The sequence below is a fragment of the Boleophthalmus pectinirostris genome, unplaced genomic scaffold (genome assembly GCF_026225935.1).
Source record: "Boleophthalmus pectinirostris isolate CB_2022bp ecotype Guang Dong unplaced genomic scaffold, ASM2622593v1 HiC_scaffold_2, whole genome shotgun sequence".
Lineage (NCBI taxonomy): Eukaryota > Metazoa > Chordata > Actinopteri > Gobiiformes > Gobiidae > Boleophthalmus > Boleophthalmus pectinirostris.
The window spans coordinates 17,996,902-18,066,767 of NW_026571152.1; the positions used below are offsets into that span (position 1 = coordinate 17,996,902).

Below are 69,866 nucleotides of genomic sequence, written 5' to 3' on the forward strand. Positions count from 1 at the left end.
GAAGTTTTATAGTGACCAGTATGTAAGATTTTCATTTTAAATTCCATAAACATGACCTATCTGTGTCTCCACATACTGAGAATGAGAAAAACTTGCGTTCTCTATAAGCAGGTTAAGGCTTTAGCAACCCGGTTTCATTTGTGAATGTAGATCCATTTAAAACTGTAAGAGCAGCACAGAATAAAGTTCATTTAAGCGTGCCCTGCAACACTCCTTTCATTGTCCTCTTCAATTAAGCATTGATCCTTTAGAAAAAAACAAGAAAACATTTTACTTCACTGGAGAACTGTCTTTTTTGCAGTGCATTAAATGACGGCACCTCAACAAACAACATACTTTAAAATCAAACTTCACCCAAAGATGCCCTCCACTGGGACACCCTGGCAATACGCTCTAATTACCACATCAAGGATTCCTCCATCTCCACACACAAACACAGACACACAAACACACACAAACACACACACATGCATGCACTCGGGGCATATCATGTCTGTTACACCTCACAATACCTGGGGCCTTAGCCCCCCCTCCTCCACCCTCCCTCACCCCACATGCTCCTCTCAATTAATCACTCCACAAAACAGATGTCTCCAACAAAGAAAGGAACAGTGTCTCGCCCCTGGGCTTATAACAGGGCTGGACAGGCCGCAGCATAAGGCTAGGTAAGATGACATATTTATTTACATATTGTGGCTTATTGCAACTTTCTTTTTTTTTATTCCAGTCGGTAAGTCCCTTATTTTGGGTTTATCCTAGTGAAGGAGCTACACAGTAATTTATGGGGAGAGGTAGGCCATAATATCATCCAAGGTAATATCAAAGTATGCAAAATTCTGAGTATTTATTCAAAAAAAGAGAAAAGAATTAATTTATGTGAAATGTGTAGTGCCATATTTTAAAAGAAAGACAGATAACTCTGCATAGTGGCTGCCTTTACAATCCTATTACATTTGTGGACACCTGACCAATTTTTTAGGCCCTCAGGGCCCAAAAAATCCTTTTATAACTTTTTACATGTCTTATGTGTCACAAAAATGCAATCTAGATATTGCTATTGCCCCCCAAAAAATGAGATATTAAATTTTGTCAGTGCCCTCCATGTACTGCCCACCCGTAGGTAGGTGAACTGTCTTGCCTATGGAACACAATATCATGCTCTCCAGTGAAGAAACAACCAGCAATCCTCTGGTTAATGGGCGAACATTTAAGACACTACACCACCCCCGCCCCACTATTACAGCAAAACTGTAAAACTAAACATGAAGTGAGAGAGACAGCCGCGATGAGCAAAAGAAGAAAAAGACAACAAAGCCCCCGGAGATGAAAGAGCGTCTGCAAGACAATAGCTCCCAAATAATGCTCGCTGGTGTGCAGAAATAGAGCAAAGATTGAAAACCTGCCAAGATAAGACGCGCCCCGTGCCTTTGAATTGTCACATCACGGCGATACTGTCACCCGAACGAATGGCAGGCCTGACAGGCTGCTTCTGCTCTGAAAAAGACACAGTATAACGTATTATTCGCACATGCATATTTAACGCCCTTGACCTGTTGTTAAGATGAAAAAAAAAAAAGAAGATGAACTGTTAAATTATTGACAACTACATTATGTGCAGAATGCTGGGAGGGTTTTCAAATCAGGAGAGAGGAAAGAGAGGAGTGGAAATAGCCGCCGGGGGTAGTGAGTTTTGCATATTGTTTGCGATGTAGAATGTCTACTTTGGAGAGCGGTGTCTTAAAGGCCAAAAGGGATGGGTCCTGGAGATGTTACATGGTAGCCAGTAGAGGTTCCTTTTTGGAGCACTCAGCCATCTGTCTGTAGAGCAGGAGACTTAGAGCGGGCATCAATAACAGGGAGATAACAACCGAGTCTGCAGTCCTCCAGCACGGAATCACATCAGGGAGGCAAATGAGGAGAGGAGGGAGAGGGGGAGGACGAATGAGGAGGGGAGAGGAGAACAGAAGAAGGAAGAGTGGAGGAGGAGAAGAGAAAGAAATGAGATCGGAGAGGGAAGGAGGAAAACAAAAGGAGGAAGAGTGGAGGAAAAGAAGAAGGAAAGGAGAGGATGAAGAGAAGAGAAGGAGGAGGAAGAGAGGAAGAGAGAAAAAGACAAGAGCCAAGATAACGTACTGTAGCTTAAACAAATGGAGAAGAAGAAAGAGGAGAGAGGATGGAGGAGGAGGAGGAGAGAGGGAAGAGGAGGAGTGGAAGAAGAGAGAAACAAGAAGCAAAATAGCACACTACAGCTTGAACAACTATGTTAAATATATGGAAAAATATTAGGGGTGCCCCCATATTCATATTTCATGGTATATTTCTTTTTGCTAAATTAGAAATGCAACTTTTTCTGTATTGCAATAATTACTGTAATTACTGTTACTGTTAAAGATAAAAAAAACATGCATACTGTAAGCTGAGTCACCTCTCCACAGATCTGACCTGTAACCTTGTCACCTAGTGTCACCTGCTGAGAGATACATTTAATACCATACATTTCAAACCTTTTAGGCAGTTCATTAAAGTGTACCTTTAAAAAAAACCTGAGATCAGCAGGGTTAAACAGGAGAAAACCGCACACAGAAGAGGCCTGCTTACTATCAGACTACTCATTCCACTTTATATAGTTATTAATTCTGTTTTCTATTTAAAAAAAAAAAACAAAACAAAACAAAAAAAAAAAAATATAATATATATATATATATGAATTTGAGCTAGGAACATAAACTCTGAAATTGTAAAACTAAAATACAACACTTACTAAATTGCTACATTCCTAGCCCTAGATCATACCAACATTGTGACCCAAATTATCTTCACAACAAAAACCTACATTTCTATCCATCCTAATTTGTCTCATTCTCCATCCTCCATTTTGTTCATTGTATCATCTTCTTCTCCCTCGTATTGATTGTCTGACATTTGTCTTTTCACCTCAGTATCACCAGGGACCACTTTACACAGAATTGCACACACTTAGGAGAGGCAGACTCTAATCTCTTTCTCTACCCTATCTGTAACATCCAAAGAGCTCAGGTCAAAGGTCAGATGATCTTCCTGCCTCCTTTGTCTCCTGTGCATTACCGAGGTCATACCATCTTCCATAGACAGCTGATGATGACCATAGAAGGTTCAGAATTTAATCTATACAAGTGATTTCAAAGGACTTTCTAAAGCACAGGTTTCTAAACTACAGGTTGTGTTCAAATGTAATGGTGTCCAAATCTCAGATGAGGGCAGGGGTCATTTTTGAATGAAATATTAAGAAAACCAAAAGCGGAGAACCTGATAAAGAACCCTCCACACGGTTCAAGAAGTCTAGTGTGAGTGAGTGAGGTATTTTGCTTGCATGCAGCACAGCTATTGTAGAATCAATAGGTTTATGGCCATACTGTGGAACATTTCAGGTGAATAGCATAAGACAAGAAGATGATGTGCTCTCCACCGGAAAAGTTACATAGTATATATTTAAATACTAGTGCTAGTTACATTGAAAATCCAGTGCATATTTTAATGTCTGCTCTTTGCTTTATTCATTTACTTTCACAAAAACATAAAAACAGGTAAAGAATACAGTTTACCCAAGGCCCAGAGCAGTGAAGGGCCCTTCATTAAATCTGTAATATGCAATTTTCATATAGAGAACATGTAATACAGGTCCACCAAGATGATTTGTACTCAGGGCACAGAATTTTGTACAACATCCCTGCAGAAAATAAAGCTGAATTTGTATGGTTAAAATTAAAAGTTTGCTATCAAAGTGACTTCTTGAGTATTGACATTAATAGAAATGATCAGGTTCAACATTTGTACATTTACTGTATCTTTTATTTTTTAAATATCTTTTTTAAATATTTCATGGCAAAGAACAATTCAATCAGTATGGAAAACTATCTCTCCATTGCCCCAACAATAACAGCAAATCACCGCTTGACATGTGATATCGCTCACCTGCTGAACCTTTAGCAGTAGAGGTCAAAGGTCACAGTGGATTGCCCTAATGGAGAATGAGTAGCTCGGACAACACTTGTTCTAAAAACACAATGAGACCAGAGCTGGACTGGGAACAAAATTCGGCACTGGGATTTTTCCTCTGGACAGGCCTACCCTGCTCAATTCGAAATTGATGGGGGTGGGCCCAAATGTGGTCTGAAGTGGACTGGCCCACCGGCCATTTGCCCGGTAGTACAGATTACCAGTCTGAGCTTGAAGCAGACTTTAACACACCTTTTTTCCCAACACATAGATTAACTCAAGAGGATAAAGTTAATTTGACCCAGTTTGATTTAGAAATTAACCTATACAGGGCATATTTTTCTAACAATAAACTATAACATACGTAGATCATTAGTTGACATTTTCATTGTAAACTGGTCTAAAATGTTTTAGTAATAGAAATGGGACTACATGTTTGTTTGTTTTTTAATTGAGAACTGATAAGCCTGTTTAGAGTTGGATTTCTCCTTCTGAATCAATTTATTTTGTTGTTAACAAATGGTTAGTCTTTATGTGAATGATCCGAAGTCTAGATGTTGTGAATAAACTAAATATAGAGACATGGGCATGCATAGGAGGCAGGTGAAAACAGAACTTTTGGGGGCACCCTCAGATGCAGGATAATACAAGATTACTCAAACATCAATCAATGAAAATACAACTTTATTAGGAATTGTTGTTGTTGTTGTCGTCGTCGTCGTCGTCGTCGTCGTCGTCGTCGTCGTCGTCATCGTCATCGTCATCGTCATCGTCGATGAAGATGAAGATGAAGATGAAGATGAAGATGAAGATGATGATGAAATAATAATAATGTATTAGGAAACACCATTGCAACATGGCATTAGCTTAATACAACCCCTTTAAAGAATAAAAAATACATTTTAGTTTTCTGTTAAATAATTTCAGAATTAATTTGAATGTTGTGTTTATTTATGTCATGTGCTTAGGGCATAGTAGTAGTAGTAGTGCAGAGCTGCCTGTCAGATGAGGCCTAATTGAAGTGAATTGACCATCTGTCTGTGTAAGGCCGCAGACAGGGTCATTAGCACAGACATGTCCAGCCATAGGCCAGGCCAAAAGGGGAGTCACTCTCCATCACTATCACTGCCTCGCCTCTGCATGCACCATATGTTTGGATTCACTTTATTATTAGGCTACAAACATTTATTAGACCTGCTAAAACATTGGTGTGCGCAATGTTCTATAAGAATATGTTGGGTGAATACGGGGCAGGTAAAATGTCTATTGCTAAGGAGCAGATTTGATCTTATATTTATTGTAAAAAAAAGTTTCTATTCACAGGTAGAAACAAATACACTTAATTTTGCATTAAATATAGACAGTAGCCTATTATCAAGTTAGCACTCATTTTTTTCATCACAATGAAAACACGGTTAGTTCTTTGCATTATTGTTCAATTTTTGGCCTTTCATCAGTGAATTCTGTTCCTGTCTTTTTTTCCCCCGCATTATTTTCAATTACAGTTATGTTCTATTTCGTAATTGCCATAGCAGCAGTATGTATGCTTAATTACTTTTTATTTAAATATATAAATAAATAAACAAACAAACAAATAAATAAATAAATAAGCAATGCCGCAGTGATGAGTTTATCTATGCAGTAACCTGCTGACCTCTGGTGGCAAATACTCGAACATGCAATCAAATTTAATCCTATGCCTGCAAAAGACTTCAGAATCTATTCAATTTGGGCGATACAGTGCACATGACTTAGCATTCATTCCTAATTTATCAATTGTAATTATTATAGAGGCTGAAGGGTCTACACTAATGGTGGCACAGCAAGCTTAAACAGGTCTTCTGAAAGTGAATGCACCTCTTGTTATCTTCACACTGGCTCGCTAATAACCTCTAACCTCCTGTGCTTTGGTGCCAGGGTTAGGTCACCTCTCCAGGCTTCCTGCCAGTTCAAAGGCATTTGAAAAGTAACAGTCCAGAGCAGGAAAACTTACTGCAGTAAATCAGGAACCCATGGTGTGGCTGCAGGTCCATGGGGAGGGATGACGCTGTTTTTGTGCTCTTGGAATTAGTAGACTGTGGATGGAAAGTTTAAAAAGATAAAAACTCTTGTATTCAAAGAACAAAGACTAATGTTTACTTTATATGTGAGGCAGACCGGGGCTTTCAGTGTAACTTTTCACCAGTTATAGTTATGGCAGGCTTACCGAATAGGCCTATGGTTAACTTTACTTTTGGAATCTATTTATCTTTCTTTCTCCGTAAGACAAATACATTTTCTATGGCAATATGTTATGTGTACATGTTCAGTAAATACACAGTGAAATATATTATTTGTGTTTGTGAAACGCAGTGTATTTCATTGTAGCAGTACTGGGCATGTCCCGTAGGAGGCGCTTGTGCTGCTCCGTTAGCCTTAGCCGGAGCTAACAAAGTGCCGCTTATTCATTTGGTCTGATCAGATCGCACTGGTGCGACGCTATCGGGAAATGCTGTAGGAAGAGCACAAACTATCCCAAATGTGCGTTTACAAGACGAATAGCTCTGCTAAACATAATCTTCATCTTTAGTAGAGACTCGAGGGAACACGCTGGGAGAAGGATCGATCTTTTTGCCGCTATCGGACCCGCTTTGGAGCTCACAAGTTTGAAAAGCTTTCTCCGCCGATGCTTGCTAACTGCTAACCTAGCCTGCTAGGTAAATACCAGCCTCCCAGCCTAAAACCTTCGGGTTTTCAGTTTACCATCAGTACTGACTGTTCCGGGGATGTTGTAATTCACTATGCGTGTGGAAGAACGTCGTTGCTCTGAGATGGATGCGCTTCTCTTCATAAACAGCTAATTGGCTTGTGTTAGCTTATTTGTAATCAAGCTAACGCTGCCTGCACAGCGAGCAACTTCTCCCGGAGTGTCGGAGCTAATCACAGCCACACTGGCGCTACGGACAACATCTGTTGCGGAGCTCCCTTCAACAGCAGCCATGTTTGAAATGGAGACTCACATATCGTGCCTTTTCCCTGAGATCCTCGCCATTATTTTTAGTTACCTGGACGTGAAAGACAAAGGCAGAGTGGCTCAAGTGTGCGCGGCCTGGAGGGACGCCTCGTACCACAAGTCTGTGTGGAGGGGGGTGGAAGCCAAACTCCATCTACGGCGAGCGAACCCGTCCCTGTTCCCCAGCCTGCAGACCAGAGGCATCAAGAAAGTGCAGATTCTGAGTCTCCGGAGAAGTCTGAGCTACGTGATCCAGGGCATGCCACATATCGAGAGCCTAAACTTGTGTGGCTGTTTTAACCTGACAGACAACGGACTGGGACACGCTTTTGTACAGGACATCCCGTCCCTGCGCGTGCTCAACCTGAGCCTGTGTAAGCAGATCACGGACTCCAGTCTGGGCCGCATCGCGCAGTACCTCAAGAACCTGGAGGTGCTGGAGCTAGGAGGCTGCAGCAACATCACCAACACGGGGCTGCTGCTTATCGCCTGGGGCCTGCACCGACTTAAGAGCCTAAACCTGCGCAGCTGCAGGCATGTCTCCGACGTGGGCATAGGACACCTGGCGGGAATGACACGCAGCGCCGCGGAGGGCTGCTTGTCTCTGGAAAAGCTCACCCTGCAGGACTGCCAGAAGCTCACTGACCTGTCCCTCAAACACGTCTCCAAAGGTCTGAACAAGCTGAAAGTCCTTAACCTGAGCTTCTGTGGAGGCATTTCGGACGCTGGCATGATCCATCTGTCACACATGACCAACCTGTGCTGCCTGAACCTCCGGTCATGTGACAACATCAGTGACACAGGCATCATGCACCTTGCCATGGGCACCCTCTGCCTCTGTGGACTGGACGTCTCTTTCTGTGATAAGATTGGAGACCAAAGTCTGGCTTACATAGCACAGGGCTTGTACCAGCTCAAGTCCCTCTCCCTCTGCTCCTGTCACATCAGTGACGACGGCATCAACCGCATGGTGCGCCAGATGCATGAACTGAAGACTCTGAACATTGGACAGTGTGTCCGCATAACTGACAAAGGGTTAGAGCTCATAGCTGACCATTTGACCCAGCTCACAGGGATAGACCTGTATGGTTGTACAAAAATCACTAAAAGAGGTTTGGAGAGAATCACGCAGCTCCCATGCCTTAAAGTGTTAAACCTGGGACTGTGGCAGATGACTGAGAGTGAGAGGATGAGGTGAGGACCACTTGTCATGTCTGTCGTTTACCTCGACATGCGTCTCCACTCTTCTTTGAATTTTGTTGGCTCTTACTTCAGCCCACATGGGTTCCATGAGCTACCTCACCCTTTGACACAAGAGTGCCTACTATTGTTGAAAAAGGCATTGACTATTTTTGTGACCCAAAACAATGGACATTTTCATATTAAGGACTTTTTATTGAAGATAAATAGTTAGATGTTTTATTCACAATAAACCCAGAGTATCATTTGAAGTTTTAATAGCATATTCTTTGTGTTTGATGTATTTTTTACTAATGTAACAAATATTTTTTGTACTGAATGATTGACAAAATTGTACTTCAAATTGAAGTGGTTTGATCACTCCTGTCGCTTTGTTTACTTGTGTACAGTTTGATAATGTTTGATATTCCTGAGGAAAATTATGTACAAGGTGTTTCAGTATGCCATTGTGTAAAAAGAAATCTGCAACATCGCTACAGCAAATAGAAATGAACAGCTCTGAGGCCAATATGCAATGTCCTACTTTACCAATGGTGTTTTCTCCCAGAGCTTCCACTAATAGTATTGGTAAAATAAATCAGCAATTTAAGATGGTTTTATACTCACACAGTAGTGATATTTATGAATAAACATTGAAAATGTTTAAAATTGAGTGGTTTTCAACTTCTAAATTTCATCTTTTGTTAAACATGAACATAACTTCAACTCAGTATTTAGAATTTTAAAATCCATAAAGAGTGATAATGTAATAATGGCTACAAGCTACAAGACAAGGCTTATAATTTATTTATTTACATACATACAAAACCAATGTAACTCACAAACATGTCTGTTAGGCTTTCTTTTTACACAGTTTGACTCGAACACAGACAGAAGGCAGTACATTTCTTTCATTTAAACTTTACACGAGCCCCATAAAATAAGCTGTGTTCCACAATAAAAAGTCAAAAGAATGATTAATTTGACATTAAGGCAAGGCAGGTACACAGGCCAAAGTAATGGAAAATCAGAAGAAAATGCTTCCATTGTAGAGGCCAGCATTTCAGACTGATATTGAAAAGACTGAGACTATGAGCAAAAATAAGCATTCACCTGACATCTCTCCAGTCTTAGTCCTGTAGGATTCGTAAAGGTTTGAAATTCAGATCACACATAAAGCACTTGGTCTGTAATACTGTGGTTTACACCTGAGACATGAATGAACACTTATTTTTACACATCAAGAAACTCGCCTTTTGACATTTAATGAAAAGTTGACAAACACAATACAGACAACACTGGAAGTAATAATACAGAACATCACTCAATGGTAAAAGATATAAAAATGACTATTAAAAATAAATGCCAGAAAGTACGCTTCCATCACGGTCACGGTTTAAAAACATTTGAGTTCACACATTACTTTGACACAAGTTTTTTTTTTTATATATTTTTTGACACTTCAGTTTTTTGCTGAGGGAACTGACTTCAGCGGTCATTTTGATCAGAGCAGTTGTGCCCTTTTAAATTCTGTGCAAACATTCAATGCATATCCATACAGTAAACATTTTTATATGTAATTCATATTTTTATATATATATTTCTCTATTGAACATGACTTCCCATAACGTATGGCAGTACTGTCACACACACTCACTTTGTCCTGCAGACAAAATTGGACACAAAAACTGCACTGCGTTTCAGATTTTTTTTTATGAAGAATGCACACCATCCACTTGATTACCTTTATTCAATTACTGTACGAGTTACTTATATTTACAAAATGACTTCAAAGTCAAATTTTGAAATGTGAGTAATTCCGTGGAAATGTATTGTGCACTTTGTAATTAAAAATCTCAGCCCTGAAGATTTCAAAAAAGACATTAAAAGAGGTATCACTTTGCGATTGTAAGTGATTGGAAAAATACAAGATGATGCTGCTTGCATTTTTCTGTGAATCTATAAACTAATGATGGGCTTGATGGGTTTTTTCTACAAACTTTGGATGAATAATCTCTTAATGGGGTCAAAAATTTTTACACCATGCCTTAGCACCATTATTACAGAGAAATCGCATCTCCCTGCGATAGGTCCAGTACTGATGTCTGTGCATGCTCCACTAAAGGCCACCAAAACGTCCTCGAACCAAGCATTGCATACCTCATAAACAAGTTACATGTGCAAAACCATTGGAAAGAAATAGTACACCACTAATAAAAAGCTTTTAATCCCCTCTCCCACCTCAAATAAACTCAAAAATATAAAGTAAGAGACCTTATTTATGTCAAAGGTCATGCCCTGATCCCCCTTCTAATGCCCAGGCCACAGTAAAGCAGATCTACTTCTATGAGAAATCCTCCGTATGCCTTTTGCTTATAACCGTAATGTATGTGTTAAAAGAGCAACAACATTACAGATATTTTACACTCTGAGCAATTCACACCTCTCTCCTCTGGATGTAGCAGCTCCCTAATTTTTCTTAAGACTGTTGTCAAATGTATGAGTTGTTGAGGTAACTGTGCTTACTTAAATTGTTGCAGAGACCGGTTAGTGTAAGCTTGGCAGTTTAGCCTAAAACTCTGTGCGATGATCTACTCTGGAAAAAAATTGTGCTCAAATTACCATTGCATTTTAAACTTAAAATTAAAAACAAAATTGACTAATGTTTGCTTTTAGCCTTGCTGTTACCTTATCAAAAACATACCTTGAGTTGTGTTTTGTTTTATTTCCACATCTTTGAGTAATGCTGCATTTGTCTCCAAAACTCAAAGAGCTCTGTTCCACCTTGTGATATCATATCATAACTAGAATACCTTTAATAAAATATATGTTTGTTGAACTTTTGTTCAGATGAGATTGTCACATGGAGGGAGTTTAGAAACGCACTTCCTGTAAAACCACTTGATGACATCATAAGGTGGAACAGTGTTTTCAGTTTGAGAGAAGGACACAGCCTAAATGTGCAGGATTTGTGTGTTAAACGTATGAAAGAAGCTAAACACAGTATGTTTTTGATGGGGATACAACAATTTAACACAGATCAAAAATGTGCGCAATATGGGCCCTTTAATATGTAGTTTGAAATGCCATTACCTATTCAAGAGTCCCTGATTTTGCAAGTCTGACGTCCGATTTACACGTGACAACAAAGCCTTAAAAGCAATTTTTTCTAGGGTGGGTGAGGAGAAAGATGAGGACGCTCAGGTATGTGTAACTATACCCTGAAGCTTTTCTTCAAGCAGTTGGAGGAGGTCTATAAGAGTATTTACTAAGGTCAGGGTTAGCTCCTCTGTGTCCGTGGGTTAGCATGACTCCTCCAGAGCATTAACAACCTGCTCTAGGATGTCAGGGCAGTAATCTGCGATCTGCTGGAGAACACAGTTTGCATATTCCTGCAGCTCGGCGCTCTCCTTTTCACACAACTCCAGCTCCCGTTCCAACTGCAAGAGAGAAAATACGAGAACGTAGCATCAAGTCCATCAACAGAGATTTAAGGCCTAGGGCAAGGAGGATCACTTAAGTCTCCCGTTAATATAAATAAAATGGGAAGATTTGATGGGTATCCACTTTAGCATGTGCTGTTCTTGTATGTTATAATTTGATGTTTTGGATGATTGATTTGAGGCTCATTCTACTTTCTGACTGGACAATGAGTCTCTTTTGTGTTTGTCCAATTTGTTTAAATCCAGTTGGTTTAAACCTAAAATGACTCTCTGATCTGAATCCTCACTACCTAAACCCCAGCAGCCAATCATTAATCAGCACATCTGCAGCTGTAGCATATGCTGTCCATGCAATGAGAATGAGCAAAACTTGTGTGTCCTCTATCTGCAGGTTTAAGCACTGGCAAGCGAGTAAAGGAGGTTACATGAAGTTATTTTAATATACTGTAAATGGAAGGGCGCTTTCACACCGCTAGTTTGATAAGTTCGTCCACACCAGGTAATAAAATTGTTATTATGTAACATATATACTCCAGTGTGGTTGGCTTTCACACCTGCAAACCAACCAAAATCGGTCCGATTGACGTATATCCAAGGCTCCTGCGTACAGCGGGTTCGACTGTGTGTGGTACGGGGACGCTGAGGCTCTCCCACACACGGCACGCCAGACCTCTCAGAAACGAGGCCGAGAAGCACTGTCTCACCCAGTGGCCTTACCACGGAGCCCCTCTGTGGGATTCAGATTGCATGGGCCGGTCCCCATCGCCCTCAAGGGAAAACAAACTGAACCAAGAGCTTCTGGTTCGAATTGGAATGTTTGATGCACACCAACTGCTGTTGATGTGAAAGTACCCTTAATTTAAAAATAATCCTATGAATTAATTCCATGTGGTCCCTGCTCCCTCTACATTACACTCAAGCAAAAAACATATTAAGCTCTGACATGCTTTTATTTTGTTTTGGTTTTTTTTTGCTTTGATACTGCTTTCATGAATAGTGCCTATCACCTGTTGGTGTGTCATCTTCTGGAGTTCATCCTCCCAGTTGTCAGGATCGTTGTGGTGGTAGTGTGAAGGGGGCATGAGCTGGCTCAGGATGCTGGGATCCCTCTCATGGCACAGGTCGGTCAGATGGGCAATGTAGAGCTTGAGCTTGCTGCGATTCTGGGACAGGGCTACAACAGGGGGGATCATCTGCAGATAGATAGACAAATACAGACATTACAATGGTATATCAAGAAGGATATAAATGGGACTTAAATGCAGCTTGACAAATGAATGATGGATTTTTAACAAAACATTATGGCTGAAAAAATAATTGCAACTTATCTTAGAACTATTGAAATTTAGGATTAATTTCAATAATATAGTCACCACACTGAAAGAATCACATGCATTTCAGCCGAAGTGGGAAGAGCCAAAAATTGTACTGAAGTATGTCATTTTCAAGTAGAAGTAAAAGAAATACAAGAAGGGGAAATACAAGACAAATACAATTTTTGATTCTCAACATAAAGCTTTTGTCACTAACCAGTCAGTAACCAAAACTTTTACTCAAGTAAGAGTACTTTTACTTCAATACAAATATTACTCAAGTAGGAGTAAAAGTACTTGGAGAAATACAAGTACAGAGTACTTTAAAAATAGTAAAGAGTTTACACAAGAAAATGTACTAGCTACCTCTGCATTCCAGAATATGCTTTTCTATGCTTTAAACTTATACATTTGGCAGGTTTTATATTCAAGTATATTAAATTACCTAAATTAGTCTTGCATTTTACTATCAGATCTCTTTCTGTTTAAAAAAAATACATACAAATACAAATATGGACAGGGTAATGTCTTAAGAACAAAAGGATGCCACTTCTTTTAATGGAAATAACATTTTCAGCCTACAGAGGGTTTAATTTTATAGACACCCTGAAAATCAAAGTGAAATAATGATGTGGCAGGCCAGTCCATTTAGCCAAAATGTAATTGCTGCAACTCAAAATGCTTCTCTATATCTTGTGTGGTCCGTACTTGCTTGTATGCACGTCTGACAACGTTGTGGCATGCTCCTAATGAGACGACAGACAGTGTCATGTGGGATGTCCTTCCATATATGTGTAAGGGCTGAGCTCCTGTAGAGTCTGAGGAGCAACCTGACAGCATCTGATGGACCCAAACATAATGTCCCAGAGGTGCCCATGAGGGCCATTCAATTGTATCAATCCCTTCATCCTCCAGGTACTGCCTGCATACTGTTGCCATGAGGACGGGCATTGTTGTGCATTAGGAGGAACCCAGGAAATACTGCACTAGCGTAGGGTCTGACAATAGGTTCAAGGATTTCATCCTGATACCTAATGGCAGTCATACTGCTATGTTCTAGCCTGTAGAAGTATGTGCATTCTTCCACGGATATGCCTTCCCAGACCATAACTGACTCACCACCAAACTGCTCACGCTAAACAATGTTGCAGGCAGCATAGCGTTTTCCTTGTTTTGTACTGAATTTTTCACATTTATCACAGGTGCTCAGGGTAAACCTACTCTCATCTATGAAAGGTACAGGGCACCAGTGGTAGACATGCTACTTCTTGTGTGGTCTAGCCAGTGCCAACGGAGCTGAGCAGTAAGCACAGGGCCCACTACAGAATGTGGTGCCCTCAAGCTGCCCTCATGAAGACAGTTTCTGATTGGGCAGAGACATTCACACCAGTGGCCTGCTGGAGTTCATGCTGTAGGACACGGGCAGTGCTCAACCTCCTTGGACAAAGGAGCAGATATGGGTCCTGCTGATGGGTTGAGGGCCTTCTACAGCCCTGTCTAGCTCTCCTAGAGTTGCTGCTGAAATCTCCTTGATGCTCTGGAGATTGTGCTGGGAGACACATTAAATCTCCTTAAACATCCGTTCAGAAGTTCCATCCTGAAGAAGTTGGACAATCTGTGTAACTTCTGTAAGGTTAAGAAATGGCCTCATACCCCCAGTAGAGATAATCACAAACCAGCCAAAAAAGACCAAGAGGGAGAAACTTGAAATGTCCACATGCAAAATCAGTCCTATTTTAGGGGTTCTTATTGTTGGCACTCTAGTACACGTGTTATTCATATCCACATCCTTTTGTTCCTAAGATATTGCTCTGTCCATATTTGTATAGATATCCAAAATTAATTTTTCACATTGAGATCTGATGTGTTCCTTTAATTTTTCGAGCAGTTGTAGTTGCAGCAATCTAATTAGCAATTTAATTTTATTGTTAAGCCCTATAAATCACAACATAATTGGCAGCATGTGGACACTGAAAATAACAGAGTGACAAAATCACCCATTTTCATGCATTATTTGTGTGAAAGCATTACCCCGGTTAGAGTAAGCCTTTAGCTGAAAACACTGTGGCTAAGACCATTAACCAGCACCCCACCTGTGTGTAGGTCAACTGTTAGCTGTCAAAAGCAGCAACATGCAAAGAGCTAAGGCAACCATATTAAGACAGATGAGGCTATTTGAAAGGCATCCTCTTAGTTAGTGCATGCAACACAACAGTGACTAGGCCTGTCACAATTATTACTATATCCTTCCTAATTTCAAAGATGTGCCTTTTTTGCAGTAATTGCACTTATTGTTTACTGGGGATTAGGCTCGAAACACTGTATCTGAATTGAAAAACCAAAAAAAAAATATATATATATATATACATTGGGCAAAGTTCTGTCTTTCCTGAAAGGTTTAGAATGATCCTGAGCCATACTAGAACTAGCATGGGATGACATAATAATATTAAAAGAAACGATTATTTTCTGTTGAATTTAAGAGTTATTATTGCGGTATCAAAACTATGCATTAAAGTCAGGACAATACAGGCTGTCGTCATCAGCTAGTCATCTTAGATAACAAACATTAGTATTAGTTGACTAGCAGGACTTTAGCCAACCAAGAATTTCATTAGTCAACTACAGCACTCAGGGATCTACCGAACATAGTATGACAATGCAAACTGTAAAGGGTTGAATTATGAAATATCATGATGCAGTATCATTATTATAAATTAGTCTTCAATATTATCGTTATCAGTATTTATCTTAAACAATGTAACGCACTTTAAAATATGTTTAAAAATGTGACTTGCCCATACTCTCACAGATGCAAATGCACAGAATGGTTACAAGCACAAATGAAATGCAAGAGAAGGATAGATTATCACAAATGAACATGCAACATAGCAAAAAATACTGGTTGTTTCAAACCAAGCTCACCCTTCTGAACAAAAAAGTGAAGAGAGAGGGGAGGAGGGCAAAAGGTTGGCTATGCCCAAATACCCTCCTCATCATCCTATTAGCCATGTGTGTAGCCAATCGCAGCGTTAGGGAGAATATTTTGTTAGTGCAAGTACAGGTTAAGGTTATTTTTTATTAAGACAAAATAGAAATTATTTTTAGATTTGCAATTCCTAATCATATTTAAAAATGCAGATATTATTATAAAAATTTAAAGTTCAAACCTGGTCTGGAGAGGGTTTGTGATTGGTTTGGTCATGGGCAGTTTTTAGATGATCGTCTTCATAGTTGTCTGCCATCAACTTCATTCTGTTCTGGGTCTATGTGATATAGAAAATACAATAAGGACACTCCCAATGATAATCAAAGTAAATGAAATGCAATGCAGTCAAGTCACGCCAGTACCCTCTGTTTTATAATGTGCTGTTGTTTATCTTTGCACTGTGAACAGTATGGACCTTCTTACAGCATGTTCACCTTATTATTTGTGTGGGGTTGGCTGATTTGTGCCAGTTTTTATTTTATGTGAACAGGCACAATAATTAGAGATATTAACCATAAACCATTGTCTCATAAACCCACCCTAGGAGGAGATGTGTCTTGCTTATGGACAAAAATGTCTGTCCACCAATCTTCAGAGAAATGTCTATAGGACCTCAGTTATTCAACAACTTTCTGAATGGTCAGTCCATAAATATACTGGCACCATTTATCTTTGCTAAACTCTCAAATGCTCATGCTACCTGCTGCTTTAACTGTTGCACCAGCCTGTCCTTCTCCCGCTTCAGTAGAGCCACCTCATCCTGGGTCTTCTTCTTCTTGGATGAGGACAACTCCAGCAGTGCAATGTTTGCGTCCTTTTCACTGATAGCAGCCAACAGCGCCTCCTGCCTTTAAGACACACAACAACAATATGGCCTTTTACAACAAAGTAAATAGCTCGATTATCATTTATTATTCATAGTATAAAACTATCCTGCTGACTGCTGGGGTAAGAATAGTTTGACATTTTACAGCCTAAAGGTAGGGATCAATAATGAATCTTACTTCATCTCCAGCACCTCCTCCAGGTGCTTTCTGCGCTCTGCACGGAGGGTTGTGAGATGCGCTTCTTTTTCACACAAGGACTGCTGGGTGGAGGCAAGCTTGGCTCTCATGGACTCCAGCTCTTGTTTGACCTTTTCCATAGCACCCAGCAACTCCTCCATCTGCACAAACACAAAACTGATTTCAAACTTTGAAGGTAAGACTTATGACAAAATAAAGTATAAAGATGCAGGGGTTTGCCTTGCCAATGTCTGCCAAGGAATAAGGAGTATTTGGAGGCAGTGAAGACAATTCATTTTGTGTCCTACAGAAATAAAATTACCTGGCATTTGAATGCAATTTTGAAAAAGCAACTTTGAAATAATAATCTTACTAAGTATTTGTCATGATTCAATTAAAACTAATTTATTTGGGAGCAAGCAAAGACCAGGTAAGAGTGAGAACATAGAAATCATCACAATGGGTGAAGATAACAGCATCACCAGATGGCCATGCACTCTGCTGTGGTGCTGCTGTTATGCTTTTCACCACTGTGAGTGTGACTAATGGAGGTCACATATACTCGTACCTTAGACCACTTAAGGTGGGCGAGGTTGGACTCATGCATTGGTTTGAGTGAATGCTTCTGCGGTGTGTAGCACAAAGAAAACAAGAGAAAGAAAAGTAAAGATAAAAGAACTGAGAAAGGAAAGAAGGTTAAAAGGTAAAGGGGGATGTAAAGAAAAGGATAGAAATACAATCACTGTGCTAGTGTAGCAGAAGAAGTCAATTAATAAAAACTGGTTCTTTAGTACAGCAACATGTTTTAATTCCTGAGATCATTCTTGTTAGTATGCAGGAAGCCTTCTTCTTTTTATGCTGTAATTCAGTGTACCTGTTTCTCCTGGTGAGCCCTGGCAGCCTCCTCTTGTGCTAGAACCATCTCCCGCTCAGCTGTGATTTGAACACTCTCTCTCAGGGCCTCCTCCAGCTCCTCAATGCGCTCAGATTTCTGACGCAAAGTGTCCTACACAATAGCAAAGGGAGAAGAGAGATTTGGTGAATCACAGAGTTGTGCATAATAATAATAACTGTAGGGTGGATCAAAGAGCAGTCCAGCTGAGCTGAGCTTATAGCAGACCTTGACTTGCTGAGAGCTCTCGGACATGTTGTCCTCTCTCTTCCTGGCCTCCTCCATGAGACGAGCGTTTTTACTCTTCTCCACCTGCTCCTTGTGCTTCAGTGAGGCCACTTTCTTTGTCTGGTCCTTCATCTGTCTGCAAAAACACACAAGATGTAGTTCAGAACAATGATTTTCACAAAGCCTTATAAAAACAGTTTAGAATGGGACATTCTTAAATGTAAAAGAACACTCATCTTAGATGGAGATTGGTGTTAAAGCACAAGTCTGTAAACTTTTTTAAAAAACTGTTAAGAGTACTAAAAGAAATAAATGCCTGTTTGCTTTGCTTAATTATTTTGCAATGATATTTCAAATTATAATTGTGATTTTAAGCATATTAAATAAAACTGCTGTGGTTACTCTGGCAGAACATAATATATAACCAGAGTAACACAAACACAAATAAATTGGCAACAAAGGGCATTTATCAGCACATTAATTTTGAAAGGAAAAGTCATAGAAGAACTGAAAGTGAAAGGGTTGTGTTCATTCCAGGTGAGGTCCACATGGATCAGATGAGAAAGGGGTGAGAGTGAGGGGTAAAGAGAGAACTCACTAACCTTGAAGTCATACTGTGAGAATGTCCAAAGAAAGCAATGAAGAGAGAGAAACCCAGGCAGTGAGAAGAAGGTTAAGAACTGTCTCACCAGGTCATAGAGTCAAGGCAATTCAGTGTAAACACATAAAAACATGTCAAATGTATTATCTGTTTCAAATTCAAGAATAATTTAGCATTTCTGAGTGTCAATTTATTAATTGTTCAACCACCTTGTAAAAAAAAATAAAAATCAGGATATCAACAATACACATTTTGCCTGTCCTAGTTTTTGCTTACCTCTCCAACTCGCTGATCTTCTTGTCCTTGTCGTTCTTCTCATTCTCCATCTCCCGGAGGATCTCCAGCAGGCGGTCTACCTCGGCTTGGGCCTTCCCAGAATCCTCTTTGTGGCGAGCGACTTCCTGTTCGAGATTTTTAATGCGCTCAGCCAGCTCTGTGTTAGCCTGAGCCTCCAGGGCAGCTGTCTGGGCCTGTCACATAAATTCCAATTAAGAAGCTGAAAATTGATCTATAAAACACATTAAGGGCGAAATAAGTTAATGAAAAATTATTTAAGAAAATACCCTCTTTAGTTGGCTTTCCAGTTTCAGGCACTCTTCTCTTTTCTGTTCCAAGGAGATTTCTAATGTTTTTAATTTAGAGTCCTTCTTCAGGCCAGAGGAGGCCAGTGATGAAGCATGCTCCTTGAGGTCCAACAGATTAGTCTGCAGATAGTGGACAAACAAAAAAAATCTAAATAAGACTCTGATTCACATTCATATGACTGAATTGAAGATGTTTCTCATTAAGTACCATCTTGGGAAACATTTGGTTGAACAACAAGTGTACAGCAAAGATCAGGTCCAAAACAGATTTACTAGAACTAAGCCAGGTCTCTTAAAAAATAAAGATCTTGGCCCATAAGGCACTACTTGCACAACAGAAAAAAGTAATCCTAGATGGTTAGTACATTCACAATTATCCAAATAAATTGACCCACTAGTGGTGGGTGATCAATTTGAGAACCACTATTCTATAGGATATTAAAAACAGCAAGGAGTAAGTGTGCAGTGACAACACAGGAATTCATCGCTTCAACATACACTGCTACCAGGAAACCACCAAAATACAGGCCTTGGATACAGCTATATAAAGATATAGCAACCCTTTGGTATTTAAACTCACACTTGTTGTTGCTTTGAAAAATCTGTGCCCATATAAAGGTCCAAATTAGTGAAAAGTGGGTAGTAATAATGTTGTGTAGGCAGAATCTATATAAACACAAAATTATCATGCACTTTCTTACCTCTCTATCCGACAGATCGCCTTGTAACAGACTAAACCTCTCCTTGAGCTCCTTCAGTTCTTTTCTGGCACACTCCAGCTCCTCTCCTTTCTCCCGGTCATCGCGATCTCGCTGTTCTTTCAGCCGCTCGATAATGCGCTCCTACAAAAATACACGTGCACATTTTTAGATATCCAATTACAATAACAATTTGGGCCATTAGCTCACAGCGTAGCTCACCTTTTCAGCCAGAGACTCCTCCAGTGTGGTCAGTGCCGTGTCAGTGTTAGAAGTGTCTGCTTGTAAAGACTTGACTCTCTCTTTGAGGCTGCTCATCTGTTTCTCTTTGTCTCTAAGCTGCTCCTGTAGGTTCTCAATCTGAAAAATTATATTATATGGTTATTACATGATATATATAGGGCAATTTTGTTAGTATGAGTTATGGAGTGATTCTCATTATAGATATTACAAGAATTTTACAGTCTCAGTATCAAGCTAATGTCATGATACAATAAATTCAAACTGGGTTTTTGTACTCGATAGCAATTTTCGATACAACAATGATAAAGGCAAAACAAATGCGGCACAACAAAATGTAATTTACAGACAAAAAAATAATTAACAATCTGGATTAGGAGCTGGATTTCCCTATTGATTACATTGTACTATTGTACTATTTAAATGTGATTGTGATGTCATCTGAAACCTAGCAATACTTTAATTTAATATTGCTTTGTTGTCTTTTACTAGTTCTGATAAAGAGCAAGCTCATTCTAAACTACTTAGAAAAGGTCACATTTTGTCCTCAGGCTTACACTACTTATTTTATATCTTCTCTAATAATAATTTCAAAACACTTAAAACCCTTCCCCAGTACAGTACAGTAGAGTAGTCACCTTTTTCTGCAGAACAACAATTTTGCGCTCCTTAACCTCCAGCATATCCTTGAGGTCATGAATCTCCCCATTGAGAGTGCCCTTCTCTTCAGACATTTCTTGGATCTGTTTGCTTTTCTTATTCAGTGTTGCTTCCTTTTCTTCTAAACGCAAGCGCAGTGCATCAACCTAGACAGGAGTACATAAATTTACATTTTAAGAGATTTTTTAAATTTCTGATATAGAATAGCTCAAATGTGTTACTTCTGTCTGTAAGATGGCAGCTCGTTGTTCCTTTGCTGTTAGGGACTCCTTTAGGACTTCGATGTGTTGCTTGCTATCAGAGAACTGGTTCGTTAAAGTCTCCAGCTTGGTTTGCAGACCTAGTAGCTCAGTGTCTTTCCTGGAGAGGTCTTGCTTCACCTGCTCCATCTAACAAATTAACATGACAAATTTAAGTATTAAAATATGCTAGCCAATTATGAAAGCAACCAAGGGAATGTTAATTATAAAACCAATGTGGTGGGTAACCTTGTTTTTCATGAACTTCGTGTGGCTACGGTAGACCTCCATTTGTTTCATCTCTTCTTGGCGTTCTTCACAACTCAAGAGTCCATTGGATTTTAGCATTAGGAGCTCCTCTTCCATGTCTCGCAAGCTTCTCTCCATTGAACTGATTTTGGCATCCTGGATTCAAAAAGGTTTAATTATTAACGATAACCTAAATGAAGTGTTTTCAATAAACTTTTTTCACCTTCATGTCAATAACAGTTTGTAGAGCTTTGGTTTTTGTGGACTCGGGGGTTCCCTCATACCTGCGGTGCAACTCCTGATTCAAAAGTCAAACAACAAATGTAAAAAAAAAAAAGAAGAAATACATAGAATCCTACCATCTCTAATACTAATGTGAACCAACTTCTCTCAAGGATGAAATCTCTCTGTCTCGTTGATCCAGTAAGCTCTCTAGATGATGTCTGTGCATCTCTGCGTCAGCTAGTCTCCTGGTGCGCTCCTGGTCCTCCTCTGATGCCTTGGCAGATGGTCCTGAAACAGAAGGAAGGAGGATGTGGATCAAGAAACAAGCACCGGTGTTATGAGCCCTAAAGATGGGCATATAACTTAACATAATGAACATATGTATATTGTTATCAGAATACTTACAGAGCCCACACCACAAACAAGAAATTGAGTAGTTAAGTTTGGCTACAACATTACAAGTTATTGTGTGTAATCAATGCCATCTTTGACAAAATAATACACTAGTATATCTACAACTAATTCACTAAAAAGGAAATTATGAATGTCCTGATATCCCAAATTCTATACCTTTGCTCTGTAGCATCTCTAGCAGTTTCTTGATGGATTCGTCTCTTGCTCCCAGCGTTTGCTTCTGTGTGTCGATCCTCAACTCCATTTCCTCCAGGGTCTTCCGGAGCAGAAACAACTCTTTGGCTTGCCTCTCATGCTCAGCGTGCAGTCTTCGGTAGTTCTCCTCCGTGGGTTCAGATGTTAGGGCCAGGTCTCGGCCTTGGCTGGCTGGGTCCTGTTGGAGCAGCTGGTTCAAATCCCTCTGGATCCTCAGCTCGTCCTGAAGAGCCTGGACAGTCATCTGGAGGTGCTACAGACATTACAAAGATAAAGCTTTAAGACGCACATCAATCAATAACACTGTGAAAAGGAAGATTTATCCACCAAATGTACCACATGCAATACAGTATATAAATAGCATAATTAGTTAATGTCAATGAGTCTTAAAAATTTAATATTTGCCCCTGAACAGCTCATATCTGATTGTATTACAAAAGAGATTACACAAGATAAACATTGAGCCACAAAAATTTGTTGTGTTCCTAGTAATTATTTTGACAGGACTACTGACATTTTATTGGATAATATTTTTGGAGTAGGCAAAATGAGAAGGCTCAAGCACAGAGGAATGCTCATGCCCATACAACATTATGTATACATCAGATCTACTGTAAAGCGTGCCTGTGAGTGTGTGACAATGATGTACTGATGATTTATTACTTATTACAAATGTAAGAATCAACAGTCCATTGAGTCCTGTGATTGATATTCAGAGAAAAGACACACAGACCAACACAGTCAATGGCTAGTGTTACATTTCGTGCCCAGAGATACAAGTTGTGAAACACAATCGGCCCAGTGTAGTATTGCATTGTTCGTGGCATCTGACGCCATGAACACTTGGCAGTGTCCTGAGCGGCTGTAACCTAGTGGATTGTTACTCTGGTCTGCGTCTGCAAGGGTTTTCATAAGGCAGAACAAAGACACAAGTCAGAGACAGTTTTCCTCCAGCCCCCTCCTGTTTGCTCCTTTGTCACTTTTCCCTGCATACTCCTCACAAAAGATTCATCAAGCTTGCTCATGCTTGTCCTCTTCTCTCACCAATACTCTCACCTCGAATGGCACTCTCCATCACCTTTCCTCTTTCCTCCCCGTGATAAAGGCTGACTCATGGCTGGGACTGTGCCTCTCTGTGCCCTGGCTCTGTACAGGCACATGCACACTTGTATCCAAAAACACACGCATTCTCACTTCTCAGTTCCTCATACTCTCACTTCTCATGTTTGAGCAGGCCAGATGACAATCATGCATTTCAGTGAGCAGAGAAGGGCAGAGTTTACTTAACTTACTTGATGTTCTATAGAAAGTAGTATTCATCTTATAAATAGCAGCATATATGCAAAAGAAAAATATTTTTTATAATACACAGTGCTATGCCCAGGACTGTCAAAAAAGATGACTTGTTTATAGTTGACTGGAATAGATTTCCTTCATATGGCATCACAATATTCTAGAATCCCTATTATTATTATATATTATTATTATTATAGTCTGAAATTGAGCTGGAGGGCAGGTGAAAATTCTAGAACAGAATCTGCTGTTTAACTGCCAGATTGCAAAATGTTTTGACCTTGTTTATGATTAACAACTCTGTTTTTTTCTAAGCCTATCCACGTGAAACTAGCAAACCAGAAACACAGCCTTCTGAAACCCATGGATATGCCCCTGCGCTCTATTTGAAATGATGACATTGCCAAATTCTATAACATGCCACAACTTATTCCTTAACAAAAATAATTCAATTTACTATTTAACAGGACATTGTAAACATGCTTTCTAATGAATCAGGAAGAATCAATGATAAGAGTTTTTTGCTGCAGACCACTCATTTACATTAAAATCACTAGTATACAGAGTAATAAAACCACAAACTCAATTGTAGTTGTATCTCCATCGACTAAGGGCATGTCTTTAGGCTAAGGCAGCAATTAGCCAAATGTGTGTGTTTGTTTTAGCAGGGCTCCCTTTTACATGTGTGTTGCATGGGAGGAGGCGGAGGATGCTGGTAGATAACAGGCGACATCTTTAAATTACAGTTTCCCCTGATTAGCTTAACTGGGCATAACTCCATGGTGTGATTCTGTGACTCGACACAAGTGAAAACACAAATTATACAGTTCTGCCCCCTCATTTAAAACAGTTAAGAGAGAAACAACTGCTAGACAGCACATACATAGTCACACATGAACAGCTAACTCTGTACTACAACCAAAATACTATTTAACTGGGTAATGGTGACATACAAATTATGCATAGTATAATTTTCTTTTATGATGTTACGGGGAGACTCTTGTTGGAGATGTACTTCAGCCTAGTATAGCATCTCATTTTTTTTCCTTCCTGTAGCCCACACTGAAATGAAGTGTAAGATCACCCCAGCCTTATTTCACTATATTATAGTAAGTTTGGAGTCACATCAAATGTGTCAAGTCTTACCTGTGCTTCCTCTTGAATAACACGATATTGTTCCTTCCATACTGAAATCTTGGAAGCCTCATCTTTTCTTAGGGCCCGCTCCTTTTTTAATTCTGGACTCCAGAAGGTTTTAATTGAATTCATGGATGAGCTAAGCTTGCTCTCTTTGACCTCAACCTCTCGTCGTAACAGGTCATTCTCACGAAGAACCTGAGAGGAGAAGTGAGAAGAAGGTTGTTGTCATATTCTCGTAAAGATTGCCATTCAGCAAAGTGAGGAGAAAAAGAAATGGCGATATACCTCTTTAAGCTGAGCTTGTAGGTCCAGTATGGTGTTGTCTCTGGCTTGCCTTAGAGAATGGGGCACAGTAGAGGCCATGTGGTGGTCCCCAAACGCCAGAGCATCACCTCCCATCATCCCAGCTGGCAGCACAGCATTAGCAGGCACTGTGGTGGAAATGTTAGGAGTACTTGCAGCCACACCACCACTACCGCTACTCCTGGCACCATACGTCACCCTTGGCCGTCCTATAGTGGTTATTGTGCTTCCACTCTTTGGAAGATGGTCTCCTGCCATGGCCACTTCATTGTCACTCAGATACATAGGACCAGAGGTAGCATATGCAGCATTGAGGGACTGAATATTCTCCATGGAGAGTGTCTTTCCACCGGCTCCACCAGGTCCTCCTCCACTTCCTCCAGTACTGTTTGTGCGCCTGTGTCCCATACGAGGGGATCGTGGGAGGCGTGGGGACCGGCCTGAGGCCTGACCTGTACTACCTCCGTCTCTTCCTCCACTGTGGTTAGCATCTGCCCTGCCAACAGAGCGAGCACTGCCGTACATGTTTGAGAAGTTTGTGTATGGGGCAAGACTAGTAGATGTTTTGTCTTATTTGATTAAACTTGACAGATATGCAAAGGGACTTTTGGCACTACTTTCATGACAAAAAATACCAGTATTCCTAATCCAGTAAGCGTAATTATTTCCTTCCGATCTGCAATAAAACAAAGACATTCAATTATAATTTAGACTATTCAGCATAGTACATTTTTTGTGCAAATGCTTCATGCTACCCCTTTATGTAAAATTATGCAAATGAAAAACAAAAGTATGTCATCGGGGATGAGGACAATGTCTTTTCAGTCACAAGTTTTAAGTGTTTCATTGTGGAGATGGTCTGGTGTTCCTGTCATTTAAATTGTCTGCGTGGCTATGCTAGCAGCTAACCTGACCCGGTATTCTTGCAAAATGCAGCAAGAATAAGAATCGATTTAATTATATTTTATCTCATTAGTAACAAGTTCACATTTGTGACAGAGTATGACCTGAAGTGTGACAAATTTACTAAATCCTATATGATTTTCCCGGGTGCTGTCGGTAGCATGGGAGGGGTAAAGAGGGGATAGTTCATGGCAAAGCTGGGAAAAAATATCCCGATTTGTAAAATTCACTACATCCAGTGATCACGGCAAATGCACTAAAATTGTGAACCCCTTCACAGTGACACAGTTTATACATAGAAAAGTGAAACCATTGACAAAAAGAAGACTCATGTCTCTTTCGCCGTAGTTGTTTTAGAGACACCCATATCAAACCGTATCATTTTTCTTCTGTAGGTAACGGAGACTCGTTTTCAGCTGAGCTTTTCTGCAACTAGCATTAGGCCTTGAGGCTTATAAAGCGCCCGAAGAACACAGCAGATGTCCAGTAATGCATCAAATCACTAGTATAGCATTAGCTCACCACAATTTATAGAGGAGAGTCCATCCGATTTACGTAGTCAAGTCGAGCCTCTATTTTTTCTCGCTAACACAATAGCGAATGAAGAAAATCCGTTCACATAAACTAGCTGAACGATAACTTCTTCGTGCTCCGAAATGAGCCAAAATTGGTTCCCCTGGTCAGGTAAAAATATGTTGCAGTTATTCTCATTTTCGCTTAGATAATTGAGGGTGGGCACCAGTTTTTCTCATCGTTTTGCAGTAGCGATAGTGGCCCAGAGGAGAGCCAGGCGCCTCAGTGACGTCAAGACTCATTTTGCACGTTCACGCTGATCGCCAGTGGTCGCCACGCTTACCATGCGCGCTCACGAGAGGGCTCTTTTCTGAATGTATATCACCCATGGATCTATACCACCTGAAAATGGTATGTGGCAGTATAATTTATGGTTAAAAGGAAATGGTTAGGATTGGGCCTGGTTGTGAGATTAGGTTAAAAGGCCTGGATGAGAGTTATGAACTTTAAAATCTAGCCTAGTATCAAAACTGTTCTGTTTAGCTGTTCATTTCACTGGAAGGGTTTTTATTCTTTACTCTATTATCTGTACTATATCAAACTTTTTTGAATTACTCTGTTACAAATTGTGCTATAATATAAACTTACCTTGTTTGCCTAAAGCACTACTGAATTTTTTAAAGAAATGTGTGAAAATATAGCTGTGGGAACATAGGCAGGCTTACACTGCCCCAAGATTTGTGGCATTATTGGAGAAAGTAGTAGGACCAAAGTGTAACTCACATACTGAAAGATATGCATGACAAACTGCTGCCGCCAGTCGGCACTGTTGACCGTAAAACGTATTTTCCCAAACCCTGTTTCAATAAGGCATACTGAAGCTGCGCACAATTCGACTCAGACTTCGTTAGGTTCCAAGATGTTTAAAAATAGGTCTAATAAATAAAATCTGAGCAAATCTGAACTCATTAGTTCAGAACATTAGTACAGATCACCTCACCTCAATATCAATCATCTAATAATTATTGAACAAATGAATTAACTTTATAATTTAGGATAAAATCCCTATTTCGAACTTTTTCACGAGCTGTTTACCATTGGGTCTATTATAATTTTCTAATTAGTTTGCAATTATATTTGTCAAAAAGTCAGCAATATAACAATATAAATAGAATGTTAGATTGTACATAAATATATAATTACGATAAAAAAAATAAAAAATAATAATTGAAATCCCTGGATACATTTGTACATTGGTGTGCTGAATGTTGGTAGCATTTATATACAGTGTGTGGTTGGTAGGCAGTGCTGCTGAGTGGCTGTTATGAGGTCACTGTTCATTGGCGCAGGCGCCTTCAGGAATAGTTGTTTCTTCGTCAATATGTAGCAACTGCACCGCGGTCCACAAATCATAACTGTCTGTAATATTAAGTCATCAGGAGGAAACCAATTTCGGAACCTTTGTGGATTTTATTTTGAACTGTAACCTGGTTTATATATTCAACGACGAAGTAACGCTAAGGACTATTCGTCAGTGACAGCTGTGTTGTGAACGCTGGTTGAGGTAGGTCAGGAGCTGTTATCGCCCACCGGCAACATCTACGTTATTTCAGCTAGCACAATGCTAACAAATGCGAATAACAGCTAACGTTAACTGCCGACGAACACAAATAATGTAAAATGTTGCTGTGAAATACGAAAGATATTTTGTATTTTTATTTTGCTCGTGTTCTAAATGTACAAACTATAGGTTAGTACTGAACGATATAATGCGAATTTTAGTCGTGGGCTGAAGGTGGGTCTCGATTTAGGCCAGAGACCCGCCTATCGCTAACTGCTAACGCTACCAGCTAATATTAGGAAAGCTAACCTAGTTGTTACCACGGTCGATGGCCCTCCTGCTGTCGTTATGTCTAATCAATATGGGCTTTAGCAGGGTGCATTCACCATTGAGAAAGGAAATGGACTTCCATAGTGTAAATGCACCTCAAGTGAACAGCTCTTTAAAATCGGTAGAGTTAATGTTACACAGGAATTTCAGTGATGAAAGTGAACGCGAGGCTGTTTGATTGCCTACATTGCTATCATCTGAAGGGTTAAGCCTGCGGAGCCTTCTGGAGAGCTAACCTAGCTGTGTTAGCTGTATTTTAGCAGTGCATGTTAACATGCTAACAAAGAGCCGTCGCTCCTCCTCGCATTGTATTTGGCCGATGTTGCCATTATTCAGGTGGCTGTAGAGTCGTATTAAAACGGCGAAGAAATGGTAAGACGAGAACGTTATTCGCAATAATAATGGCAGCTATTGCGTGCTAATATTGACTAAGTGTACTGGCACGCATTTGTGCTACTTTTATATCAGGTCAGTGGTCATGCACTTTATGACTTCTGCCTTGACAGTAACTACTGAATAAACTCGTGGATTAACGACACGGGCTTTTGACAGCTGCAATCATGATTATCACAAACAGCCGCGTTTTATGGGCATGTGGTTATGATTATTAGCAGGACACTTAAAAGTTCTGTTTAATAGTATCACCCGTGACTCTTATTGCATTCATAGTCGATGCTTTATTGAGTTTTTTTTTTTTTTTTTTTTTTGTAGTACAGTAATTTCAAACAGGAATTGGCAATGCGTAACTGATGGAATTGGCGATATGGAAATATTATATAACACACTTGTGATCGACTCTGTTAAAGTTTTACAAACTGCATGTAAAGGACATTTTAGCAACTCTCTCACAAACGTTGATAATTGACATATTAATTTTAATAGCCTACATCCTCATCCTACTTTCTTGTTTTTCAGTTGATCTGGACCAGAGGATATTTGGGTTCTTCTGGGGAAGTTTTTAAGCTTTGTCTTTCACCAGTGATTCCTTATGCTGAAAACACCTGCAGCCTTTGCTTTACAAGATGGAAGAAAATGATTTAAAAAGACTTGCTCATCAACCTCTGCTGCACTGTGGTTTGTACAACAGTGTTCAGTCCTCAAATTACAAAAGAACACCACCTATTCTGCATATTGTCAACTTGCAGTGCAAATCTAAAAACTATAAGCAATAAAAACTGTTAAAGGCAGAAGAAGTTTGGAAGCTCCATTTTATCACCAAGATCTCAACTGCAAAACAGCATACTGTAAACATGGAAATATATTTCTTTTAAGTTGTCCTTCATTATTCTTAATTTTGGCGTGTGTGGTGTGATGTCGGAAAAGCCTGGAGACAAAATGGTGAAGTTTTTGGCTCCCCCTCAAAAGAGTGGAAACGGCCCCAGCTCTGGCTCTGACTCGATGGTGGGTGAATCCAGACCGACAGAAGTGAGACGCCGGCACCACACCATGGAGCGGGATCGGTGCAACCCTGAACACCGATTTCTCCGTCGCAGCGTCATCAGCGACTCAAATGCCACTGCACTGGCCCTGCCTCTGCCCAGCAAGATCCCCATCGCAGCACCTCAGAGAGTCCAGGCACGGGAAGACACCCCCCAGAGGAAGAAGATCCCAAGTGGCCACTTGTCTAAATGTGAACCTACGTTATCACAAAACCAAAACTCTACAGATGATAGCAAAAGTGAAGACGTCAATAGGGTTGTAGAAATATCTAAGGTAGAAGTGGCACCTTTACAAGAAGGACCTGTAAATATCAAAAACATCTGTGATGGAGAGGAAGTGATTACAGTGCAGTCCCCACCATGCATAGGAACAGAACTGTCCAGTCAACCAGAAGCTGAAGGCACTGCAGAGGTCAAAGCTCAAAATGAAGAGGAGGCCGATGAAGAAAATAAGGACTCTGCTAAGGCCCGAGCAGAGGCAGAGCAGAGAGAAGCGGAGAAGAAAGTTCAAGAAGATATTGAGGAAGCAGAGACCAAAGCAGTGGGAACGTCACCTGATGGCAGGTTCCTCAAGTTTGACATAGAGATTGGACGTGGCTCCTTCAAGACTGTCTACAAGGGCCTGGACACAGAGACCACGGTGGAAGTGGCCTGGTGTGAATTGCAGGTATGACACTAACAATTATTTCTTAGTAGTTTCAACATCATTGACACTACATTTATTTCTCATTCAAATATAAATGATTGAAATAGCAGCCTGATGCGTTGTTTTGGGTCCCATAGTTGACACACATCCGATTTAGGCCACGTGGAACAGTGCCAAAGTCACTTCCGTTCACACTGTTAAAAAGGCCACAGCTCATTTCCTTCTTGAACCACATGACCCGTGCTTCCTTTTTAATTATTGTATAAAATATTGAATATTGTCCTATTTAGACTGTAGATGTAGTTTCCAGCCAATTATGTTTATGACATGTAAATAGGTTATCACATAAATTCCTCTGTATACATATACCCTATGTTATTTTTAAACTTTAACAGGTTGAACTCTTGCAATCTTGCTATTGAAATATACCACACTGACTTTTATGAGTAGATTTTCAGGTTTTGCTGCTACATCAAACTTGCCAAGTAAATCATTCTTTTTACAATGACTGCAGTTCTGCTGTCAGTCCTTACTGTTTAAGTGAATGTTTGTATGTGTTCAAATGTTTGCTTATACCTTTATCCTATCATCAAATGCCATAGGGTCTCACGGCAACATATAAGCCTCAGCTATACGCACTCACTGAACAATGTGAAGATTATAGACACGTGCCCCTCCCCCTCCTCAGTCACTGCGCGCATGCTCAGAGCATTCCTGCTCTAAATGCTTGTGAATGTAAAATGGGTCACATTCCTCATGAAGAATCTCCTGTGTGGAGCAGCGGGCTGCCTGCCAAGGCCTGCTCCAAAACCCTTCCACCCTGAGCCTGGTATTTCCCCCACACACTTTTAAAAAAAATCATCCAATTGTTCAGTATTGTTCATTATTTAGATTTTTTAGCAAATGATTTCTCTAAACTAGAGAGGGATCTATAGGGTCTGACATTTATTGTTTTTTTATGTTTGCTACTGGCCTTAAAACGGGTTGTTGGCCCAGTTTTTTTTAGGCCAATATCCCGAATGCATGGAATTGGCACCGGCCACAATAAAAAAAACTTATTTGGACAAAATCAAAATATCAAAATAATGATGTTAAAGACTGAACATAAGATTTGAGAGGCTGACAGCTGCTGAGCTCTTTCAACTGCTGTTTTCCTTTTTGAGAACATCACTATGGGCCCAGTCTGTGGTTCTCTGTGCTGCATCTGATGTGGTATTAAAGAAACTGTATGTAATAAAGATTTGAGTTTTAAATTTCATAAACCTGACCTATCTGTGTCCCCAGATAAGAGATGTTCAAATCAAATCTGAATATGAATTCTGAAATCTGAATAAAATCTGAAATTTCTGATATCAATTATGAAACACTATTGGTTTCATACTAAAAGGAATCAGTGATCTGAATCGTCACTACCCTCACGACAACACCTGTAGCCAATCATGAGTCAGTGCTAGTGCAGCCTCTGCAGCTCAGTGAGAGAATTCAGAAGGTTCTGAACTTTCACATGACACATGGCCATATAGAATGAGAAGAAAAATGTAATGTCTTCTATATGCAGGCTTAAACACTCGCAACCCAGGTTCAGTTGCGGGTTGAGTTTTTTGGGGCTTGTTCCTGAGCAGCTCTTTCTCATTATAAGAGATGTGTTTTAGCTTTTTTTTTCAGGTCTGTTTCATGATATTAGACCCAGTCAGGATTGAATTACAGGCTGTTAACAACTGATTTACATTTTAAAGCAGTTTTTGCTCATTATTACTTTTTTTAATAGTAACACACCATGTTTAACTTACTGCATATATATTTTTGTTTATTTATTCATTTGACAGGGACAGTGTACATTAATGCACATTTCTGTAACTAGATTTAGCCACAAGACTCGGACAAGCAGTAGGAGGCCTTCCTCAAGGCCAAATAAGAGTCAAGTTGTGGAGATGTAAGCCCATTTTTCATTACAGTAAACAACCAATATGAGAAAAAAGTGAGTGGCCATCTGAACAAGTCTAAATAGTTTGTGAATCTAGCTAGTAAAAAGGTTCTTTCTTCTCCTTAGTTATACTGCAATATAATTGTAATTGTTTGATTGTACAAATGCCGTTAACTTAAACACTAGAAAGTTGTGGTCTTTGATTTCGATGCTATAGTTGTCTGGAAATTTGATCCACATTCTTGTGAGGGCCAAATGTTGGGACAATCCCCTCAGTTGCTGTGTGATGAGGGCCTATGTGTTGAAGTCATGGACAGTCAGATGCTGTATCACTAACATTTATAACCCCACTGTGTAAAGTTTGGACAAAATGAAGCACACGCCTGGAAAGCCATCTGTCCAGAGCCATTGTCTAAGTATTTTAAGGAGTCCACCCATTTCACCCACCAGTGAACCTCCACATTTCTTGCAGTGCTCATGTTTCAGGCATGTTTGAACAATAACTGGGTCAGCGCACAGGAAGTTCAGAAAGAAATATATTCAGGAACCTCCCCTTTTTGCTTACTCATTTATCTTCTGGCTAGTCATCTCCTACACAGTGCCTGCTTTTTCTCCTTTTTAAATGGAGCCAGTTGTTGAAAGTGTCTGTGACTTATACTTAACTAACCATATGAACTAAGCGTTTGGTTCAATTGTCTGAGCATTATATTTAGCTAACAGCACTCAGTAGACTAGAAGAAATGCAACCACTCAGCTTTATACTGTTAAGAGCCTCCGGCTGTTTCTATGGACAGGTCATGACCCCTTAGACTTTGACGCTTCAAAGTTGCTGACCTACATCTTCAACTTAACATTGGGAGTTTAATTTCTAACTTATTTTTGGTTTGTGTCCAATCCCCATGCTTAATATAATTACACAGCAGAACACAAGGGAAATCTGAAATCACATTATAAAGCTTAGAAAGCCAACTCTTTGCATTTTAATAGTATAGTTTTGAGCATTTGAGCTTCCTTGTCAGCAGTTACAGAAGACTTTAGGCAGAAATTGTGTCAGTCTTGATCTATAATCTCAGAGTGGCTGTACCACTCGCTTTTGCCTATTTTTAGATGTATTCTTTTATGTACGTTTTTTTCTGTAGTTTGTTGATGTGAGGTGTACAGTGGCCTAAGCTGATTGCAAATCTAATCTAGAGGATTTATTTTCAAAAATCAAGAGAGATTTAGATACATGGTTTATGAGCTCTGTTTTATGAACCGTATTCAAAGCAGTCATTCCCAAAAAGATGGTGTGAGTCATGGCCCTGCTGTCACACAGACTGGGTGATTCATCTGCAGCTGCTCTGGCCTCTCATTGGCTGACTGAGCTTTCAGGAGAAAAAAAAAACACATTGAGTTTATAATCAGATGACCGGAGCAGATGCTACTTTACTGCCCATGATTTCCCTCGTTTAGCCTAAGATTCAACACTACATTTCTGTTAAAAATAATAACAGGGTTCTCTGCAACACATTTTATCTGTGTTCCTGGTCATTAGTGTGTGATGTATGACACATACAAAGCCATTGTTTATTTTTTCTGACAAGACTGAAGTGGTATGAGCTTAAGGAAGTACTCTACGATCAGAACTATAAATCTGTAGTGTACTTGAATTGGTTTTCAGAATAGATGTCCTGAAAGCAAATGGTGTTAGCAACCACCCATCAAATAAAGTTCTGTAACATATGCCATTATGAACTTTCTGATGAACATTCATTTATGAACTGACTGTGAGCTTTCTTCATTGTCATACTAGACTTTGGGTCGGATGTATTGCACATGCTGCACAGATTCTGATGCTGTGGCTTCTTTGGATGTCATGGATGTTTTACATGACTGTTTTCACATGTGCAGAGTGCTAGGGGAAAAAACACTCTATACAGCTTCCCTAGAAGTAGGTCAGTTCCTACTACTATTTGCAAATGTCTCTGTAAAGTACATCACCAATGTATATCTTAAAGGATCATATGATGTCATATTGTTGGTCTCAATTATTAAATTAAATGATTAATTATTTAAAAGGAAGCATAATGTGTTTAAAAAGGGGGGACAATCTCTTCTAGACCCTTTTCTGACCTGCAGTGGTTGTTTTTAGTGAATGTCTTCATACGTACTCAGACCATAACTAACCTACACACTGTAAATGAATGTCGAGAGAATTTAAACTTAGTGTGGTTTAGCATCATTCACAATGATCCTATAGACCCAGTATATCAATTTCTATTAAGTGTATAAACATATGGTTTTCTTATACGTGTCTTTCTAGGATCGCAAGCTCTCCAAAACTGAGCGGCAGCGCTTTAAAGAAGAAGCTGGGATGTTAAAGGGATTGCAACATCCCAACATTGTTCGTTTTTATGACTCCTGGGAAGGGCCCTCCAAAGGAAAGAAGTGCATTGTACTGGTCACTGAACTCATGACATCGGGCACATTAAAAACGTAAGTCCCAAACCAAGCACATGTAGAAAAAATGAAATCCACTTTTTTAAAAAATGGTTGCTTGTGTGCTTGTAGATACCTGAAGCGCTTTAAAGTGATGAAGATTAAAGTGCTGCGCAGCTGGTGCAGACAAATCCTCAAGGGCCTTCACTTTCTACACACTCGGGCTCCACCCATCATCCACAGGGATCTCAAGTGTGACAACATTTTCATCACTGGCCCAACTGGATCTGTCAAGATTGGCGACCTGGGGCTGGCCACACTCAAGAGGGCATCCTTTGCCAAAAGTGTTATAGGTATGACCTGAACCCAGTAGACCTTTGAAATTTGAGCTTTGAAATTCTCTTGGGAAATGTTTTATTATGGATTTAGAAGATGTATTTATATGGTTAAAAACAGACCACTGTGTTTCAGCTCTCCCACAAACCACAGCTACAACGAAGACCAAATTTACCTGTGATATTTCCTCCTTTTACACACCAAACACTATCAAGTCATTCACTGGCACTAGGTAGTACCAAGTGTTTGTCTTAGTAGCTCTTGTCACTACTTTTGCAGGCAAGCCTAGCCAAGGTATGGCCCTCTGCATTTGTTAGAGTGGTCTTTGTCCTGTGGTTTGGAAATATGTGGTCTGTTTGCAAGTTCTATCCATAATGTTTAACATGTGTCTCTATGGGTTTGCTTCAACAGGAGTTTGTTTGGCTTTTATTCTTGTTTGAAATATTGCAGGACTGGAGTTTTGTGCTTAAGAGCTTTGTTTCCTGAGAGGAATTGCACATTCTCTGTTCCTCCTTTTTATTTTCACTTGTTTTTGGGTATTTTCTAAAACATAGGCTGTAGCTTCAGCTGTGCCCCATTCTGCTGTTTGGAATTAATAGGGTACTGCTGTTCAGTGTGTAAGTATGAGCTTTTGAGAGCCTGGTAAGTTTCAACGTGTGCTGTACAACACATCAATATAAACACATTGAGAAAACCCAGTTTTTCTGTGTAAGACCTACTTTTGAACTCCCAACACTGAGCACTCATTGATGGCTCTAGATGTGATGTGCAGAGACACACTGCTGAACACATAACTAGCTATGGGATCAGCTTCATTTGTTCTCATCATACTCTTCCTTTAGGTCAAGAGGACAAGGTAAGTTGGTCACCACCAGGTGAGTGATTTTAAAGGTTTAAGAAAGTTATTTCCATAGCTAGTCTGGGTTAAGTCACAGTGTTGTCCTAACGAACAACTCAATCTGTGGATTGTAAAAATGGAAATCCAAACAGAAGTGTGTCCTTCACATTGCCTATCACAGACTGTTTGATTAATGACATGATTTGGTCTTACACAGACAAACAAGTGCCTTCTTATTTGCAGATTAACTGAGTCCAGATTCTTCCTCCTCTTTTGTTTTCTCCTTTTTGCTTTCTTTTCCCCTATCTGTTTCTTCTCTTTCTCTTTTCCAACTTTCACCTCACAGGTTCTGCTCCAGAAGATGGCATCAGACTGCTCAATCATCTCATCCGCCTCTTCCTCAACCCCCAGAGGGGTTAGAGGTGCAGAGAGGCAATGGGCTGAGAGAAGTCCTGTCAGTCAGTAAGGAGTTCTGAATAGTTGTTTTGATTTAAGGTACCCCAGAGTTCATGGCTCCTGAGATGTATGAGGAGAAGTACGACGAGTCAGTGGATGTGTATGCCTTTGGAATGTGCATGCTGGAGATGGCCACCTCCGAGTACCCGTACTCAGAGTGCCAGAACGCTGCACAGATCTACCGCAGAGTAACCAGTGTAAGTTCTCCCTCTGTGTACATGTGCCACTCTTCTGCTGCCTCCATCTCCTCTGTTTAGACCACAGCTATATGGTCATGGGGTTACATCAGCATATGGTTTTAACTGCAACATTATCTATTTCAAACATTTCTTTTCTCAAGCACCGATGGCCCACAGAAATATGAACTTGTATATCTTTTTTAGGTAGCATGTTTAGGCCCGTCATGATTAACAACATTAATTGAGTCATTATTTAATGAAAGTTAGAGGGAGCAAACATTTTTAGAGGTCAAATTTATCATACATACTTTTTTGTACCATTCGGTTGTTCTGTACAACGATACATCATAGACAGATACTATAGATATAGAAGCGAGTACTAAAGGGTTTGATTTTGTTATTTATTACAGGTCATGTTTTTGATATTCATGATACATTTGTAGTATTTTTTTTTTAAATAATCTTACAGGTTATTGAATCTTCAGCACAGATTGGGTATGAATTTTCTTCAACAGTATATCGTACTTCGTTATGGTGACAGGCATAAACATGTTTTGACTGTACATGTTGTGAACATGTAGTGATTTAACAAAGTTAAATCAAAATTAACAAAGCAGCAGTGCAACATGTGTGTCTCACAATACATTGTGAATACAAAAATATGAATCATAAGACTGATGAGGCTTATTTATGTACTGTACATAATGTAGGCAAACTTGTCCATGATGTCTTATCTTAAAGGCCTTGATATCTGTACTAACCACCTGTTGATGATTTACAGTAAAGCTGCTGTATATAGGAGCCTGAAATCCTCATCCTTTTCTATTTAAAGAGCCCATGTTAAGCAATTTTTTTCTGTTATGTTGTTTCCTCCTCACAAACATACCTGGAGTTGTTTTGTTTTATTCACACATGTTTAACTCACAAACCCTGCATATTTAAGACGGAGTTCTTCTCTCAAACTGTAAATACCTTGTGATGTCACATGGTAATGCAGGAAGTGCTCCACTCTGCTTTTTAAAATCCATACACCTTCACTAGAAACATGAATAATTTCAGCCCTGGAATTGCCGGTCTCTACTGAACTGAAGGTAAAAGGAGCTGTTAACTTAAAAACTTCCACTATATGACATCACAAGGTATAATAGAGCATTTTGAGTTTTGGAAATGTAGACAGACTAATAATAAAGAGTTACTCAGGCTTGTGTGAATGAAAGAAAACAACTCCAGCTATGTTTTTGATGAGGTAACAACTTTCTAACATTGCTCAAAGCTCACAAGATTGTCAATTTTGTCTAATAGAGGACTTCAGTTAAGGGTTTTATTTTCATAATGCAATCAAGCCTAATTTGTACAGCACTTTACTACAACAGCAACTGAACCAAAGTGATTTCTATTAATGCAGTAGAGGATCTAAAAATGAGTTGGTCCTCTTGAAAACAATGAAAAATATAGTAATTACAGTGCCATTATGTAATAAAAACAACTGTGACCCCATCTTAAGCTCTGTTTTTTAACATGGACAGGCTCTAAAGATGCTTGACTGACCAAAGAATGCTGCTAGAGAAATTATTTAATGGCAGGGAGAGGCTATCTCACTCTACATTTATATTTAAAACCATTTCAAAACAGATTGTCCAATAAGAATGAGAGTGTTTATTTTGATGTCTGTGTCTCCTAGGGAGTGAAACCTGGCAGCTTTGACAAGGTGGCTATTCCTGAAGTAAAGGAGATCATTGAGGGCTGTATTCGCCAGAACAAAGACGAAAGGTTGAGGATTCACATAGACATGTAGAGAAAAGATTGGTGACATGTTTGCTAAGCGGCTGTCTCTGTGTCGTTTAGGTACTCGATCAAGGATCTGCTGAACCACGCCTTTTTCCAGGAGGATACAGGTGTGCGCGTGGAGCTGGCAGAGGAGGACGATGGAGAGATGGAGGCTATCAAACTATGGCTGCGCATTGAAGATGTGAAGAAACTCAAAGGGAAGTACAAAGACAATGAGGCAATTGAGTTCTCTTTTGATCTCAATAAAGATGTGCCAGAAGATGTGGCTCAGGAAATGGTAAATTTAGCATTAATCTTACATTAATTCTATAGTAAACTATTCACCATAACAGATTATTATGTGACTATTTACTCTTACTATAAATGTTTGTTCTTTTGTAGGTTGAGTCTGGTTATATATGTGATGGTGACCTTAAAACAATTGCCAAAGCAATTAAGGACAGAGCATCCCTAATCTGTCGTAAAAGAGCACAGAGACAAAAGGTGGATATCTTATCCTACAGGCTAGTAATATATTCAATCAGCACCGAGTTTTCAACATTAATATAATTTGTCTTGTGTCAAAGGTTCGAGAAGATCAAGAGAAACGTTTTGAAGATGAGCAGCAGAACCCTACTGTGCCTCAGCAACCAGCGCCACAACCCAGTGTAGAGGCTCCTGTGTCCCAGCCAGTGCTCCATTCTGCCCCCTATGGGTCACCACAGCCAAATCAGCACAGCTCTCAAGTGGCTCCTCAGTCTGCATCTCAGCAGAACCTGACATCTTCCAGCTACAGCATTCCTCAGTCTGGCCCTCTCAGCGGTGTTCCACATTCATTCTCCTATGTTCCTCAGTCCTCTGGCCAAATCCCTCTCACTGTCCAAGGCCAGAGTGTAGCTGCCAGTCAGCCAGAGTGTGAGGACGCTGAGGCAGACCAACAGCCCCATACTGGAGGAGGTGCAGGTTTGAAGCTGCTCATGTTTTGCTTTGTCTTAAGAAAACATTTAGACTCTAATTATCCTTCTCTCCTATAGGCATTCAAATGGGAGACAGACCACCACATTCATCCATGCCCCTTGATGTCCACCCTGCCCAGCCAGGTGTATCTTACAGCACTCCCACAGCCCAGCCCCTGTTTCAGCCCACGGTATTAAGTCCTCAGACACAAAGTGACCCGCCACCACAGCAGCCACTGCCAGCAGTCAGTAGTCTACCACATTTACACACATACACAGGTTCTTTAGGTATTTTAAATTCTTTGTTTTGCCATTTAGGTCCAACCTGTAAGTCAAGGCATCCATGGAGAAGCAGTTCCTGTTCCTCCCAGCAGCCAGACAGGTCCGGCTGTGCCTCAGCAGGTACAGTTGTGTATATATGTGTGTGTATGCAAAGACATAACGTAAACCTTCTGCAGGTTGAACAAGACTAATTGTTCAGTATTAGTTACATTTGAGTAACATCTTGCTTTGGTGCATCTATAGCAGATGCTTTTTCCCCAAAAAGACACCCATCCCTGCATAATTTATTTTTCTCAGCTTTCCTTCTCTTATCCTGTGTTGTTTTGTTTCTTTATAGTACGGCGTTTACTACCAATCAACTCTTCCCCCTCAGGTAGATAAAATGTCCCATTTTTATGTTCCTTACCTACAAACAACTATGTTTCTGTTCTATAGTTAATTTACAGGCACAGGTAAGTATGACTTCAATAAAACTGTACTCTGAAATGTAACCAGTTTGAGATAGTTGCACAAATCATGTTGTAATACATTTGGAAGAAAATAAAAATGTATACAGTAGGAAGGTAAGTACAGGTGCCATCACAACAGGTGATGTCAAGGTGTGGCTTGACCAATGTTTATTCTGCTTTTGTCTTTTGTACCTTGTGGTGTTTTAGATTCCTGTACAGCCAGGGGTTGTTCAGAATACGTCCCAGTTGTCTCCTCCACAGCCCCCTGCAGCAGACACTGGTGTGGTCAGCCAGAGCCCTGTTCTGCCACAAACACAGACTGGCATCCAGCAGGTACTGGTGACAAATGCATAAGTTTACTGTGAGACCTGTGTCTTGAGTTTAATTTCAAACCATTTTAAGCCTTTTCTTTCAATGGCTGAACTTTCTTTTTCACTTTACTTTTGCATGCTGCTCATTTCGCCATGAATCTATTTTAGTCTTGGGCCTGTGACCCAAGTCCTTCCATCGCATCTCCTCCTTTTGACGCAGAGCATCTTTACTTTCTCTTTCAGGCAACTAGCCCTCCTGCTCTGCAGGTACTAATCAGAGCTCATTGGGGTTTATCTTCGCACTGCTTTGTTTTTCATTCACTTTGCTTTAACTAATCATATTACTTTTAAATACAATCTCACTCACTCTCCGTACAGAAATAAAAAAATAATCATTAACGGATTAGGAATTCTTAATGCCATAAAAGGTTACAATACAACTTCTACAGACCAAAAAACAGTGTATGCCAATGCAAATCTTCATGTAAAAGTGTAAAATCAGAAGATTTTTTACAGGGGCAAGGTCCATTATGTCAGTTTGTCCTACTGGGGGTATAGTAGTAAGTTTGTAAAACATGCACTTAACTCATTTAACATTTGCTCACAGAAATCTTGCCCCTAATCATGTACTGCCCTCGAAATAGTTGTCCTATCACTTTTTTTTTTCCCTGATTGTTTTAGGCCCCTGTAAATGTCCCTCAGACTACACCAACAGAACAGCCGCCAGCATCAGGAGCCCCAGTGCAGCAGTCAATGGAGAAGTCAGTAGAGCTTAACTAAATTAATTTATTTTATTGTGTCTTTCATACATATGTCCAGCACTTTCATGGGCTTGACAAACACCATTAACAAGATTCATTGGCCTGTCAACTAATAGTCCATATTGTATTACAGCTGCTTGTCTGATACAGCATCAGGTCTGAGTGATGGAAATGAAGGAAACTCTACATCTGGTGGTCGCCATGAGGGACGCTCCCTGAAACGCCACCAACGGAGATCTGTTCGCAGCCGCTCTCGCCATGAGAAGTGTGCCAGAGCCAAGCTGAATGTTCTTAGTGTAAGGGCAGGCATTGTTCATATTGGTTTGTACTTTACCACAACACTCAACTAAATGTACTTTTAGATATCTAATGTCGGGGATCGAGTTGCAGAGTGTCAGCTCGAGACGCACAACAGGAAGATGGTGACATTCAGGTTTGATCTTGATGGAGATAATCCAGAGGAGATTGCTCAAATCATGGTGCTGATAATGCTTGCATTCTTATTTGTGGTGACTGTGGAACTGTTCTCACTTCACTCTGTATTGGATTAGGTCCAGAGTGAGTTCATTCTGGAGAGTGAGCGCGAGTCTTTCATCGAACAAATTCGTGAAGTTATAGAAATGGCAGATGAAAAAGGAGAAGGCATGAAGGAGGTGTTCCCACAAGTATGACCCATTTATAATTGGTTTAATACTGAAATGGAACCAATAAAAACAAACATTGATTATAAATGGGTTATTAATTGCATTTATTTTGTTCGTAGATGAGTGATCGTCAGCAACAGCAAGAGTTATCTGTGCCCATGTTACCAGGTTTAGAATCTTGAGCTGAATTATAAATCCCTAATGGTATGTTGATCACTGACATGCTTGTGTGCTTTTCCAGGCATTTCTCCCAACACTACAGCTCAGGTGGTGCATTCAGCAGGAAGAAGGTTCATTGTGAGTCCTGTGCCTGAGTCACGTCTTAGGGAACAGTTCTTTGGCCATCCGTCTTTTAACACCTCTTTTGGAGATGATCCAGTCTCTGGTATGGGTATACTTCATTATTGGACAGAATACTGTTTAAATTAGAAAAATAATTGGTTTGGTTTCAAAACCTCAGGGCCTTATCGTTGTATTTTGTTTTGTTTTTTCTTTTGACAGCTACCTCTGGATCCCTGGGCCTTTCTTTATCTGCACCAGCTTCAGTTCTGCAAGAAGGGCTTCGGAAAATAAAACAAGTAAATGAAGAGAGAAGTGATAAACCTAATCCTCCTGCCATGGAGCAAAACACAGGATCAGTCCCACCGGTAGAGACTGGTCATGAGTCTATCAGTAGCCATTTCTCTCCAGAGAGTGTGCCATCCACCACAAGCGCTACTTTTCCTGCTGCGTCCATGACTTCATCTACAAGCACCACCTCCACTACCGAGACGGTTTCTCCACCCACTGCATCCAGTCAAACACAGGCGCCTACTGCTGTAGTGCCTGCTCTGCCTCTCCAGTTAACCACTGAATCTGCCCAACCACAGCCCCCACAAACCGCTACTGCTCCCACTTCTATCTCCGTCAGTTCCCCCAGCCCTCAAATGCCCACGCCTCCAGTACCCACGCCTCCAATGCCGACATCACAAATGGCCACCCCTCAAGTATCCACCCCTCAATTGGCAACATCACAAATGGCCACCCCTCAAGTACCCACCCCTCAATTGGCAACATCACAAATGGCCACTCCTCAAGTACCCACCCCTCAAGTACCCACCCCTCAAATGGCCACGCCTCAAGTACCCCCCTCTCAGTCTGCAGGACTGGCCAATCCCCCTGTGTCCTCTAATGCTGCTGTTCCTTCTAACAACAGCAGCACCATTCCCGTCTCAGAGCAGCAACCTTTTAATGGTGCAGCTGTATCCATGCAGCCCACAACTACACCCACCCATCCCATACAGTCAGGCTCCCAAAATCCACCAGTGGCCAGTTCTAACCAGCAGCCTCCTTCAGCCTCAGTATCCACTCAGAACCAAATCCAGTCTCAGCCATCAGAGGCCGAAGGGGCAGAGGTCCAGACCAAGAGCGGGGGCAGGGATGACATAGAAGCTCTGGACAAAAAACTGCGCTCACTTTTTAAAGACCCACCTGTCACTTCCTCCACCTCTATGGACCCCTCTCAGAGCACAGGCACCTCCTCCCCTCCAACAGGTACCTCGTCTCCTCCCCCAGGGCAGGCTCTGGTGCCCCCATCCAACCTCCCCCTCACAGCTGGGACTGCTACTCAAGGACATGCCCAAACCCCACCAACTAAACCCAGGGCTCAGGTGAGTTCAGAATATAACTAAAGAACACAGCTTCAACATTCTCAATGTCCTTATTTTGTTTTTACATAGACCTTACCTGCTGGTTTTGATGCATCTGCAACACCTTCTGCTGACCTTATACCACCAATTCCTGGACCAAATCAACAACCGGTGATGAATCATTTAGATTCCCAATTGAGAAGAGCTCTTAGCCCAGAGACTGTGCAGGGAAATAATGCAGCATCAAACCCAGGGACTGGCTTCACACTTGGACGTTTCCAGGTGAGTGACAAATTACCATTTTTGATCTGAGCTGGTGTAAGTTTTAAGTTATTTTTGACTTGCTGCTCTGGTACAGGTCTCCGTGGCCACAGATACATCCAACACCGTTCCAGACGTCTCGAATGTGGTCTCTTCCGGCTCCATGACATCATCGTGTACCTCATCCTCTTCATCATCCTCTTCTCCATCAAGTCCGGAAAATACTCTTCATCGATCATCTTGTCTGTCCAAAGAAATAAGTGCCACTGATAAGAGAAATGGAGGCCTCAATGTCTTGTGACGATCTGAACAATGAGCACACCAAAACTATTGGACGTTTTCAAGTGTCCACCAGCTCCAGTACACCCCCCACAGGCAGTGCTGACTCTAGGGTGGGCCGCTTCTCTGTCACAGGTTTGTGTCTCATTGATAACCCCATGACCATGTTTTTCCAGCCTGCATTAGTACTGATGAGACATCTCTCAATCTCTCAACAGTGACCTCTTCTCCAGCAGACCACAATCCCAAGCATAGGACCACTCTGCAGAACGGGCCATCCTTATCCACTTCTGACCCCCACAACACACACACCCCTTACACCAGTGACAACGATGAGGATTCAGAGGCTGAGGATGAAGCACTGCAGAAGGAGATCAGCCGCCTCCGAGAAAAGTATGGGGCCAATTCAATGGACCATAGAATATTCATCTAGAGCTACTTTACAGCTGCTTACCTCCTGTTGTTGTGCTTGCAGACATATGTTGGAGATTCAGGCTTTGCAGACACGTCAGCAGGAAGAAATCGAGGCCTTGTTCACACGCATGGGAAAAGCTGCACCCCCTTCTGTACTATCACCGGCCGTGGTCATGGCTGGAGGCCGCCGCAGACTAAAGAGCAAGACCCACAAGTCTGCGCGCAGCCCCTCACATCCTGGTATGGACCTCTCTTACACTCACTGTTATCTTCACTTTGACTTTTGACGTAATCAACTAACACATCCACATTTGTAGGAACTCCTTTATCTGGCCAAAACCTTAAAAGTTCTGAGGCAGTTCCAAAGCAGGACTCTCCGTCTGGAACAGTTTTAGATCCAACAATAGAGACTTCACAAACAGCATGTAAATCACCTCAGCTGACTTCCTCTACTTCTATGCCAATCATTAGCTCCACTGGTAAGTCTAGACGCACAGGAATTGCTCAGCACAACATCACTTTAGATATGATGATGCTCACTTATATCCTCTATTTGCCAGAAACAAATATGACAAGTTCAACCAACGGTTCAGGTCCTGTTCACAACCACCACTCGTCTGGGGGCTCTGCTGCTCACTCCCAAAAGGGCAAGGGCACTTTCACTGATGACCTGCATCAGCTGGTGGATAACTTCGCTCGGGATGCAATCAGCTTATCACAGTGCAAGAAGGGTCCAAAGACAGGATCACAGGCAGGACATGATGTAAGTACCCTGTATTATATAAATTTGTTCTAACCTATTATTTGCTCACAAATAATAATCACAACCATTTCCATTCTTCAGCCAAATATCCCGCCAGCCAACCTGGGCCGAAAATACTCTGCTCCAGGCTACCTCTGCCCAACTCTCCCCACTCCACCCAACCCTGCATGCTCCACTTCGACTCAAATTCCAAACCAGGCCAATTCCTCAGTTCCTCTGGGCCCCCGAAAGGGTTCTTTGGGTCCAGTAACCCCAGGCTTTGGTTACGCCTCTGCCCCTTACAGCTCTACTCAGTGGGCCGGACCCACAGGCACGTGTCAGGTCAGCATGCTTAACCCTGCACAGCCCCTTGCCCAGTACCAGCCACCCACCGCCAGCTCAGTGTCGCTGCACCAGGGCTACCACATGGGAACTAGCACGGCTCCACCAAAGTCCAACTCTGGAGGGACTAATCTGAGGCCCACATAGCCCACAGTACGCTCATACAGAGGACCACTCAGAGCAAAGAGCACAGCCCCTAAACCACTCGCTCTTTTTGCTCTATGTTCTTTACTTGGCAACATATAATGCTTTTTTAAATTTTCATTTGTGTTTAGTTGTGATAGGGTTGGCCTGTGTGCCTGGTGAATGGAGGGAGAGTGCAATATTCATCCACAGCCGTCGCTTGTACACAAACCTATCCTGCCATCAGCTGTGGCTTCAACTGTGACACGTTGGTCAGTTGTGTCTGCTAAATAACAGCCCAAAGGCATAGCTGACAGCAGCCAAAGATACTGTCAGAGGAGAAAGTGAAATGCTGTCACAGGCCCAAATGTTGCCAATAATGACTATAAGCCACTTGCCATTTAAAAATAAATCCATGAGTAATTGGCATAGTAGAACTAGAGGATGTTTGAAGAGGCATGGGTAGCTCACAAGGAAATGGTGTCAGGATTGTAGGAGATGTGTCAAATGGAGGAGGGGAAATGTCAGATGAATGTTATGATAAAGAAGGACTGCGTAAGTTGGACAGAGGTGAATGAGCAGGGTAGCTGTGCAGTACAGAGGTCCTGGTGGCTATCTGTAAGAACAATGCAATAAGAGGAAAGGAAAACACATACTATCCCTTATAACTGTGGCCTTAATCTCCCAAACATCTTAATTTTGTACATATATATTTACTGGGTTATAATTCCATACTAAGTCTATTTATGTCACTGTGAGTCTGCTGTTAAGTGAGTTTTGTATCATACAGATTTCTTTTACTTTTGAGTTGATCCTTTACACCTGACCTGTAAGCCAGTGGATTCGCTATTCAAATGCATTGTCTTGGTGTTGAGCACCACTCATGATTTTAGACCTAGACAAGATGCTGCTGTAGATCACTATCTGGTCAAATGTGATTGCAGGGTGTTTTCATATTTGTATGGTGAGAGAGTTATTGTTTAGAATCCCAAAACCACTTTACCAAGTAGTTCTCCGTGAAACACAGGCAGTTCAAAGAATACTTCACTTCCCTTTGGGTTATTTGAATTGTATCAGTGGTATCTGGGCTTTGTCGGGTCCCAGGAGTTTACACAGAAATGCTGGTGTTGGTTTAGTCATATCTGAAAACCTCTAGTACAATATTAGATTCTTAAATCACATGTCTGGGGTTCTCTTTCTGTGGTCTGTTTTTGTATGCATATATTTAAGAAAATGTTCTTTATGGACCTGTATTCAACCATCAGATTTTGATGTTGTTTCACTGTAATTATTATTAAAGGTTGTTAAACAACATGTAGTTTAAGGAATATAAAAAGTGCAATTGCAGGGTTGTTTCTCTCGGTCTCTTCATGGCACAGGATTGATCCTGTGGTTTATTAAGCTCTTCTATGTATGACACCCTGCCCCTTTTCTATTTTCTTGTATATACAACAGTATGTTCATGTGAGGTCATGGTTTCACGTATTGCTCACTGTCACTGGAGTATGCTTGTGGTGATTTACTCTACACCATCACAAATCCGAGGAACACTTTAGTGCCTTGCATCTTCACTAATGAATAGTTCCACTCATCCAGCTGTAGCCGTGTGGGTCAGACATGCACAGGTGACATGACAGCTTAGGCACATTTAGCGTTCCACAGGACCAGGAGCTCAGAGGGTACATCCTTTCTCTGCAGCTACAGATGTGTATCTAATTGGCTGTGTATTATAATAGGCTAATGCATTCATGGGTTGGCTGACATTTGTTTTGTGGATTTCTCATTAAATTATTTCTTAGAAGCACTTGTTCTGGCAGGGTGATCTAAGAATGTGTAAAGGTCACAGCACCCCACGCTGGCCGTACTTCTGCAGCCCCTCACGAGTGCCATGCTGTCATTGTGACTGTCGCCTGCTCGTAGATATACTTCTCTAGAGAAAAAATAAGTTACTGCAATGCAGAATATGCAATGTTTAAAGTTTTATACGGAGGAGGGGTAATGGAAACATTTGCATGCTGAAGCGGGTTGTTACTGACTTCAACGTTTTTGATATTGAAATTAATTCTTTTCATTTTTTGCCTTCTTGAAAGTCATCAAGTGTTATCTGTTAAAAGCAATTCAACTTGACATGCACAACTTCAGTATCAGTCAGTATAGGAGATCTGCATGCCGGCTGCATTGATCTGTTATCTCCCACTTAAGCGACCTGTACCCAGTCACTGTACAGCACAGGCTCACAATGCTTCGGTCCTTGTGTGCTCCTAAACTACTTTGAGACATGATGTACTCTGCGTCCTCTGACACGCAGTAATATCTGTTCAGCATCAGATCTCTGGCTCCTTATGACTTCTGTGATTCAGTGTCTGTTTTGTGTATGTTTTTCACATTGTACAAAATGTAAAAAACAAATAAAAATATCATTTAAACTGATACTCTGCCCTTTATTCAGCAAGTGAACACTTGTGTCATACAAATGTACATGCAACTTAAAATATGGTCCCAATTCAAGCTTCACAGACTCCACACTTTTGTGCATCTTTAATGAGTCAATCTATGTACAAAATTGGTCTAAAACAAACACTGCATATACCTAGAAAAAAATCTCATAATAAATTACCATGTAATGACAAGGTTATGTGTCAAGTCTGCGTTTCTTCATGTGTTGTCCTTGTCTGTATGGACTGAAGGCCTCACCTGTAAAAAGATTTTGTAAAAGGTGAATGGACAGATAAAACTTAAAACTCCTGTACACTTAAATCTCACCTCTTGTCTGGTGACCTTGGTTTTGATACTGCGCCCTATACTGCCCTGTGTTATGTGCGTGCTCGGGGGGTGTGCCGGGTGGCCGCTGGGGGGTCTTGCTGCGCGTCTGCATGTGGTGGTTACTGGGCGTGCTGGGACGGTCCCCTCGGCTGGGCCCCTCCGCTGGGACAACAAGCTCATCCATCCCATCCAGGGTGAAGTCCCACAACTCAGGGTCATCTGCAGACAAGCACAGGTACAGGATGTGCTCAAATAGGCGGCTATTTATTTAGGTAAATTTGTTTCTGACATTGCAAATGTGAAGTCATATACCCATTTCATACACCTAGAGCAACATTCGAGAGAAGACAGATTAACTGCTGGAGCTAAAACTGAAAAAGACTACAGATTAGATACATTTTTATGCCAGTTGTATCTGGTATTTTTACTTTGGAAACACGAAAACTATATTCAGCCACTTTAACTATTATTTGGACTGGACCTAAACTTTTTGATGACTAGCTCAAAAGGCATATGACGTTTGTTCACAAGGCCCTCTAGTGGTTGATTACGGCACCTGCTAAATACTCCTTCTGTGGTATAGGAGGGGTTGACATAGGCACACGGCAATCTGAAAAAGATGATAAATTAAATGTTTAAAATATAATGCAAATGTAGAAACATGGTGCAAGATTTTTTTTTTAAAAAAAAAAATTCAGGCAGTGTGTTAACTGTTACCTAAATGTTTTTCTTAGCTGAAAGACATGAGCTGATTTGAAGCAGTATAACCAAATATAATGCACTAAACATTTAAATAAAGCACCTCCGCTTGAGTGATTCTTGTTGGCACCCCCCGTCTCATGGGGCTGGTAGTGCTGTTGTTTCTCTTGCATCTTCTTGGCCTCCATTTCTTGTCTGAACTTCTGCTGCAGTTGCTGTTGTCGGAGCTTCCGCAGTTGTTTGGGGTCTGTCATTGTCTCTGAGCTTGTCGCATCCACTGGGTTTGAGCTGGATCTTGATGCAAAAGAAGATAACTCCCAATATAGAAAAACTCCTCTTCAGATCCTCCTAACTTCTAATCAAATCTATGGTCATGTTAAGGTCTTTGTTTTAATTTTTGAGAGTATTTGGCCCTAATACTCAAATAATTCTACAGTGATTCTTTGTTAACATTGGCTATTTCTAGTTTGCCACCTGCTTATCTCCATGGAGATGTTAATGTATTGGCTGTAATATTTCATAATATGGTATTAAACATATCCATCTTCCATTTACATAAATTACAGGTGTTTTTATTGCATTTTTATTGCAACATGCAATCTTCGTGAGCAAGGTTACCTCTCCACATATCTAACTTAGTGGCATTACACGCTTATCTCTGTGGAGTTAGAGTTAGGGATTAGTTAGTTTAAAATTCAAACTGTGCAACATTTCAGTCAAAGTAATAACATCTCCATGGAGACAAGCACAAATAAAAAACAATTATTTTATTATAGACTAAATACACATTAATGGTCCTTAATAGTCCATAAAGTCTGTAAAATTTGACCTTTTTGGATAGAAATACCTATTCCAAGAATGCTGAGGGGTTAGGAATTAAGGAAACGAAAATAAAGAAAATAAAGACTATAATATTACTAAAAGTCACTACAGCAAATGTACATTTTTGTGGTTCACCTTGAAATAAATGTATCTGTCCTACAGCTGGGTGCAGGGGCAGAGTTTGTTTGATTTTGATGGTGCTGGTGTTTGAGGTTTCTCTGTTCCAAGGGGGTTCTAGGAGGTTCCACTGACACTTTTTTTCTCTCTTGGAGTAAACTGGAAAAGCGAGCCTTCTCAACAGCAGGCTCTCCTGCTGAACGCTTGGTTTGGGCTGGGTCTAGAGGGGCTGGAGGCTTGGAGGAACAGAGAGAACACACAAAGTTGTCAACCAGGCTGTTCTCTCACTAAAGAAAAAGGTAAGATTATTATAAAGTACAACAGTCAAACCTGCTTGGGAATTTTGTTAATAGAAATGAGGTACTCCTTATCCAGAATGCAGTTCCCAAGAGCATTGCCGAAGCATCTAACGTAAAAAACAAACACATTTATGATGCTTAGTAGTTAAATGTGTAAAAAAGATAGTATCATAATTAATAACTTTTTGGGGTATTTATTGAATTTAAATGACCTGTTTTTGTTTTTAAAATTGTCACAATTATTATTATTATTTTATTTTATTTTATTTTTACATATAGTGGTTGTAAATAATCACTATTTTTAATTAACCAAATGATCCCTGAGGAGAAATATTTCCATTCCACACACAAGTTGTATTTTATTCATTTTTATTCCCATTATGTTAGTATTGTCCCATGATACTGAAATAATGTTGCCATTTTCATTAAATATAATCAAACAATTTCTTGTGTGAAAAGTGTGTTGCTTTATCTTCCTATTTACTCCCTTATAATACTTCTATAAATTGAAACATTATTTTTAAATTGACAAATCTTGACATCCCTTATGTATACTGTATATATGTGATATATACTGTAAAAATAAATAAATAAATAAATTTCAAAGTACTTTAGAGCTCTCTTCATTCCGTCAGTGACTGCTTCCTTTCTGGCCTTCTCCAGAGACAGTGCTTTAGACTTGAGGCCTTCACTGACTCCATAGCCCACATCCTCATGGAACGAACCATCCTGAAGACACGCAGGAGGGTCGAGTGGTTAGACATTAATCAAAGATATGTAAAAAAGAGAACAAATCAGAAAAGAGTCTCAAACCTTTAGTGTTACTTTGACAAAGGCACTGACGCCTACATAGAACTTGCCATTAATGATGTCCACGAAGTCTAATAGAAAAGTGGACACAAAGCTAAAATAACATGATAGCATATCATGCTAATATAACAGAAATATTGTGGAGTACATACCCACATTCTGCTGTGAGATGGAGTGAGACCAGCCATTGTATCCAAACATCTCATTGGCCAGGCTGATGACACGATGACCCTCGATATAACACACCTGTACAATTGATAAGCTTTCTTTAGGCTGTGATAAATATATGTTATTATACATTCATGGTAGTACAAATAATGAATAAATTGCAAATTTGTTGAATAACATACAATGGAACATTCCAGACAAAGCAATAAGATGATTTATGATGAATAACATAGGTATCCTGGTTAAATAAGAGTGTATTTAGTAATGTAGTGTAGTAAATATTTTAAACAGAAATTAATTAGAAACTTGACCAGATGCACGTTTATAGTGTGTTATAGACCATTCTGTTCGCTGTCTGTAGAAGCTTTTGGAGCACCTTCTTATTTATACTTAGAGCCTACAGAAAAAATTCTCACCCTCTGCCCTCCTCCTGCCATTCGGGTGCTGATGTACTCTGGACCCAGTTTCCGACGTAAAGCATCGTGCACTGCTTGATACTCCTCTGCGGTGTAGGTGCACTGACAACACACCCTTGGTTAATAATGCATCGAGAGTGTAGCTATATAAAAAGGCCTAGTAGCAACATTGTCCATTCACTGTACCTACCTGTCCAAATGATTTAGCCTCAGATCTGCTCTTCTCTGAGTTTGTAGACATGGCTGAGTGACTTTATGCAGTATCACGATAGCTTTGAATCCTAGTCACAGCTGTGTTTAATGACATGCAATCAAATAAAATAAAGATAACTCAGTCTCCATTTAGAGATGACAAGCTAGCTAGTTTAGCCAATTTGCAACCAGAATAGAAAGGCATCAATTTATTTTATAATAATTGTTATCAATTAATAAACTGTTTAAAATATTCCCAAATGCATTCGCAACATTACCAATAAACTTTGTTACTTTTTAGCAGTCGACAAAAATGTAAACAGAGAATTAAACTTCCCGCTCGTGTGCAGTTTGGAGGTGGAGTTTCCGGTGCGTTCAGATGCTCTTTGGAAATAACTGAAACACGTTAAATATATGGCTCGTACTTGTTTCTTTTGTTTTTCTGACAGAATACATGTCTTCTGTTTATTTCCAATTTAATACATTATTAGTTCGTCTGATATGCTCTGAGATTTTATAATGTATTTCCGTGACAAACAATTCAAACTAGGTTCGTGTTGCGATGCGTAAAGTTAAAATTTCCGTGATGACTTTCAACGCACCATAAACCCATTGAATCGGTCTCTGATTGGCTAATGGCTGTTGATAGGAATGACTGCTGTTGTGGGGTTATTTTTATGTTGTCTGGTATCCTTTTTTGGACAGTTTTGCAAAGGTAGCCTAATTGTGACAGCATTAGACTAGCATTTTGTTTTACCCACGTTTATTAAGTAGGACAACCAATTATTCTATAAATTGTTATTACAAGACTATTCTAACACCCTTCTATTTGTTGAGCACATTTGCAGAAATAATATGCATCCCATATGGTTCAGAAAACATAGACTATTCTCAAACTATACATAGCAAGTAACCTGCCACCATGAGGTCTTGTTGTTCCTAGTATTAAGACAAAGACCAAAACACTTCCAAACAGGACTATACCGGAATGTCTAAGGAGTAACCTAAGTAAGTCATTATTATTTATTTTATTAAACCAATTAAATACACTATACCACCATAGGCTAAATGTCTGGTGCTCGGTGGAATCTGCCTGGCATAGGATCTTGTGTTTAGCCTTCATGGAGCAGATTATGCCAAATGTCTGAGTGTGACAGATGGCAAGACTCCCACTGTGATAACGTAGGGTCAGCACTGGACACTTTACACCTATGGATCCTCCTGCATAAACAAATGCTGTTCTTTTATGCAACTGCAGAAATACCTTAATTCAGCCTCAGTGACTTCACATCAGCTGGAAATATACCCCATTTGCAGACATAGGACTTCACTGTTTGTTTGTTTGTTTGTTTGTTCTTTAACAGGATACATGAGAATAACATACTACTCAGTTTATGCAATTAATCAATAATTATTTATTTGTAAATTGAGCAACCCCCCACCTACACCGCTTGGTCTCAGTAATAAGAATGAGCCTGCATTTTACATAGGCTGGCTCAAAGAAAGTATGTTTGTAGAATTAGGTAATATATTTTTTTCCTGTACAAAAGGTTTTTAATTGACCATAAAAAAATAAAAATAAAAACAGGCTACGCCACTGTATTCCAAAATGTGCTTAAATATGGATCACTGTCAGGCTTGGTGACTGCTAAATGCCCATAGATTCTTTCTCTTTACTCCTTTTTGACATTCTTTTTATTCACTTCCAGACAATGTTTCCACTAATGGTTTAGGCCCATTGTTGCTAAGGCTCTACAAATGTTTTGAAGACTCATGAATGATACAGTAGGCTCCTTGAGGTAGACACATGACCAAAAGCCCAGGGGAACACAACTAAAAACACTGGGAGGGAGCCAAGCATAGAGCTGAACACAAGAGCATCCTTTAAAAATACACGTCTATAACACCCCGCGCGTGCACGTTTCGCTCACAGCCACGTGCACGAGCTCAGGTCCTTTGCATCTCGTCAAAACAAAGCGGGGGCGAGCAACGAGGCAGCGAGCGGTGCGAGGCTACACCAAGGCACAGGGCGAACGAGCCGTGCCTTCCCTGTGCGTGCTTCATGAATGAATCCCACTACCACTGCGCCCACTGGACCCTCGTGCTCCTGAGACCCGGGAGACTGCGCTCATCAGCGTGGGAAGAACGGAAGACGTGTGCCCCTGTGATCTGATGAACCGCTGGATACCAGACACTTTCCATTCGTGATACATGAGCGTTTCAGTCCCGAAGGAACTCGATAGCATACGGCACGGTGGGTACATGGGATTCAGTGGGCGGGTGAAATTAAGGTGCATGATACAGGCAACTTTTGGGCCATTATGGCAATTTTAGCCTCTACAGGTCGGCTCTGGATGGGCACCACGCTTGTGCCACGTTAGCCTACTTGATCTCATTCTGGCGTTCCCACAGGTAGATGGAAAAAACAGGGAAGCTCCACGTACGCACGGCTCCTTGTACATTCTACCTTGTATACGCACCGCTGCTTGCTGTTTCGACCAAAGCCAATAGGAATTCGCGTCAAGGGCGTTTATCAATATAAGAATTAAGTGAAATCGATGTGACTGTAAGAGCCCCCCAAAAGAAGACAGGAAGGAGGAGGGGGTGGGGTGGAGAAGAATGCCCAGACTGGTGTGGCATGGCACGTCTAGTACGCTGCGTGTTGTCTGCGCTTGTTTGTGGGCAACATGGGAGCTATGGAAGTCCACTTTACGCATTCCCTGTAAACATGCGGATACCACGCTATGTTAATACTTAAGGGGTGGCATATGGGAGAGCTTGGCGTGTCTTTGTCTGAGCAATGGCATCCCAGACTGCTGTTCACCCCCTTGGCCAGGCGATGGTGCTTTATTATGATGTGTGTGTACAGTAGGCTTCTATGGGGAGTCACCCAAATGCATGATTCTAGTGTAATACCAGATTACTACATCATGACTACGTGGCCATTACAGGAATTAGAGAGACAATAGGCAGTGGTTTGTCTCGTTCAATCCGTGTTTATGGAACTGTGGTTAAGGTTACAGAGGAGTCTTGCAAAATACTTATTATGTTGTAATAACGGACAACAAAATCAAGAGTTACCAGAAGCAGCAAAGAACATGATTACAACCAGTTACTGCAGGTGATTTTCACACGTTTTATGTCTGCTGTACCGTCTGCTGTTATTTATCTATAAATGATTCATTATTTAAAATCTAAGACTTTCTAGATAGTCCAGCTGGACAGGAATCTTTTGGCTATTCCCTTTTTCTTTCGGGGTCACTGCAACAATGCAAGGTGGATTTGGAAGTGTCTTGTCTAACACAATGGCAATGTGATTGAGGTGGGTGAACACTAGTTTGAGGAAGTGTCACCACAGAAGTACCATTATTAGTAAAAAGAAGTAAGTAATAAAAAGTGCATTGTTACATTTAATAATTTTGTATTTCACTTGAAAAGCATCTGTTTAAATCATCATTGGTTTGGCTGGATGTAATTTGCTTTGTATTGTTGTCACAGTCAATAGTGTTGTCAAAGTACTAAAATTTCAGACTAGATTTTGATTCTAAGGAACAGACATCTAGTTTCAATAGTTTTATAGATCAGTATCTGATTTTTGTTACTTTTGACAACTCTAGCTAGCCATCTTTGATCCATGAAGAATAAACTCTTCACTTTTTACTAATCATTTGAAATATAGTTTTGCACACTTAAATTACAGTTAAAACCACTAAGGCATGTTTAATATACAACATTTCTATAAAACCATGACTCACCCCATAGTTTATAATATCTTATAAATCTGTGTACATATCACTTGAATTCCATATAATTCAGTGTACCATTCCTTATTCATACATGCCTCTTCTTCCTCCAGATGCTTGATGGACTTCGGAGGAGACATGCCTCGCGGACTTCCCCCAGGCCTCTGTCCCTCAACTTCAGCACCTTCTCTGCTCCTCCCCCCAGCCCGGACCTGGATGGTGGTACTGATCACCCAATCCGTAGGTAAGCTACATCAGATACTGCATGGTGAGACTGACTGACATCTCCCCACTTCATGAAATATACATTAGCATTTATCCCATGGTCCCCAAAGATTTAATTAACTATCGAGCATCACTTTAAGTTCATGTTGACCTAACGATAATTATCTCCGGAGGGATACTTGATTGACCTGTGAGACTGTCTTTAACGTGTTTGTGTGCATAAAAGTGGGGATGTGGGTGTCAGTTGTGGTTGGATTCATTTCCCTTTTAGTGAAAATGGAAGCAGCTATTTCTGTATATGTTTGCTGAATTGCTGTACATCAATCGTATGTATTATTTATAGATGTATGGATGTAAAACAGTTAGCCAGTAGAAAAATTATAAGTGTGCATTAATAACTATCTTGCGAGATTATGCATTGACATTTTTAGAGGTCATGAACACATTATTGAACATATTATTTGTTAATAAAAAACAAAAAGTGTAAAATAGGAAAGTATTTTAGTCACTATTGATATTCTTAATACACAAAAGTTGTTGAGTGCAGTCTGCATCTAAGGCTGAATTTGCAATTATATGTTGGGCAGGATTCTGTTAAGCAGAATTGTATATTGATTACTAATTAAATTATAATCGCAGCTTATACTGTTTACTTATTGGTGATGACACAGGAAAACTACAGGCAAAGTGCAGCAGAGCAGAAAATACCCTAGTTATTGTTTAACCTTGATGCAAATAATTAGGCTAGTTTGGTGCATGGATTTTTATTAGCAATCTATTATCCAAATATTGTGGTATCAACAGTGTATCATCCTCATGGTACCATAATCATTGATTGTTATATATTGAGGACGTGCATTGAATTGTTAATTTTTTTGTCTCTATAAATGACCCAAGACCATTTGGTGCAGTTGTGACTATTGATTGTTCATATTTGACTACTCAGGGTGTGCTGTGAAATGGTGCAAATGGCAAAGTACTACGACGTAGGCTACACTATTTTAAATTGCAGTATTTTTGGTTTACTGGTATTGGCTCAGATTGTGTATCGGTTCCAGGTATGGTTCCACTAATATCCTGGTTGGACTTACAAAGTGATGTAATAACATATTTGCTGGGCAATATTATATACTGCCTCATCCCTTAGCTTAAATGTAAAATGTTGTGATATTTATGGCCAAAGGTATATTATTTTAATATATTAATATAGTATAGTATAATATAGTATAGTATAGTATATATTTAATATAGTTTTCTGAAAGAAAAAGAGAAAAGGGTCAATAATTTCTGAATGGCTCTTTTTTACAAACTAACCACAATGACATTGAAAAGAGAACAGGAAACCTGTTCATTCTTACACCATTGTCCAAAGCTTCATATCCTTATTGTTGTTGTGAATAAACTGTCAGACTTCCTCCTCACACACACACACACACACACACACACACACACGCACACACACACACACACACACACACACACACACACACACACACACATACACACATACAGACACACTGTCTCTGCATGCTTAGGCGGCACTTCCACTGGCATCTGAACCCTGCATATATATTCCTCTCCTGAATCAATGCCTTCTATTGTACAGGAGCATGCCCCCATCAGAGCATGTGCTATTGTTTCTCCATATCTGACGGCCGCCTCTCTGCTTAGCCCCTCCCACTCGCTCCGCTCTTAACATGCTGTCCTCTGTACCCATGCATCATTCCATCTTACTTGTCCTCTGCCTCAAACCACTTTTTTATTGTCACTGTGCATGTTTTTCAATGGCTTACCACTCCTCCACCCCCTGCAGTCATCTCCTTCCATCCCATTCATGCTGCAGCTCACCGCCTGACCTGGTTTCTGCCTCCCTGATCTACTTCTAAGTATATTCTGTGTGTCTTGTCTTGTTCCATCATGAGGACCCTCCATCGGCTCAAGTTGATGAGCTCTCCCAGTCTGAGCGAGCTGGGGAAGAGTGAGAAGGGTTCACCTGAGGACAGAGGGGAGAAACAGAAGAGAGCTGGGGCCAATGCCACATGGAACAGGTACTTACTAAACAGGCAACATGTATAGACCACCAGTCCACAAACTGTGGTGTGTGTACTGCTTTAAGTGGTACACAGATTCCTCTGCAGTTTAACCTCTTGTATATAGCTGAGATATAGTTTTACTACTTTATTTATTTATCTATCTTTTATTTTATATTTACCTGTACATATACATTTATATAATTTCAATTTATTTGTCACCAATCTCTTGCTATTTTTGCTACTTATTTTTTTTAGAATTGGTATATTGTAAATTGGTATTGGTATTATTACCAGTTCTCTTTTGTTATTATATAATGTATTCTCTTTTGTTATTATATAATATATTTTATAATGTTTGAGGTACTGTGTCAATAAAGTTTGTCTAAGTCTAAGTTCAAATATTTGCTGAATTTAGAGTCACTTTAATTCTCCTTTCGGGTTAGTCCTTGTTAAGAACTAGAATAGCAATTGTGACCTATTTATTTTAGACTAACAATAACCAGATTTAGACTTGGTTTAGATCTAGTGGTACTCAGAAGACTAAATATTTTCACAGGTGGTACTTGGTGTGAAGTTTGTCAAGATTGTGTCGTCACACCAATATTTTTTTAAGATGTTTATAAATTGTTTATAAATACTAAAATACTAAATAGTTAGCATTTATTTAAAGGTATTCTGACAGTGTAGTGTAAGAGATGTCTTTACTAGATGTATTTAGTATTGACCCAGCATCTTATAAGGTTGTTTCAGTGCTCTTTTGTTTACTGTTATAGTGTTTTTTTCTATGTATCTCCATGAATGTTTTGTACATCTGGCAAATAATATAACATCATAGTGGCTGGTTCTGCTGTGGCATGTAGCTGGAGTAGGTTAGGAGGCACTCTGCACTGGAGAAAACAAAGGAGTGGCTACTTGAGATAAAATTACTTGAACAAACTAATATGTAGATTCTTGGAATTATAAGTAAGTAAATAAACTATATATACAATAATTATTTAAAATCAGCACAACAACATATTTTACAGTGGGGTTACAATCAAATATTTTTTTTACTTTATAAACATGATTGTCCAAAGAGATATGCACAAATTCAAGACAACAAAACACATATATAAGGCATGTCATTATCAACACTGATGCATCAAAATAAAAGGCCAAAGAAGAAAAAAAATACTGATTTAATTTTAGTTTCATTTATGTGCCACCTAAGCAGAGATGGGTAGTACTCAGTTACATTTATTTAGTTACATTTACCTGAGTCTTTTTTTTTTTTTTTTTTTTTTTTTTTTAAATGGTACTTTCAAGAGTACTTTTCTGGTTGCATAATTTTACTCCTACTTGAGTAAAAGTTTTGGTTTCTTATTTGAATAGTAGTTTTCCCAAGTACTTTTTTACTCTTACTTGAGTAATTTCTTGGACCACTACTTTGTACTTCTATTAGAGTAACATTATTTTGAAGTAATGTTACTCTTACTTGAGTAAAAATTTTGGCTCCTCTACCCATCTCTCCAATTAAGACAATTCTCCACTTGTCTAAAATACTCCAATGTACATAGTTCATCTCATGTAAATAATGTTAATTATTTTCTATAATTAATGTTGCAGCATTCACAACGCTGTCATTGCCGTCTTTCAGAAGAAAGGAATGGCTGATAACGAACTCTATGCCCTGAATGAAGGCGTCCGGTGAGTCTCACAAAATGCGTCTATTGAAAAAGACATTCAAAAGCCAGCCTGATGTTGTTTGTATCTATTCTAGTCTAATTACCGCACGTATCCTGCCTGAATGATTTTTAATGAATGGGTTTGTTTGTTAATAGTTAGGCCTGAGCGGTCATGTGCTTGGTTAGGCTAGATACCATATTATCTCTCTAAACCAGCCTGTGTCTTTGACCACATATTCAGAGAAAGAGGGTTTTCATGAGTGGAAAAAAAACACAAGGAAGCTGACATTTTTTTACTACCCAGGAAACAAAGCAGGTGTTGTCAAAGAGATTGTTTCCAGTCTATTGTGCTGCTGTCCCATTAATAACCACATGTAGTGAAAGAATCAAAGGCACATTTTACCACTGTTGTGTTCAGTCATGTTCAGTTGAAAATGTGAATAATACTATTTACAACATTTATATTGTTTATTATTGCAGGCATCTTTTGAAGACTGAGCTGGGATCATTCTTCACTGAATACCTACAGGTAACAGACATTAGTTTGGCAAGGAACTGAATTTTCAGTTCTTCAGAAATGGAACTAGAGCTTGAATTGGATATTATTATAAGTTAACTAAAACAACTGGACTTACTTAGTTTAAGAAGCTGACGTTTTGTCACCACCCACTGGTATATCTAGCGGGAGTAACAATCACCAACACAAGCCCTGATGAAACCGCCTGGTTGGTAGCAAAATGCCAGCTTCTAAAACGAATTAAGTCCATTTGTTTTTGTAACTTATAATACTATCTTATTCATGGATGTCTCAAAATTTGTATCAGTTAAACTTGAAACATATTGAATTGTGATAGAGTTGTGTGAATAATATGCATTGTTGAATAAAATGCAGGCTTAGGGCAAAAAAGAAGGGCGCTATGTAGTCCATGATCCTTCGCGGTATATCTACAAAACTGACTAGTTTGGTTAATCTGAAACTGACTGCTGGTATCAAAAAGCATGTATTTGAATTAATCTGTAATAATAATGTTGGTCTAAATTGCACGTTCATTTATACTTATGTTGACACTGACATATCCCGCAAACTATTCCAAATGTATTCATAGGTTTCAGCTTCCTGTTATGTGCGCCATTTTGAGGACTTTTTACAATTTCATACATATTCTTTTAAATTGTTATTTGCTATGGCAACAGTTATCCTTTTCATCATTCTGAAACTCATGAATATGTAACATTTGAGATACACTAATGTAGCTACTAAACTGCCACTGATTTGTTGTAAATTGCAATTTTCTGGAAATCTCTTACAGAATCAGTTGCTAACAAAAGGCATGGTCATCCTTCGAGATAAGATACGATTCTATGAAGGTGTAAATCCTCATTCATAAATCAAACTTGAGGCTAAAACAAAAACATCACATTTTGCTACAACATTTTTTTCTGTTTAGGTCAAAAGTTGCTGGATTCCCTGGCAGAAACATGGGATTTTTTCTTCTGTGATGTTCTCTCCATGCTTCAGGCTATCTTTCACCCAGTGCAGGTACAAATCCATCTCAGCAGTTACCTCACACAATAACTGTACACTTTTATTTTAATAAAATAATGGTTAGTTATTTATATTTACTTTTCTACATGTACCTTGAATAAATTTACTCCCACTCATACTAGTGGGAAAATTGTTGATACCAAGGAAAAGATTTGATCCTCCATACCAATTTATGTCAAAAATATCAAAAGGTATATACAAAAAAACACATTACTGGATAAAATGTAACATTTCCTGAGCAGTTTCATCTTGAGTTTTATCAGAACTAGAAAATAACACATGGTATAATAATCACAATGTTCACAATGTTTAAATTATTATTTGGGTATCAAAATCGGCATTTTAGACATTTTAAAACTATTCAGTAAAGGTCCAAATTTGTTCAGTGCATGCATATGTCATATTCAGTACTGTCACCTGCTCAAACATAGTTTTGATACTATCTGGGTACCAATTTTACATTCCTACCACCGTTCTTTTAGTAATATTTAGAAATGATAGCCACACTCTTGACATACATACCTAGCATTGTTTATTAACCTCTTGATTGCAGGGTAAAGAGCCGTCGGTCAGACAGTTGGCGCTGCTGCACTTTAGGAACACCATAGTCCTGAGTGTGAAGCTGGAGGAGGCTCTGTCCAGACCCCGCGCCCGGGTGCCCCCCTCAGTCACTCAGATGCTGCTGATTCTGCAGGTCAGCCCATCTATGTCATGTACTACAAAGTGGAGGTGAGCTGATAGTTGCAGGATATGATACAAGGCTGCATAAGTGTGGACTGTATTACTCTTGGTGAGATTTTGTAAAAAACAGCCTAACTGAAAAAGTTTTAGTTGTGCACAATGTAATAGGGCTACAAGATTAATCAAAATCAAATCGCTATTTGAATGCTTGTCGTTAGCAAATTGCAAGGGCTGCAGTTTTTTTAAGCACCATAATTTCCTCCACAAATAACCAAAAATCTGGTCTTCTGTTGTAAAAAACTGCTAGCACTATGGTTTAGATCTGTACAAACATATGTTCTAAATGACATTCAAGCACATTGATTCTTGTATTAGTTTGTCACTTTCTTTCTTTCAGTTCTCCTGGAAGTGATGTGAACTTTGAACAGCTATTATTAGCTTTGTGAGCTGACAGACAATTCTATTAATGTTATCTCTGTTCTTAAATGTAGTCCTTTTAAAATAATTAATACTGTTTCTGTTTTAGTGCAAATGTGTAAATGTTTTGTCATGATGTATGCTGCAGTTTCACTTTGGCCCAGGTCATCTCTGAAAAAGAGATATCGATCTCAGTAGGTTTTTACACCTGATTAAATAAAGGTTAATAAAATAAAATATTAAAACACAAATTGCTAATATAATCAGAGTTGCAATGCTTGTCAGATTGCAATTTTGCAGTTGGATATGTTTTCCCAAATTGTTCAGCTCTACTATCTTTTCTGCTGGAAGGTCTGGCATCTGTTGTGTTGATTGAGCTGTTATTGCTTTATCTGGAATGTTCCACAATATGACTTTAAACTTGACTATCTCCATAGAAACAAAGAGGTGATATAACCCAATCTAGCTATGAACTATAACCCAATAGAGAGTATGGTAGCATCCCATTAGTAAAACTATAAATACTGTATTACTTGTTCATGTATTTAGATTTAGATGTAATGGGATTTTAAATGAGCTCAGTGCTGATGGCACATTTGCATTCTTTTGCCAGGGGGTGCATGAGTCCCGTGGTATCAGTGAGGAATACCTGAGGCTGGAGTCCTTGGTTCAGATGGTGGTGTCGCCCTTCCTTGGCACACATGGTCTGTACTCTGGAGATGGTGTAGAAGCCAACTGCTGCGTTTTAGGTAAGAGGGACACTATCATTTTACACAAGGAGAACAAGGGGGCTCTTACAAGGTGCACTCACTATGCCAAGCCCTTGGCTATAGCCAACATTGCATTGATACAGTCTAGAAATCTAAAAGCTGCACTATGTAACTTTTCTGCTTATCTCCATGGAGATTTTATTGCTTTGCTTGGAATATTCCACAATATGGCATTAAACTTATCTATATCCACGAAGACAAGTATGGGGCACCAGGCCAAATTACAGATCAAATCTTTGGAGTGGCAACTCAGAGTAAGAATGTATGTTTTTTGAGCCTTAAGAGCACCTGTAATTGAATACCATCGATACTGCATCTCCATGGAGACAAATAGATGCCTCCACCAGAAAAATTATGTAGTGCATCTTTAAGAAAAATTGTCTACTAGATCATATGACCTGCTGCTAGGGCAGGAGTTTGAGTTTTTGAACTGACATCGAGATGAGAATGAAAGAAGACAGACTGTACATATTTATCCTTCAACTTCAGCCAGTTTACAATCCATGATAATTTATTTCTATTTAAAAGATTGGGTACAGAATGACAACAGTACGCATTACAAGGCTAGTCTGAAACAATTATTTCTAAATGTTTTCAAATAATTAATCTATGTTGCTGTGAGGAGGATTTGTACAGATTTTCCCAAGATTTAATTGATACAGAGAGTAAAGGGAAAATCCTACAACATGAAAACTGCTAACAATTTGAAAAACATGACTTTTTTTCTGTGTCTTTTCTAAGTATTATCTGACTGAAAAAGCAATATGTCTGTCCAGTCATCCGCATTCACTTCATTACTGTAATCAATCTTCTGTCTGCAGAGAAGCGGTTACCATGGGGCCTGGCCAAGTCTGCAGATCAGCTGTCCAAGAACCCGGTGGTGCGGTCAAAAAGCTACAACATTCCCCTGCTCCTGACCCCAGTGGCAGAGTATGACCCAGATGCCAGTTCTGCAGGCAATGGAGGGATCCGGCGCCACTCGGCCTGTGAGATCATATCCTGCCTGGAGGAACAAGGACTAGCCTACGCTGACCGGGCCCCAGGATCTGAACTGTCCAGCTCCTCCAACAGGCTGTGTGTGGGCCCGCAGTTCAATGGTAGGACACAAACACCAATGTGCTTATTTGGGGTATTTTTATTCAAATTTTTATTCCTAGAAATAAGTTTTTAAAAGTATTGTGTTTTTACAATTAGGCATGTAGAATTAGTATATACAATTTCATTTGCTTGGCCTTGTTTGTGTTCCTAGACAACAGATAAACATAACAACAAATATTCTTTCTTCAGATAACTGTTGTACATGATGGCTAACTGTTCATGTAATCATTTGGAGTTTTGGTCCTCAGGATGATTATCCAATCAGAAAACAGAATGTGCCTCACATGAAGCTCTCATTTGGGTTTCCAGATCAAAACCAGTTGGAAATAAACCTAAAGGGCACTCTGACTGGAATCATCACAACCTAAACCCCAGCAACTGCATCATTAATTAGTGCTAGTGGAGCCTCTGCAGCTCAGTGACTGAATTCTGGAGGTACCAGCTTTTACATCAGGCATATATGCTGAGAATGACTTGAACTTGACACAGAAAAAGTGTCCGCTATCTGCAGGTTGAAGCACTGGCAATCCAGGTTCAATAGTGATTGATGTTTCTTTTTTTTAAACAGTAAGAGTGCAGGTTATATATACAAGAAAGAAGTTAATGAAGCAATTGTAAGACATCTGAGTCTAGTCTTTGCTGATATGTTCTTCTTCTTTACAGGACTTGTACAAGCAGGATCCAACGCTCTGGCCCTCCCTCTCTCATCTTCCTCAATACTTCCTCTCCACTCCTCAGGGCCCCTCCACGGCACTGAGGCCACCACAACAATGACTGACCTGAGCAAGGGCGCATCCTCCACCCCGCCCAGTGAGTCCTCCAGCCCAGAGACCATAATCGGACCAGTGCTGGAATCTGCCGACTCGGACTCCGATGGGATCTTTATAGACTTCCCACCTCACCCCTCAGAGGCGCTTGGTTATGGCCGTGATAGCAGGCAGAGCATTGTGTAGCTGTGATTGCCTTAAGGAAACCAGTCCCAGTGTGTATTCCATAATAATACAAACACATTTAGAGACGTTTACCACTGCACTCTGACTAGTTGGTACTTTTTATTTTTTCAGTAGTACAAGATGTACGGGAGTTTCAAGTGCATTCTCTGATGTGTGAAAACTTTGTAGATCAAATAAAACAGTTGGAACATCAGTAAGAAGAATTTGAAACTCCATCTGTTCTGTGGTAATGTGATTTGTTATGATATGAATTGAATAAAGTATTTCATACTACTCAAAAAGTAACTAAACTAAATTAAAATAATGAATATAAAGTTTTCACACAACAGCATGTTTACATTCAAACAATGGCTTATAAAGACAACATAGGAAAAATGTCATGTATTCCTAACCACAAAATGTTTTTATTTATTTATACTATTTTCACTTTTGTAAAATGCCAGAATTGTTTTTTTTTTTGCCAGCACTCTTAGGGGTCTTAATGCAAAAGCTTCTATTTAGAGATAACAGCTAAGTGACCACATTTGCTCTCTCTAGTATTGTGCAAGCTTTGTACAAGATATTGTTTATATTTGTACGACGAGAATGATTTGACTGAATGTCATGTCACACACTGTATTTTGCATCACCACTATAATGTAAATAAATGTGCTTTGTTTTTTTAGAATTAAATGGTGTAATGTGAGCTTTTAACAAAAACAAAAAAAAACTTTTAATAAGGGCTTTTTAAGATAATCTTTTTAAATGATGTTTTACCTCAAGTGTTTTGTACATTACTTTTTGACAATCTATATGTCTACTGAGTTGTACTTTGTATTAAACTTGCCCAGTAAAAAACAATGCATTTGTGTAGTCTTCAGATGGTCTTTAGTTTAGTCATGTTTGCTTAGAAATATGGTAATTCAAATTATGCTGCACAGTGCTGTGACTTTTGTTAGAGATACAAATAATAAGTAAACTGTAAGTTGTATAAAGCAATCAGAATTTTATTTTGACAACATAACAAAGCTTTTATTTTGGAAGGACGCACCTACATTGAACGGAAACTGCGAAGTGGCTAATGCTAATGCTAAGTGCAAAACATGAACTCAAGTACGGGCATGGATCCTTCTTAAAACAGTTATTTTGTTTGATTCATAATTATGTTATTTGCATTTTATCTAGCTTAGTTGTGAACTGAGCGCTGGTGAGAACGATCGTAAGTATTAAGACGCTTTTGACACAAGTAGGCTTTGTTTAACTTCGCTAATGTTATTTAGCTGTAAACAGTAGAACAGCAGAACAAGTTGTTTTGATAGAATTGCTGCCACAGATGGTAATGTATCACTTATCAGTTTGTAGTAAAAAATATATGTAATATTAAATAAACCAAAGGCATATTTTTGCTTATTTGATCTGGAATGTGTGAGTCTGTATGTGTTTTACAGTTTAGTCAGCATATTTCACTCAGGTTTAGTTTTTCACAAAAAAAAAAAAAGAAAAAATGTTACTGCCTACTGCCTACATTTGAAGTGGACAATACATGAATAACTCTTTGTGTTTATCCAATAAATATAATGTACTCGTATTACATTTGCACTCATTGTCTCTTGTTTTCTTCTTGTTTTCAGATCATTTGGTTTTGCCCTGCTCTGCCCCCTCCTTCTCCTGGTGTAGGTGAACCTGGCAGTGCGCCCTATTTGTAAATGAAGATGTCATTGGCCCAGCGTGTTCTCCTTTCCTGGATCTTTGCTCTCATGTTCCTCATCTTGTTGGTCCTAAAACTGGACTCAAAAATCCAGTGGAATTGGTTTCTGATCTTCCTCCCCGTGTGGACGTTTGACACTGTCCTCATCCTCATGCTGGTAGTGAAGATGGCAGGGAGGTGCAAGGCGGACTTTGAGCCACGGGAGGGCGAGCAGAGCCTGGTGCGGAGGTTGTGGTACCTGATGGCTCTGCTATTGAAGCTGACCTTTTGTCTGTTCCTGTGCTGCAGATTGGACAGGGTGACGGACATGTGGGTCAGTGTGGTGTGTGTACCGCTCTGGGTGCTGCTGGGAGGGGCACTGGTTGAGCTAGGACACAGTGTTTTTCACTTCAGGAGAGACTGAACAAGGTTTATTAAAACTGTCCCGCTTGCCTTACTATAGAAAATGATGAGACTTGAAGTTACAAGCATCTTAAACTGAGAAGACATATCCTACAATATGTTGGTGTCTATCACATAATACATAATGCTAGTGATAGTTATAGGAATCTTCAAGCTTTTAAGAACAATCGGACAGTGGTGGAGTCATGCTACTTAAGTGTAAAAGGTTTTCATAGGCACATATTTCAGTTATATTAGGTTAACAACAGCTAGAAGTGTCATCTTTGCAGGTGGAAGCTACTGGCAGTGGAATAAAAACACCTGGAAATTTTGCGTTTTTGGAAGTAATATCTACATTCAAAGGAAATCTTTATATTTTCAACCTTACAATTTGTTATGATGATAAAACTTGTGGATTGAAGTGCTTTCAACTGACAGTAATTGTGCCTTTAATTGTGGCTTTAAATATTGTTGAATTCAACTGACAATATTTGTGCCTTTAACTGTGGCTTTAAATATTGCTACCAGCCTTTTATACTAAAATAAAAAATAATTTATCTTTAGTTAATTTTTGCTGAAAAAGTCTATGCCGCCACTTTGTTTCATGAGAACGGATCCAGTAATTACAGAGATACTGACTATAAAACAGGTCAAAATATCTACATTTCTGGCCATTTGCTTGATACCAGTATTACGGCTGGGCAATTTAAAAATCTAATTGTGATCTGATCCCTGTGAAGATGTGCTATTCTGATTAGGTTGTCACATCATGGACAGATAAAACCAATCACAGTGAAGTGTGAAATCTTTAATGGCAGATAAAAAGATACTAACAGCAAAAATAAAATAAAAAATTCAGTACAATCTAAATAATAGTATGATTATTATTTTTTTTTATGTGGGATAGCATGCAGCCATCCATATTTTGAATGAATGTGTTGAGTGATGATTGTTGTTGGAAACATCATTGGGGCAGCTTGGCAGCCAATTTCCATCAGTCAGCCCTAAGGTAGCTGTGGCTACAATGGTAACGCCCCAAGTGTATCAAGTTAATGACTAACATTTAGTAAAGCGCTTTGAGTATTTTGGAAGATGCTCTCAAGATCCAAGGGATTGTTGTTAATAAACATAAAACTGAAACATTAGGTTTTCCTTGACATCTGGTAGTGGATTTAATGGATTGTTCATTTTAGCTACATTATAAAACAATATTTGAACCCACGTTTTACACAAATCTTTGTGCAATTATTGTTGTAAGTGGCATTGAATATATGGACATTATATAATCCAGGAAACCTGATAACCTAAGGATTAATTTATGATAGATTAACATATCAGAAGTATCCTGAATTTACATTTAAAAAACAACATTGTATTCATCATTTTAGACCCTCTAGGGATGCCATAACTTGATGTAAGGTGCTGAGGAAGCAGATATAATAAATACAATCCCATATCCACTTATTTTGGAGTAGAAATTGAATCTAACAGACAAAACATTATTAAAATATAACACATAAATTAATTTCAATGACAAAATGCTGTAAAACACTATTGGTGGCTTAAGACAATATTCTGAACCATTTATTGAAAGGTTCTGATCAGAGTATAAATCACACTACCAAGTCTTGTCTTAGGAAATAAAATGTATTTACAACAAAAATTCACATACATTGGTTTAAAATAAAATCAGACAGTAAATGATATAAATAAGTTCTATGGAAAATAAAACTTGTCTTACAAAAAATATATGCAATTTCTGTATACATTTCTCACATTGGTGCTAATAACATCTATACTGTACAGTTTTGGTAGATACAGTATCATTTACAGCCCTGTGAGTGAACAGTCCAATCTGAAAACAACAGCTTTTAGTGTTAAAGTATAAATCCATGGCCTAACACAGCATGGCACCTCCTAGAGCCACTTAACGACAGGATTCAACTGGAGCTTTTTGGACATAAAACAAAGATGGCTGTTTTCAGATTGGCTTGTCCTGTACCTAAAATAGGTGCTTTAAGAGCGAAGCTAAGTAGTGGCAGGCACTGACACATGTCACATAACATTTTCTATAGAGCCTACGTACATTCGCTAACAAACGTGAAGTGAGCTACTTAGCTTACATTCTTAGGCAACGCTAAAGTACTTGGAATATGCATCCTCTTTTTAAATAACTGAGTTGAAATGTATTATTAAACTGGGTTTGTTACTATGAACAAATGGATGCAGTCCCAAACAGTTTAACAGAGCCTTGTCGTAAGTTACAGTCAAAAAAGGAGGAAACATGGACATTCATAATAAGAAATCTTTGTGTGAGTGAGATGGCATGTGTGTTTTGAGGGGAGATTTGAGTGAATGCTGTGGAGTCCGAGTGTCCTGTATGGACACAGCAGGTTTGCCTTGCACAGAAGCAGAGTCTTTTACTTTAGGTCCTTTAGAGCCCACCACAGTCCGGCTGTCAGAGCCAGGCTTGGACAAAGTGTTTCGAGAGTCACTGTGGTGGTGGCTCTTCGGCCGACAGTCTGTATAAGAAGGGGCTGGCGTATGCGATGCCATGGGCTTAAAGAGGTCAAAGGTGACCAGTGTCCGTGGGGCTTTGTGTTCTGATAAAGCAGAACCAGAGCTGGGGTGTTTCCTTTCATCCTTACTAGTCTCCTTTTCCTTCTTAAACTGCTGGTTGCTGGCTTTGGGAGTGCTGGATTTGCCCTCCTCTCTGGCTGACTTGGTTTGGGAACTGTGCGGAGTAGAGGAGCTGCTGTCTTTGCTCTCACGGTGGGCACTCTTCTCCTTTTTCCCATGTGAAAACTTGTGTTTGTGGCTGTGTGTGTCCTCTCTGTCAGGCCGGGAGTGAGGTGCCTGGGAGCTGTTTCGCTCTTTGTCATGCTCCTTCTCTCTCTTGATGTGGCCCTCTTTGGAGATCTTCTCGGAGGAGTGACTTTTGCCACCTTCTCTGGGTCTGTCTCTGTCCTCATGCTCTTTCTTCTTATTGTTTGACAGAGATGCTGCTTCGCTCTTTCCTTCTCT

General features: G+C 39.8%; 7 protein-coding genes across 15 annotated transcripts in view; 4 read left to right on the top strand and 3 right to left on the bottom strand.

Annotated features, from left to right (window-relative positions):
- The first annotated feature begins 6,403 nt into the window (after positions 1-6,403).
- Positions 6,404-8,819, top strand: LOC110166825 (F-box/LRR-repeat protein 14-like). Its single transcript, XM_020932134.2, has one exon. It carries the CDS (start codon positions 6,954-6,956, stop codon positions 8,163-8,165), a length of 1,212 nt encoding a protein of 403 aa, XP_020787793.1. The 5' UTR covers positions 6,404-6,953; the 3' UTR covers positions 8,166-8,819.
- Positions 8,820-8,937: 118 nt separating this feature from the next.
- erc1a (ELKS/RAB6-interacting/CAST family member 1a) lies at positions 8,938-26,549 on the bottom strand. The gene is made up of 20 exons (XM_020932121.2): positions 26,282-26,549; positions 24,839-25,532; positions 24,560-24,748; positions 22,082-22,373; positions 21,672-21,799; positions 21,510-21,584; positions 21,287-21,442; positions 21,020-21,187; positions 20,777-20,944; positions 20,121-20,258; positions 19,902-20,042; positions 19,180-19,320; positions 18,893-19,086; positions 18,016-18,151; positions 17,770-17,901; positions 16,896-17,056; positions 16,592-16,739; positions 16,073-16,168; positions 12,597-12,782; positions 8,938-11,586 (listed from the first exon to the last, which is right to left on the bottom strand). The coding sequence occupies exons 2-20, from the start codon at positions 25,379-25,381 to the stop codon at positions 11,449-11,451; spliced, it is 3,330 nt and encodes a 1,109-aa protein (XP_020787780.1). The 5' UTR covers positions 25,382-25,532; positions 26,282-26,549; the 3' UTR covers positions 8,938-11,448.
- Positions 26,550-27,615: 1,066 nt separating this feature from the next.
- On the top strand, positions 27,616-47,788 carry LOC110166845 (serine/threonine-protein kinase WNK1-like). Its single transcript, XM_055156044.1, is given in 28 exon segments — positions 27,616-27,836; positions 29,079-30,269; positions 34,475-34,647; positions 34,723-34,943; positions 36,260-36,417; positions 38,081-38,169; positions 38,245-38,464; positions 38,569-38,670; positions 38,754-39,129; positions 39,201-39,367; positions 39,441-39,524; positions 39,742-39,777; positions 40,061-40,186; positions 40,846-40,925; positions 41,059-41,221; positions 41,288-41,404; positions 41,477-41,590; positions 41,689-41,737; positions 41,811-41,954; positions 42,071-43,218; positions 43,288-43,479; positions 43,556-43,729; positions 43,731-43,872; positions 43,956-44,130; positions 44,213-44,391; positions 44,469-44,630; positions 44,712-44,914; positions 44,996-47,788. Coding segments are annotated over 27 exon segments (5,976 nt in total). The 5' UTR covers positions 27,616-27,836; positions 29,079-29,474; the 3' UTR covers positions 45,383-47,788.
- Positions 47,789-47,800: 12 nt separating this feature from the next.
- rad52 (RAD52 homolog, DNA repair protein) lies at positions 47,801-52,013 on the bottom strand. 2 transcript variants are annotated; one of them, XM_055156045.1, is made up of 12 exons: positions 51,923-52,013; positions 51,643-51,743; positions 51,453-51,554; positions 51,021-51,114; positions 50,872-50,939; positions 50,669-50,787; positions 50,090-50,165; positions 49,778-49,995; positions 48,924-49,114; positions 48,678-48,731; positions 48,122-48,340; positions 47,801-48,052 (listed from the first exon to the last, which is right to left on the bottom strand). In XM_055156045.1, the coding sequence occupies exons 2-12, from the start codon at positions 51,691-51,693 to the stop codon at positions 47,991-47,993; spliced, it is 1,254 nt and encodes a 417-aa protein (XP_055012020.1). In that variant the 5' UTR covers positions 51,694-51,743; positions 51,923-52,013; the 3' UTR covers positions 47,801-47,990. The 2 variants fall into 2 exon arrangements, with proteins under 2 accessions (XP_055012020.1, XP_055012021.1); XM_055156046.1 differs by lacking the exon at positions 48,678-48,731 and having other exon boundaries at positions 51,643-52,006.
- A 1,609-nt stretch (positions 52,014-53,622) lies between these two features.
- On the top strand, positions 53,623-65,614 carry prr5a (proline rich 5a (renal)). Of its 7 annotated transcripts, none has more exons than XM_020932110.2 (12): positions 54,562-54,765; positions 54,844-55,026; positions 55,501-55,631; positions 57,535-57,660; positions 59,251-59,331; positions 59,790-59,838; positions 60,620-60,677; positions 60,758-60,849; positions 61,409-61,549; positions 62,567-62,702; positions 63,545-63,820; positions 64,485-65,614. In XM_020932110.2, the coding sequence occupies exons 3-12, from the start codon at positions 55,501-55,503 to the stop codon at positions 64,772-64,774; spliced, it is 1,380 nt and encodes a 459-aa protein (XP_020787769.1). In that variant the 5' UTR covers positions 54,562-54,765; positions 54,844-55,026; the 3' UTR covers positions 64,775-65,614. The 7 variants fall into 7 exon arrangements, with proteins under 7 accessions (XP_055011111.1, XP_055011113.1, XP_055011112.1 ...); XM_055155134.1 differs by having other exon boundaries at positions 54,853-55,026; XM_055155136.1 differs by lacking the exons at positions 54,562-54,765; positions 54,844-55,026 and adding an exon at positions 53,623-53,898.
- Positions 65,615-65,727: 113 nt separating this feature from the next.
- Positions 65,728-67,423, top strand: LOC110166858 (transmembrane protein 60-like). Its single transcript, XM_020932183.2, has 2 exons — positions 65,728-65,972; positions 66,385-67,423. Exon 2 carries the CDS (start codon positions 66,460-66,462, stop codon positions 66,862-66,864), a length of 405 nt encoding a protein of 134 aa, XP_020787842.1. The 5' UTR covers positions 65,728-65,972; positions 66,385-66,459; the 3' UTR covers positions 66,865-67,423.
- Positions 67,424-68,400: 977 nt separating this feature from the next.
- LOC110166847 (lysine-specific demethylase RSBN1L-like) overlaps positions 68,401-69,866 on the bottom strand; it is a 7,200-nt gene continuing 5,734 nt past the window's right edge. For both annotated transcript variants that reach the window (XM_020932168.2, XM_020932167.2), the window contains exon 8: positions 68,401-69,866. This exon is cut by the window's right edge and continues 819 nt beyond it. In XM_020932168.2, coding sequence (XP_020787827.1) covers positions 69,135-69,866 — 732 coding nt within the window. In that variant the 3' untranslated portion in view covers positions 68,401-69,134.

Coding starts and splice junctions, on each gene's coding strand:
- LOC110166858 (XM_020932183.2), top strand. CDS start 66,460: ATGAAGATGTCATTGGCCCAGCGTGTTCTCCTTTCCTGGATCTTTGCT.
- rad52 (XM_055156045.1), bottom strand. CDS start 51,693: ATGTCTACAAACTCAGAGAAGAGCAGATCTGAGGCTAAATCATTTGGA. Junction 49,115..49,777: donor ACAGATACATTTATTTCAAG/GTGAACCACAAA, acceptor TTTTGCATCAAG/ATCCAGCTCAAACCCAGTGG. Junction 48,341..48,677: donor ACAGAAGGAGTATTTAGCAG/GTGCCGTAATCA, acceptor GCTTGTCTGCAG/ATGACCCTGAGTTGTGGGAC.
- LOC110166825 (XM_020932134.2), top strand. CDS start 6,954: ATGTTTGAAATGGAGACTCACATATCGTGCCTTTTCCCTGAGATCCTC.
- prr5a (XM_055155136.1), top strand. CDS start 55,501: ATGCTTGATGGACTTCGGAGGAGACATGCCTCGCGGACTTCCCCCAGG. Junction 60,678..60,757: donor TAAGATACGATTCTATGAAG/GTGTAAATCCTC, acceptor TTTTCTGTTTAG/GTCAAAAGTTGCTGGATTCC. Junction 61,550..62,566: donor AGATGCTGCTGATTCTGCAG/GTCAGCCCATCT, acceptor TTCTTTTGCCAG/GGGGTGCATGAGTCCCGTGG.
- erc1a (XM_020932121.2), bottom strand. CDS start 25,381: ATGTACGGCAGTGCTCGCTCTGTTGGCAGGGCAGATGCTAACCACAGT. Junction 24,749..24,838: donor TACAAGCTCAGCTTAAAGAG/GTATATCGCCAT, acceptor TTCTCCTCTCAG/GTTCTTCGTGAGAATGACCT. Junction 21,188..21,286: donor CGAAGTTCATGAAAAACAAG/GTTACCCACCAC, acceptor TTAATTTGTTAG/ATGGAGCAGGTGAAGCAAGA.